Genomic DNA, 72,089 nt, shown 5'->3' with positions numbered 1-72,089 from the left:
GAAGTGAACAACGCAGAGGTAATGGATAGGGTAAAAATTGAGACAGGGGCGGTAATAAAAAGGCTGGCTTTGCTTAGGGTAGATAAGTCACCTGGTCTGGATGGTCTGCATCCCAGGTTGCTAAAGGAAGTGGGGATGGAAATAGTGGAATAGCTTGTTATAATCTTCCAATCTTCCCTAGATATGGGGGATGTGCCAGGGGATTGGAGAGTGGCAAATAGAACACCCTTATTCAAAAAAGACAGTGAGCACAGTCCGAGGAACTACAGGCCATTTATTTGAACATCAGTGATGGATAAAGTTTTGAAACAATAATTGAGAAATATTTAACAGATACTTTCATTCCAATTAGTTAAGGAAAGCCAGCATGGATTTGGAAAAAGGAGATCCTGCTTGACAAATGGAATTGAATTTTTTGGTGAAGTAACAGAGAATGTTGATGAAGGGAAAGCGGTGGATGTTGTTTATATGTTAAGAAAGTGTTTGATTCGTTACCACATAAAAGGCTGGTTAAAAAAATTGAGGCTAATGGAAAGGGAGAGTCAATGGATAAAAAGTTGTCTTTTCGACAGAAAACAGCGAGTTGTAGTAAATGGTTGATTTTCAGACTGAAGGATGGTAGACAGTGATGTTCCCCAAGGGTCAGTGCTGGGAACACTGCTTTTTTTACAATAGATGAATGACTTGAATCTTGGAATACAAAGTCGAATCTCAAAACTGGCTGATGACACCAGACTTGGAGGTGTGGCAAACAGTGAGGATGACATAAACCACCTACAACAGGACATAGGTAGGATAGCAGAATGAGCAGAGAGGTGGCAGATGGAATTTAATACTGACAAGTGTGAGGTGATACATTTTGGCAGAAGGAATAGGGAGAGGCAATATGTACTTAATGTCGCAGTTCTAAAGAGTGTCTAAGAACAGAGGGACCTGGGGGGGTACATGTGTATCAATCTTTGATGGTGCCAGGACATGTTGAGAGAGTGCTTAGGAAGGCAGATAGGATCTTGGGCTTCATAAGTAGAAGCATTGAGTACTAAAGCAGAGAAGTTATGCTGAACCTTTACAAAGCTCTGGTTCGGCCCCAAGTAGAGTATGGCATCCAGTTCTCGTCACCACACTTCAGGAGGGTGTGAGAGTCCTTGAGAGGATGCAGAGGAGATTTTCCAGAATGGTTCCAGGGATTGAGGATTATAGTTACAAGGTTAGGTTGGAAAAGCTTGGGTTGTTCTCCTCAGAGCAAAGGAGATTGAGCAGAGATTTAACAGAGGTGTACAAGTTCAGATCAGGCTTAACTAAGTTAGGCAGGGAAAAACTGTTCCCATTAACTAATGGTAAAAGGACTAGGAGACACAGATTGAAGGTTTTGGGCAAGAGATGCAGGAGGAATATGAGGAATAACTGTTTTATACAGCCGGTGTTAATGACCTGTAAATCATTGCCCACAAGGGTGGTGGAAGCAGAGACAGTCACTGACTTCAAAAGGAAATTGAATGGCCATTTGAAGGGAATAAATTTGCAGGGCTACGGGGATTGAGTGGGAGAGTGGGACTGACTGGACAGCTACCTGGAGAGCCGACCTGGATATGTTGGGCAAAATGGTCTCCTTCTGTGCCGTAAATAACTATTATTCTACATTCTGGGACTGAGATGGTTGGCCTCCAAATACCAGAACCATCCTTTGTGCTGGGTATGTTCCAACCAGTGGAGTATTTTCCCTTGATTTCCATTGACTTCAATTTTGCTAAGGTGTTTGCTTCTGGTCTCGGTGCCTCTATTAATGGGGCGACAAGGGTGATAAAGTTTGGGGCCAGCTTTTGGTAATCAATACAGTGTCATTTGGATTCCCCAAGCTGCAGAACATTAGAGTTCAATACAGTGGGATAATTTCTGGAGGCAAATTTTCAGCAGACCTTACTGGTTTCAGCATTTCTTCCCAAATAGTGTCAGGTACAGGAATAGTGACAGAACTCGCAGGAAAAGAGCAAATCCTATTTTTCCCTTGGTTCAATGTCTTCAATTTCTGTTCTGATTGCTTTATACTATTCTGATAAAATTCAGGTAGGTCTGTACTCTTTTTGTGGCTGTATGTACAAGCAGGTTCACCAAGCCGGATAAGCTCATTGATGGATTCAGATCCACCTCCATCCCAGTTAGGAACAGAAGATGAGCTGGCTATTGGTGAATATGCTCCTGCTCCAGGTACTCCCTATTTGTATGAGTTCCCTAAGTTCTCCTGAAGCACACCTCTAATTACAGATATGGCTTCACTGGAAGAGCAAGTCAGGGTAAGGGTCTGCAAAGGAAACCCGACCCAAGCCCGTATGCCAGACCCGGAAATGAGACCCGACCCGACCCGAACCCGACACATGTCGTTGGGTCTCATCAGGGTCGGGTCGGGTAGCAGGTTGTTAAATCAGGGTCACCTGGGGAAAGCCTTGATTGCGTCACATTTGTAGGAATGTTTTCACACGTCTCTGGAAAATTATGGACAATGGTTGCTGGTTCCACTTTCAGACTGACCATTAATGTTTTATTTGCTGTATGAGCGCTGGTCTGATAACTGGTCAGATGTGTACCTTGGACAGTAGACCCATGCTCTGCAGGGTGGTAAGGAGTGTACAGGGAAGAGCAGACTGGTATGGGTCCTTTCGGTTTGGGACCAGGACAACGAGGGAGCTCCAACTACCCTGGGTAGGCTCACCCACATCACCATCCAGCATGTACTGGATTTCCTGTCTAACCTGAGCTAGCTTGTCAGGGCTCAGCTGGCAGGGGTACTGCCTGACTGGTGGTGTGTCTCCCACATCCATGCTGTGAACCGCTAGGGTGGTACACCCTGCCTGATCTTTATAGATTTTTTTAGCATGGTGGACACGTCCTCCTCCTGCTTTTGTTTTTGGGGTTTCAGCTGGGTGATTAAGTCTTTTAAGACTTCTGTGTTTGCCAGTTTGATAGCTGGGGGCTCAATCGGGGTCTCCTCCTCCTCAACGGACTCCTCCTGGCTGCCCTCAGGTAGTTTCACCTTCTGGCAAACACTCGCCGGTTGACTGGGTTTGGTTTTGGGTAGTGGTCCCACACAGTCTATCAACATTTGGTCAACGGGTTCCCAAATGCTGGAATGGGTTTGAGGGGGGACCAGTCTAATTGTGGCCTGGGGTTTGCCTGCAGCCTGGTAAGCATGGCAGGTTTAATCGGCCACTTCAGACCAGATGTGAGGCCAGAAAAAGTGTTTACTTACCCGGGCTAAAGTTTTCCGAGTACCCTCATGTCCAGCCATAGGGATAGCATGAGATATCCATAAAATCCCTTGCCGGTATTCTGGGGGCACTACAATCTGGTGGAGCACTGCCCATTCCTCTGCAGATCTCCTGGGAGGTCTCCACTTCCGCATTACTACCCCATCTCATACGGAGTAACACTCAGGGACTGGGGTGGCCTCTGCCTCACAACAAGCAGTCTGTACTATGCACTTTAATTTAGGATCTGCCTGCTGGTTGTCAATTAGGGAGGCTGGGCTGAGCACCTCCTACCCTTTAGATAGGTCCTGAAAGAAAGTTTCAATTAAGCAGACCTCCGGCTCATCCAGCTGGGGCAGTGATTTCCTCTCAAATAATCTGGCCTGTCTGGCTTGGGACCAAGTCACTACACAATCAGGGGAGATACCAGGAACTTCCTCCTGTAGTTATTCGGTTTCCCTGGTTTCGCTGGGCTGGTCTATGATTATAGGGGTTGCTATTATCTTGCTGCCAGCCAAATCATTTCCCAGCAGGATGCGTATCCCTGGGACAATTCCCACGCTTAAGCAGCCTGAGAGCAGGTCGCACTGTGGGTGGACCCGATGGTGGGAACAGGAAGGTAACCTCCTCCCACTCCACTGATCAGGGCCTTGGCTTTCATGTAGGCTTCACAGGAGAGGCTTAGGCTGTTCCCGAACATTAAGAACTAAGTCGCCCCTGCATCCAAGTCGTTAATCAGTTGGACATCAAAATCAATAAGAAGAAATGTTATAGTTACATAAAGGGAAAGTGGGTGGTCAAGAGCAATGTAGGCTCAGTAAAAGCTGATGTTTGACAAATCTCATTGAATCTTTTGAAGAGGCAACTAAGGTAATGGACAGGGGAATGTCTATGGATGTTATTTATATGGACTTCCAGAAAGCATTTGATAAAGTCCCACATAAGAGACTGTTAACTCAGGTAGAAGCCCATGGAGTTGAGGGCAAATTATTGACATGGTTCGGAAGTTGGTTGAGTGGTAGGCGACAGAGAGTGGGGATAATGGATAAGTACTCTGATTGGCAGGATGTGACTCGTGGTGCCCCAAAGGGATCTGTGTTGGGGCCTCAATTATTCACATATTCATTAACAACTTGGATGATGGCGTAGTAAGTCATATATCCAAATTTGCTAATGATACAAAATTAGGCGGCATTGTATTCAGTCGAGATGATAGCATAAAATTGCAAAGAGATATTGACAGACTAGATGAGTGGGCAAAACTGTGGCAGATAGATTTCAATGTGGGCAAGTGTGAGATTATCCATTTTGGACCAAAAAAGGATAGAGCAGGGTACTTTCTAAATGGGAAGAGGTTAAGTACAGTGGATGTCCAAAGAGACTTGGGGGTTCAGGTGCATAGATCTTTAAAATGCCAGGACCAAGGGCAGAAAATAATCAAAAAGACTAATCGAATGCTAACCTTTGTATCTAGAGGATTGGAATATAAAGACACAGAGGTCATGCTGCAGCTGGGCAAAACCCTGGTCAGACCCCACTTGGAGTACTGTGAGCAGTACTGGGCACCACACCCTCAGAAGGATATATTGGCCTTGGAGGGAATGCAACGCAGGTTTACAAGAATGATACCTGGACGACAGGGGTTAAGTTACATAGAACATAGAACAGTACAGCACAGTACAGGCCCTTCGGCCCACGATGTTGTGCCGAACCTTTAACCTACTCTAAGATCAAACGAACTACCTACCCTCCATTCTACTATCATCCATGTACCTATCCAAGAGTGGCTTAAATGCCCCTAATGTATCTGCTTCTACTACCACCGCTGGCAGCGCATTCCACGCACCCACCACTCTCTGTGTAAAGAATCTACCTCTGACATCTTGCCGAAACCTTCCTCCAATCACCTTAAAATTATGCCCCCTGGTGATAGCCCTTTCCACCCTGGGAAAAAGTCTCTGACTATCCACTCTATCTATGCCTCTCATCATCTTGTACCCCTCTATCAAGTCACCTCTCATTCTTCTTCGCTCCAATGAGAAAAGCCCTAGCACCCTCAATCTTTCTTCGTAAGACATGCCCTCCAGTCCAGGCAGCATCCTGGTAAATCTCCTCTGCACCCTCTCTAAAGCTTCCACATCCTTCCTATAATGAGGCGACCAGAACTGAACACAATATTCCAAGTGTGGTCAAACCAGGGCCTTATAGAGCTGCAGCATAACCTCGTGGCTCTGAAACTCAATCCCCCTGTTCATGAAAGCCAACACACCATACGCCTTCTAAACAACCCTATCAACTTGGGTGGCAACTTTGAGCGATCTATGGACATGGACCCCAAGATCCCTCTGTTCCTCCACACGACCAAGAATCCTGTCTTTAAGCCTGTATTCCGCATTCAAATTCGACCTTCCAAAATGAATCACTTCACACTTTTCCAGGTTGAACTCCATCTGCCACTTCTCAGCCCAGCTCTGCATCCTGTCAATGTCCCGTTGCAACCTACAACAGCCTTGCACACTATCCACAACTCCAGCAACCTTCGTGTCATCGGCAAACTTGCTAACCCAGCCTTCCACTTCCTCATCCAAGTCATTTATAAAAATCACAAAGAGCAGAGGTCCCAGAACAGATCCTTGGAGAACACCACTGGTCACCGAGCTACATGCTGAATACTTTCCATCTACTACCACCCTCTGTCTTCTATGGGCCAGCCAATTTCGTATCCAGACAGCCAACTTTCCCTGAATCCCATGCCTCCTTACTTTCTGAATGAGCCTACCATGGGGAACCTTATCAAACGCCTTGCTAAAATCCATATACACCACACCCACTAATCTTCCTTCATCAATGTGTTTTGTCACATCTTCAAAGAATTCAATAAAGCTTGTGAGGCATGACCTGCCCCTCACAAAGCCATGCTGACTGTCTCTAATCAAACCATGCTTTTCCAAATAATCATAAATCCTGTCAATCAGAATCCTCTCCAATAATTTGCCCACTACCGACGTAAGACTGACTGGTCTATAATTCCCAGGGTTATCCTTATTCCCTTTCTTGAACAAGAGAACAACATTTGCCACCCTCCAATCATCCAGTACGACTCTAGTGGCCGGTGAAGACGCAAAGATTATCGCCAAAGGTGCAGCAATCTCCTCCCTCGCTTCCCGAAATATCCTTGGGTATATCCCGTCTGGCCCCGGGGACTTATCTGTCCTCATATCATTCAAAATTTCCAGCACATCCTCCCTCTTAACCTCAACCTGTTCAAGCATATCAGCTTGTTCCACGCTGTCCTCACAAACGACCAGCTCCCTCTCACTAGTGAATACTGAAGCAAAGTATTCATTTAGGACCTCCCCTACCTCCTCCGACTCCAGGCACAAGTTCCCTCCACTATCCCTGATCGGCCCTCCCCTCACCCTGGCCATCCTCTTGTTCCTCACATAAATGTAGAACGCCTTGGGATTTTCCTTAATCCTACCCGCCAAGACTTTTTCATGTCCCCTTCTAGCTCTCCTCAGTCCATTCTTCAGTTCCTTCCTGGCTACCTTGTAACCCTCTAGAGCCCTGTCTGATCCTTGCTTCCTCAACCTTAAGTAAGCTTCCTTCTTCCTCTTGACTAGCTGTTCCACATCTCTTGTCATCCAAGGTTCCTTCACCCTACCATCCCTTCCCTGCCTCATCGGGACAAACCTATCCAGCAGTCACAGCAAGTGCTCCCTAAACAACCTCCACATTTCTGTCGTGCATTTCCCTGAGAACATCTGTTCCCAATTTATGCTCCCCAGTTCCTGCCTAATAGCATTGTAATTCCCCCTCCCCCAATTAAATATTTTCCCATCCCGTCTGCTCCTGTCCCTCTCCATGACTATAGTAAAGGTCAGGGAGTTGTGATCACTATCACCGAAATGCTCTCCCACTGAAAGATCTGCCACCTGGCCTGGTTCGTTGCCAAGCACCAAGTCCAAAATCATCACCCCTCTAGTCGGCTTATCTACATATTGAGTCAGGAAACCTTCCTGGACACACCTGACAAAAACTGCTCCATCCAAACTATTTGCACTAAGGAGGTTCCAATCAATATTAGGGAAGTTGAAGTCACCCATGACAACAACCCTGTTACTTCTGCACCTTTCCAAAATCTGCCTCCCAATCTGTTCCTCCATGTCTCTGTTGCTATTGGGGGGGCTATAGAAAACTCCCAACAAAGTGACTGCTCCTTTCCTGTTTCTGACTTCCACCCATAATGACTCAGTCGACAAACCCTCCTCGACGACCTCCCTTTCTGCAGCTGTGATACTATCCCTGATTAACAATGCCACTCCCCCACCTCTTTGTGACTTTGGAGGAGAGATTGCACAAATCCTCCTTTCCACTAGCCCACCAGGACAAACTTCCTCTAAACTCCCTGCTGCCTTCGCTCTGAACAACTCACATCTTTCTCTGGTTCTCTCTTATCTCCCATTGTTCCCTTTCGGAGTTCATCTTGTCCATGAGACCCACCCCCTGCTCCCTTCACCCTATTCCAATAAACTGCTGACCACCCAACGTCCCCTCCTGGTCCCCATGTTAGCCAAGATTATTAACGATTCTCTCTCTTCCACTGCTGTCCCTCTCTCCCTTAAATCTGCAATCATCAAAACTCTCCTCAAAAAAAACTCCTTGACCCCACTGCCCTTGCAAACTATCACCCCATGTCCAACCTCCTTTCCTCTCCAAAATCCTTAAAGGATTATCATCTCCCAAATCTGTGCCAATCCTTCCCAGAACTCTATGTTTTAATCCCACCAATCAGGCTCCTGCCTCTGTCACAGCATAAACACAACTCTTGTCAAAGTCACAAGTGACTTCTCGACTCGTCCTTCATGATTGTCTGCAGTCTTTGAAATGGTTGGCCAAAGGAATGGTGAAGGATGATCTGTTGAATACGGAGCCTTGTGGGATGGAAGGTGAGAACAAGGGGAACCCGATCATGTCTCTGGGAAGGAGGCAAAAGGGTGAGAGCAGTAGTGTGGTAAGTGGGACAGACAAAGTTGAGGTCCCTGTCAATCACAGTGGGGGAAATCCTCAGTTCAGGTAAAAGAGAAACAAATCAGAAGCACTGGTATGGAAGGTTACATCATCAGAACTGAAGCAACAGAAATAGAAAAACGGGGAGAATGGAATGGAGTCCTTCCAGGAAGCAGAGTATGAGGAAGTGTTATTGAGGTAGGTGTAGGAGTCAGTGAGCTTTTAATAAATATTTGGTGAAAGACTATTCTCAGAAATGGAGACAGAAAAGTCGAGGAAGGGAAGAGAAGAGTTGGATATGGACCATGTGAAGGTGAGAGAAGGGTGGAAGTTGGAAGCAAAGTTGATGACGTTTTCCAGTTCAGGACGAGAGCAGGAAATGGCGCCAATACAGTCATCAATAAACCGAAAAAGAGATGAGGGAAGAGGCCCAAGTCAGGCAGGAACAAGGAATGTTCCACAGATGCCACAAAAAGGCAGGCATAGCTAGGACCCATGGCTATTTTCACCTCTGTGACTTCGCCTGACTTCACCTCTGTCTCAGCTCATCTGCCACTGAAACCCTCATTCATGCCTTTTTTACTTCTAGACTTGACTGTTCCAATGCATTGCTGGCAGGTCTCCCAGAATCTCCTCTCCTTAAACTTGAAGTCATCCAAAACCCTGTTTCCTGTGTCCTAACTCACACCAAGTCCCGTTCCCCTATCACCCCTGTGCTCGCTGATCTACATTGGCCCCAAGTAAAGCAACAGCTTTATTTTAAAATCCTCATTCTTATTTTCAAATCCCTCTATTACCTCACCCCTCCCTATTTCTGTAATCTCCTCCAGACCCCCAAACCCTCCAAAAAATCTGTGCACTTTTAATTCTGGCCTTTTGAGCATCGCCGGTTTTAATCATTCCAACATTGCTGGCCATGCATTCAGCTGCCTCCACCCTAAGCGTTGGAATTCTCTCCCAAAATCTCCGCCTCTCCACCTCGCTTTCCTCCTTTAAGACTCTCCCTAAAACCTACCACTTCGTCCAGGCGTTTTCTCATCTGACCTAATATCTCCTTATGTGGCTCGGTGTCAAATGTTGTTTTAAATGCTCCTGTGCAGCACCTTGGGATGTTTTATTACTTTAAAGGCACTATACAAATGTAAATTGTTTATAGACAGTCATTTTATCATTCCACACAGAAGGACTCTGTGCCCTCTCCTTGAAAGAGAGATTCAATTATTACCTCTGGCTGCTATTCCCCCATCGCCATGCAAATATCTCCGTTTGAATATATATCCACTTCCTTTGGAAAGTTACTATTGGATCTGCTTCCTACTTTCTCAGATACTGCAGTCCAGCTCACAACAAATCACTGCATTAAATTTCTCCTCATATCCTCCCTGGATTGTTGGCAAATTGTTCTAAATCTGTGTCATCTTGTTATTGACCTTCCTGGCAGAGGAAACAGTTTCTCCCTCTCGATTCTGTCAAAATCCCTCATGATTTTGCGTGTTTCTGTTAAACCAATGATTGCATCACCATTTATGGAGATTGGGCTCTTGGAATCTAAGCACATGGGTCTCTGGATGGGAATCAATACTTGTGAGGAATCCTCAGGAATGTTTCAATGTTTAGAGCAGCTACATGGTCACATATGACTATGTGTCAGGTCAATTATTTTTATTTTTTATTTAGAGATACAGCACTGAAACAGGCCGTTCGGCCCACTGACTCTGTGCCGACCAAGAACCACCCATTTATACTCACCCCACAGTAACCCTATATTCCCTACCACCTACCTATACTAGGGGAAATTTACAATGGCCAATTGACCTATCACCTGCAAGTCTTTGGCTGTGGGAGTTAACTGGAGCACCCGGCAAAAACCCACGCGGTTACAAGGAGAACTTGCAAACTCCGCACAGGCGGTACCCAGAATTGAACCCGGGTCCCTGGAGCTGTGAGGTTGCAGTGCTAACCACTGCACCACTGTTTAATTCTTGGAGTAATTCCGGATCATGTGTGCACAATCTTTAGTGTCTTGGAGTGTGACAGCACTTTAGGATTATCGAAATAGAGTGATGTTTGACCAGAAATGAATGAAGAATATTCTCGGGGCCATACCACATGGTTTGGTCTCATTGGTTGAATTTAAAGTCCACCCTGTGAATTGGATAGAAATTCTCTGAAATTACAAAACCACATTATATCACAGAAATATGAGGAAACCTGTCAATAAATCTGTTCTCACTGTACCCAATGCTCTCAGACTGTGGATTTCACCCAGGCTGTTCTTTCGTGGACTCTGGGGAGATTCACTTTCCATTGTGCAATATCTGGCTAAATATAATTTATGATATTGCAATGTGTTGTGTGAAGAGATTAACAGAATCTTTTTATTCTGTCATTGTAAGTAATGTCAGTCTCCTTGCCTCATAATTATGTCAATGGAGATTTCTCCTGCTTTACATAAGGGTCTTCGCTCAATTACAGAGTCAGTAAGAGTTTGGTCTCCAGCACAAACTGGGAGCAACGTTCCGCAGAAATGGAAAGAATTAATTGGATTTATTCACTAGAAGATTTGGTTCTTCAGGCACTTGTGGATATACAGAAGATTTATTATCCCACCCTTGCTGTTATTGGTGTCCCTGGTAAGTTTTATGTCTTGGTAGTGATAGAGTAAACATATCAATTCTATTCCTTATTCTGTTAGATGCTGTCAGTGTTCCTTGTAAGTAACCATATCTTTATTTCATTATGTAAATGTTGTTTAACTGTAAACACTGTCTTCATTATGCAAGTTTTCACATCCAACATTTTTATGTAGTCAGTTTATTCTCCTTGCTGTGTGACTGAAAGTACATTGTTCCCTCGACAATGTTACTGGGTGATTTATTTGATGAACAGTCTGCTCTCTGCATTGTGTCCTGGGAGTAGATTTTACTCTTTACCATCTGGGTGTTAAACAGCACCTGAAGAGGGCAGGCCAATTTTTAAAAAAATGATGTAGAAGGATTGCACATCCTTTACAGAACCAGCCTGATATTCATTGTGTTGATTTCAAGGGGAGGATAATCAATTACTCCTGGTGAAGGATCTGTTCCCCCACCACGATTATCATTGTGCACGCCGGACAGGAGCTGCTTAATTAATATAAAGTGTAGACATGACTTTAAGGATAACTTAAGGTCTATTGGATAAGATTAATGATATAAAGTTGCAATTGGTGATAAATCATTCCAACTGATTTTACTTTCAATTGATTGTAAATGGAGTAATATGTGAAGTAGATTCCTTTCTCATTTCATTGATTTACTTTCTCTCAATTAAGTGGAAATCTATTCTGTTCTCACTCACAGGTGGAAAGCACCAGATTAATATTGTCCCACTTCCATCCTGATACATTCTCAAACCCGAGGGAGCAGATCTCAGCATCAGTTACAGCATCAACCCCTTGATAGTGACTGTTCATCAGAATAGCTTTGTAATATAAGTGTAAATTCTCCCATTGTGTGAATTATTAGATAGATAGATAGATAGATAGATATATAGAGAGATAGATAGATAGATAGATAGATAGATAGATAGATAGAATGGTTACAGCACAGGGGATGGCCGCAGGGGACTCCTGCACTAACATTCAAATAGTTAGTTACTGTGATGTCAAATTAGCTACTCTCCTCGAGAGAGAGCTTGTCAAACAGGTACTCTCCCATCCCATTCTCAGGAGCTCCCAGACGCTTCCAGTTGGTGATGCAGCCCCCAGGTTGCTTGATCACCTTCACCTGCCTGCACCTACTACTCCACCTGGTGATCACCCATCCCTTTACTGCCTGTGCAGCCATTACCTGCGGTGTGACCACCTCACTAAACGTGCTATCCACGACGTCCTCAGCATTGCGGATGCTCCACGGTGAATCCACTCACAGCTCCAGCTCCGTAATGCATGTAGCCAGGAGCTGCAGATGGATACACTTCCTGCACACATGGTCGTCAGGGACACTGGAATCGTCCCTGATTTCCCACATAGCGCAGGAGGAGCATATCACAGGGCTGAGCTCTCCTGTCATGAGTTACTTCAGATTAATCAGTTACTCTCTTTAAAAAATACTAATTAATCTCGGGGCCTTGTTCTGCTCCAAACACGACCCACTACAATCTAAAGCCCTTAATAAATTACACTAATTTTTAAAAAATCAGACTTTAGTAGTGCTAAACCTATCACTTGAGTTTTTTTTTGGAATGGCTATGAATGAAGGCAGTCGATATGATTCCACAGCAGAGATTGTCAGTTAAAAATAAAGCTCCTGGAATTGAAGGCAAATGATTGACCTGGTTAGAAGATTGGTTATGCAGTAGAACATAGAGAGTTTGGATAATCAGAATGTATTTGTATTGGAAGGAAGTGACCAGCAATGTGCCAAGATGACCTGTTCTGAGGCCTCAACGATTCACAATATATATTAAAAACTTAAGACAGTAATGAATTTGAGATCCAAATTTGCCAAATCATCAAAAGGCTGAATCTTAATTCACTAAAACAGGTGGGTTGGGGTCGTGCCAGAGATTAAATGTCAAGAATCTGAAACAGGAACCTAAACTGTATCATATCCCACGGTCATGGATCAGCAGCAGAAGCCGGGGGATTAAAACCTCAGCATGTCCAAGGCTCACTGATCAGGAAAGGGACCCTGGTAATTGCCCCACCATAGCCCCTGGTAACTGATTCCTATTGTAACTGACCAGACCAAGAATTGATCTCTTTGGTTTTGCAAGGCACCTGTGTGTTTACTCTCTGCACACCAAGGGAGACCATATTTTAACACTGCACATTTATGAATGAACATAAGCATTTTGTTTTTGTGTTTATTTATTGAACTCTTCAGATATGAACTTCTCAAATCATGACTGATAGTAGGTGCGAAGCCTTATTTTTATCATAAAGTTCAAACTCATTGTATTCCATCGTGTTATGTAGTGAGCTTTTAATTTATTATACCAATGTATCCACCATATTGATGTTCCTGCTCCCATCCTGATGTATAATGTTCCTGTTTATCCTCTTCCTTACAGTTAACTTATTGACGATTGTGATCCTGTCTCGGGGAAAGTGTGGTCTCTCCAAATGTGTCACTCGTTACTTGGTGGCCATGGCAGCGGCGGATCTACTGGTCATTATCTTCGATCTGATACTGAGGCAAATTCCCATTAGTTATCGTAGAATGTTTCACTTTCTGTTTGATATTCCAGTGTGTAATATCCACGCTGTCCTACTTTATGCAGCAACGGACTGTTCTGTCTGGTTCACTGTCGCTTTCACCTTTGATCGATTTGTGGCCATTTGCTGCCAGAAACTGAAAATTAAATATTGAACTGAGAAATTGGCGGCTGTAATTATTGGAACAATGTCTGTGTTGTTCCACATGAAGAATATTTTCTGGTACTTTGTGCTTTCAAGCAGCTATTTCCGTTATCGAGGCTCCTAGCCCTGCATTATTCCCTGGAGTGTTCTGCTTTCGCCAGTATGGGCAGCAATTGAATTGTTAAACTATATTTTCACCCCGTGTGTACCATTTATTCTGATTCTGATGCTCAATATTTTAACAGTCAGACACATTCTCGTGACCATCAGAATTCGCAAGAGACTTCGGGACCGGGTCAGTGGGGAGAGTCCCAGTGATCCAGAGACAATGAACAGAAGAAAATCAATCACTTCACTTTTTATGATATCGGGGAATGTTATCCTTCCATGGGTTCTGTTCCTGGTGTCTACGATTTATGCCAGAATTGGTCTGCTGGGCCTGATTGATTCTGATGTTCCATCACCTATTGTCGACCACCTTGCGGTTATGCTTCAGCTCCTGAGTTGCTGCACAAACACTTTTATTTACGCTGTGACCCAGAGTAAGTTTAGAGAGGAACTGAAGAATGGGGTGAAATATCCCTTCACTGTACTTTCTAAGATTATAAAATAATGAGGAAAATGGAAGATTTTTACATATAGAACACATGTGAACCCAGCCTCTCTCCACTCAGTCTCTGTAATCACATTGTTTTAAAGACAAACTGAGATGATATGATTGAGTTTGCATTTAATTTAAGGTACCTTTTGTAAATGTAGAACAACTGCCATATGCAGAAATTCCTTTACGCTAATCATACATATGGAATACAATTAAACTAATATGCAACATGTCCCCTGATCACTCCCCATGTCTCTGTTTTATTGGATAAACCTACAGCTTCCCACTTTATTTCTCTCAGCATCCTCCACAGTGGACATCGAGGTATTTGGCAATCGCTCATTACGAGCATCAATCCCAGTTGCCCCATCCTAATCTTTTACTGAATTTCCCACTCAGTGCACCCGCTGAGGGCTAATCTTCCAATATCTTTATCATCCAACTCACCCCTCCCACGATAGTCTCAGCCAGTGGATCAGCTCTCACCATCCCGCTACACATCTCCCACCAGAATATCAAGGCACTTTCCATCCATGATGTTATTGTGGATGATTTCATTGACATCCTGGCCTAACACATTCCCTCGTGTTCACTATGGAGAAGAATGATGTAGGTGTAGAGAGCAGGGAGGGGGATTGTGATATACTTAAACAAATCAGCATTGAAAGAGAGGAAGTAGTAGATGTTTTAGCAGGCTTAAAACTGGATAAATCCCCAGACCCAGATGAGATGTATCCCAGGCTGTTATTTGAAGCAAGGGAGGAGATAGCAGGGGCTCTGACACAAATTTTCAAATCCTCTCTGACCATAGGAGAGGTACCAGAGGATTGGGGGACAGCGAGTGTGGTACCATTATTCAAGATGGGTAGCAGGGACAAACCAGGTAATTAAAGGGCAGTGAGTATAACATCAGTTGGAGGGAAACTATTGGAAAAAAATTCTGAGGGGCAGGATTAATCTGCACTTGGAAAGGCAGGGATTAATCAGGGCTAGTCAGCATGGCTTTGTCAGGGGGAGATTGTGTCTTACAAACTTAATTACATTTTTTGAGGATGTGACTTGCTGTGTAGATGAGGGTAAGGCCGTAGTCTACATGCACTTCAGTAAGGCTTTTGCTCGGTTCCGCATGGGAGATTAGTTAAGAAGATAAGAGCCCATGGGATCCAGGGTAATTTGGCAAATTGGATCCAAAATTGGCTTAGTGGCAGGAGGCAGAGGGTAATGGTCTAGGATTGCTTTTGCAAGTAGAAGCCTGTGACCAGTGGTGTTCCACAGGAATCGGTGCTGGGACCCTTGCTGTTTGCAGTGTACATTAATGATTTAGACGTGAATATCGGAAGTATGATCAGTAAGTTTGCATATGACAAGAAAATTGGTGGTGTCGTAAATCGTAAGGAGGAAAGCCTTAGATTACAGGATGATATAGATGGGCTGGTAAGATGGCTGGAGCAGTGGCAAATGGAATTGAATCCTGAGAACTGTGAGGTGATGCATTTTTGGGGAACTGACAAAGCAAGGGAACATACAATGGATGGTCGGACTCTAGGAAGTACAGAGGGGTCAGAGGGACCTTGGTGTACTTGTCTATAGATCACTGGAGGCAGCAGCACAGGTAGATAAGGTGGTTAGGAAGGCATATGGGATACTTGCCTTTATTAGCTGAGGCATAGAATTTCAGAGCAGGGAGGTTATGATGGAGCTGTATAAAGCATTAGTTAGGCCACAGCTGGAGTACTGTGTACACTTCTGGTTGCCACACGATAGGAAGGATGTGATTGCACTGGAGAGGGTGCAGAGGATATTTACCAGGATGTTGCTTGGGCTGGAGCATTTCAGCTATGAAGAGTGACTGGATAGGCTGGGGTTGTTTCCCTTAGAACAGGGAAAGCTGAGGGGCGACCTGATTGAGGTATACAAAATTATGAGGGGCATTGATAGGATAGATGGGAAGAAACTTTTTCCCTTAGCGGAAGGATCAATAACCAGGAGGCATAGATTTAAGTTAGGAGCAGGAGGTTTCGAGGGGAGTAGAGAAAAACTTTTTTCACCCAGAGGGTGGTTGGAATCTGGAACACACTGCCTGAAGAGGTGGTAGAGGCAGGAACCATCAAAACATTTAAGAAATATTGAGAAGATCACTTGAAATGCCAAAGCATATCAGGCAACAGGCCACGTGATGGAAAATGGGATTAGAATAGATGGGTGCTTAAACAGACAAAATGGACCGAAGGGCCTGTTTCTGTGCTGTATAACTCGATGACTCTAAATGAAGCCTCCCCACCTTGCTATACCTTCCACCACAATCCCCATTGAGATTGACGTGGTGGCAGTGTGGCACTTTTCACCAGATCACACCTTGGCCTGACCCCTACTCCTCTTGCACTTTCTTCTCCTTTCACCAACTCCCGTTGCTCCACCCCTCTCACCTCTCAATCAAAATCCTCGTTCTCTACAGTCCTCCCATGGACGATGAAAATATTCTCACTGAGCTATTTTCATTGCTTTGCTCCCTCAGCCTCTGCACTGAATGACTGTTGGATCCCATTAGTTGCACAAAGAGAGACGAAGTCCAACTGTAGCTTTAAGAAACTTTATTGCAGTACTTAATTGTTACATCTTCAGAAAACTTAACAATGAACTGAACTAAACTGCAGTAACCTAAAACTAAAAGCAACACACACACTGAGCTAACACTGAACTCACCCACTTTTCACGCCAAATCTAGCCTTATTATAGTTATTCATACAAATCAGTAACACCTACTCTTTGTTCCCAATTGGTCTACAATCTTCTGGAGTTTCTTGGTGTCAGGGCCTGATTAGGGTACTGCCTTGTCAATTTATTTTAACTTCTTACTCCAGTTTCCCATCCCCCTATCTCCTTGTGAACCGTTAGGCTGATTGTTGTACAATAGGCTACTATTAAGCAGCCTGCAGCTGCCCCGTTAGTTTCTGCTTGTTAGTCTACTTCTACTGATAAGCTGCCTCTGCAGCCCTGAAGTTATGAAGTCATTTCTGATAAGCTGTTTCTGCAGCTCTGAGGTTAGTTTGTTAGTAGTACATAATTGATTAATTATTTCACCTTAAATGTCCCCATATTATTCTGTCCCCACAGTCCCCCCTTTGATTCTTCAAACACTTTTAAGAATCATTCTCTTGATCCCACCTAGGTGCCTTTAATGGTCTCTACTTGTCTAGAAACAGCTTTCAACACCCAGAGGGGTCACACTCAATACTTTGCTTGCTTGTGGCACAAGAGGGGCCCGCGGGAGCTCTTTAAAGGCATAAGTTTTGCAGGGGCTTCAATTACTTGTTTACAACAGCACTTAATAAACAAAAACATAAAAGGTAGTGCACTTGTACAATTACAATTTCATTTAAGCATCACTACTACATAATTGATTGTACAAACATAATACAATTTCATTCTTAAAGTATATTGATCATTCATTAATTCATTTTAAGTATATATGAAAAGGTTATACAATCACCCTTTTATGGCATAACTATTTGTCTCTCCTTTTATAGAGCAAGTTCGAACACTAATTGCTTTTCGGGTAGCTGTCCAATCTGTATTCATATATCCTCTTCCATCGCCTAATTAATTTCTTAAGTTGCCAAATTAAGTATGTCACATCTAACACTGTGTGTCCATCGTCCTTCGTAGATGGAAGGATGCCAACCATATATTTAATTTCTTTAAAATTATATGAAGGGGTTTGATATTTCCACATGTGGGGGAAACCAAAATTAGGGGCCATAAATATAAGGTAATCACTAATAAATCTAATAGGGAATTCAGGAAAAACTTCTTTATTCAGCGTGGTTCGAATGTGGAACTTGCAACCATAAGGAGAAGTTGAGTCGAATAGTATAGAGGCCTTTAAGGGGAAACTAGATAAGCATATGAAGGAGAAAGGAATAGAAGGATATCCAGGTAGGGTGAGAGGAGGCTCGTATGGAACATAAACATCGACCTAGACCCGTTGGTCTATTTCTGTGTTGTAAATGCTTTTTAAAATTAGATTTGAGTTATCTGAGGTTTTCCTGAGCAAATGTCTTTGCATTGAGCCGGTGGGAGCATTGACTTGTCTGAATGTGCTCTGTTACGTTCCAAGGACAGAGAGATAATGACCGTTGAGATTGTGAGAGTGATAAACAGCTGTGCTCACTGTCAGTTTGTTTTGCGTACAGAATATACCTGCTGAAAGGAGAATGTTAGTAATTTTTTTTCCATTCGTTGCACCTTGCTCATTGTGAAATGGTAGGAGAAACAGCTGGAAAAGTGGTAGGAAGTTCATTTCTAAAAGAAACTTATTAGGCCCGTCTTGCATCCAACAAGATTGGCATCTTCTAACCTTTCTCCCTTCATTGCTTCTATTGGATTGTCTGCTGGTCCACAGAGAGGGAAAAATTAGATGTGTTTTTTTATTATTCTCCCCAGTTTATCTTTTTGTTCCTTTCTGAATTAGCTAGAGGAAATGTAATCCGACTACAGATGATTAGAGTGCATCTCCTTCTAAGTCTCTGGTTTCTTTTTGTCTCCTACAAATTCTGCCAAGACTTTTAGAAAAGTACAATTATAAGCCCCAGGGATAAGGTAAAGTGGGTGATCAAATTCTGGGCAAATCAGTGGTGGGATGAAAAATCTGTCACTTCTTTGTTTGTTTTTAACCAGAGGATAGTGGAAGTAAATGATGGCTCAGCATTCAGGAGCTTCCCCAGAGTTAGAAATAGTTACTGAACCAAATATAAAATATACTTATGTAGTGTAGTAGTAATGATACTGGACTAATCCTATGAACACAAGTTCAAATTTTGTTTCGGAGGACCGGGGACTGCTGGGTAGGGGAAAACTATTTATTTGGGCAGTTTTAAAATCTTTGTCTTTTGCGAGGAGCAGCCTTGATAGAACGGGGTGCGGAGCGGACTTTCAGCTGAGCGGTCAATTTCAGTAAGTTACAAGTTAATCCCTTTTTTGTTTCGGAGGACCGGGGACTGCTGGGTAGGGGAAAACTATTTATTTGGGCAGTTTTAAAATCTTTGTCTTTTGCGAGGAGCAGCCTTGATAGAACGGGGTGCGGAGCGGACTTTCAGCTGAGCGGTCAATTTCAGTAAGTTACAAGTTAATCCCTTTTTTGTTTCGGAGGACCGGGGACTGCTGGGTAGGGGAAAACTATTTATTTGGGCAGTTTTAAAATCTTTGTCTTTTGCGAGGAGCAGCCTTGATAGAACGGGGTGCGGAGCGGACTTTCAGCTGAGCGGTCAATTTCAGTAAGTTACAAGTTAATCCCTTTTTTGTTTCGGAGGACCGGGGACTGCTGGGTAGGGGAAAACTATTTATTTGGGCAGTTTTAAAATCTTTGTCTTTTGCGAGGAGCAGCCTTGATAGAACGGGGTGCGGAGCGGACTTTCAGCTGAGCGGTCAATTTCAGTAAGTTTTGGTTTCCTGGATAATTGGGGCTCTTTCTGGGGTAGGTGGGACCTCTACAAACAGGATGGTCTTCACCTGAATCAGAGGGGTACCAATATCCTGGGGGGGAGATTTGTTAGTGCTCTTCGGGGGGGTTTAAACTAAATCAGCAGGGGAATGGGAACCTAAATTGCAGTGCCAGTGTACAGGCTGTTGAGAGTAGTGAGGTAGGGGATAAGGTTACAGGGACGCAAGAGGGCACTGGCAAGCAAGAACTTGGTTTAAAGTGTGTCTACTTCAACGCCAGGAGCATCCGGAATAAGGTGGGTGAGCTTGCAGCATGGGTTGGTACCTGGGATCCTGATGTTGTGGCCATTTCGGAGACATGGGTAGAGCAGGGGCAGGAATGGATGTTGCAGGTTCCGGGATTTAGATGTTTCAGAAAGAACAGAGAAGAGGGTAAAAGAGGGGGGGGTGTGGCATTGTTAATCAAGGAAAGTATTACAGCGGCAGAAAGGACGTTTGAGGACTCGTCTACTGAGGTAGTATGGGCCGAGGTTAGAAACAGGAGAGGAGAGGTCACCCTGTTGGGAGTTTTCTATAGACCTCCGAATAGTTCCAGAGATGTAGAGGAAAGGATAGCGAAGATGATTCTCGACAGGAGCGAGAGTAACAGGGTAGTGGTTATGGGGGACTTTAACTTTCCAAATATTGACTGGAAATACTATAGTTCGAGTACTTTAGATGGGTCTGTTTTTGTCCAGTGTGTGCAGGAGGGTTTTCTGACACAGTATGTGGACAGGCCAACCAGGGGCGATGCCACATTGGATTTGGTACTGGGTAATGAACCCGGCCAGGTGTTCGATTTAGATGTAGGTGAGCACTTTGGAGATAGTGATCACAATTCGGTTAGGTTTACCTTAGCGATGGGCAGGGACAGGTATATACCGCAGGGCAAGAATTATAGCTGGGGGAAAGGAAATTATGACGCGATTAGGCAAGATTTAGGATGTGTAGGATGGGGAAGGAAACTGCAGGGGATGGGCACAAACGAAATGTGGAGCTTATTCAAGGAGCAGCTAATGCGTGTCCTTGATAAGTATGTACCTGTCAGGCAGGGAGGAAGTTGTCGAGCAAGGGAGCCGTGGTTTACTCAAGAAGTTGAAGCGCTTGTCAAGAGGAAGAGGGCGGCTTATGTTAGGATGAGACGTGAAGGCTCAGTTAGGGCGCTTGAGAGTTGCAAGCTAGCCAGGAAGGATCTAAAGGGAGGGCTAAGAAGAGCAAGGAGAGGACACGAGAAGTCATTGGCGGATAGGATCAAAGAAAACCCTAAGGCTTTCTATAGGTATATCAGGAATAAACGAATGATAAGAGTTAGAACAGGGCCAATCAAGGATAGTAGTGGGAAGTTGTGTGCGGAATCAGAGGAGATAGGGGAAGCGTTAAATGAATATTTTTCGTCAGTATTTACAGTAGAGAAAGAAAATGTTGCCGAGGAGATTACTGAGATACAGCCTACTAGGCTAGATGGGATTGAGATTCACAAGGAGGAGGTGTTAGCAATTTTGGAAAGAGTGAAAATAGATAAGTCCCCTGGGCCAGATGGGATTTATCCTAGGATTCTCTGGGAAGCCAGGGAGGAGATTGCAGAGCCGTTGTTGTTGATCTTTAAGTCGTCATTGTCGACAGGAGTAGTGCCGGAGGACTGGAGGATAGCAAATGTTGTCCCCTTGTTCAAGAAGGGGAGTAGAGACAGCCCTGGTAATTATAGACCTGTGAGCCTTACTTCGGTTGTGGGTAAAATGTTGGAAAAGGTTATAAGAGACAGGATTTATAATCATCTTGAAAAGAATAAGTTCATTTGCGATAGTCAGCACGGTTTTGTGAAAGGTAGGTCGTGCCTCACAAACCTTATTGAGTTTTTCGAGAAGGTGACCAAACAGGTGGATGAGGGTAAAGCCGTGGATGTGGTGTATATGGATTTCAGTAAGGCGTTTGATAAGGTTCCCCACGGTAGGCTATTGCAGAAAATACGCAAGTATGGGGTTGAAGGTGATTTAGAGCTTTGGATCAGAAATTGGCTAGCTGAAAGAAGACAGAGGGTGGTGGTTGATGGCAAATGTTCATCCTGGAGTTTAGTTACTAGTGGTGTACCGCAAGGTTCTGTTTTGGGGCCACTGCTGTTTGTCATTTTTATAAACGACCTGGATGAGGGTGTAGAAGGGTGGGTTAGTAAATTTGCGGATGACACGAAGGTCGGTGGAGTTGTGGATAGTGTCGAAGGGTGTTGTAGGGTACAGAGGGACATAGATAGGCTGCAGAGCTGGGCTGAGAGATGGCAAATGGAGTTTAATGCGGAGAAGTGTGAGGTGATTCACTTTGGAAGGAGTAACAGCAATGCAGAGTACTGGGCTAATGGGAAGATTCTTGGTAGTGTAGATGAGCAGAGAGATCTTGGTATCCAGGTACATAAATCCCTGAAAGTTGCTACCCAGGTTAATAGGGCTGTTAAGAAGGCATATGGTGTGTTAGCCTTTATTAGTAGGGGGATCGAGTTTCAGAGCCACGGGGTCATGATGCAGCTGTACAAAACTCTGGTGAGGCCGCACCTGGAGTATTGCGTGCAGTTCTGGTCACCGCATTATAGGAAGGATGTCGAAGCTTTGGAAAGGGTGCAGAGGAGATTTACTAGGATGTTGCCTGGTATAGAGGGAAGGTCTTACAAGGAAAGGCTGAGGGGCTTGAGGTTGTTTTCGTTAGAGAAGGAGGAGGAGAGGTGACTTAATAGAGACATATAAGATAATCAGAGGGTTAGATAGGGTGGATAGTGAGAGTCTTTTTCCTCGGATGAGGATGGCAAACACGAGGGGACATAGCTTTAAGTTGAGGGGTGAAAGATATAGGACAGATGTCAGAGGTAGTTTCTTTACGCAGAGAGTAGTAGGGGCGTGGAACGCCCTGCCTGCAACAGTAGTAGACTCGCCAACTTTAAGGGCATTTAAGTGGTCATTGGATAGACATATGGATGTAAATGGAATAGTGTAGGTCAGATGATCGGCGCAACATCGAGGGCCGAAGGGCCTGTACTGCGCTGTAATATTCTAATTCTAATTCTAATTCTAACACCATGACACCCAAAACCACTATCAGGACATGGGAGATAATTCTAAACCAGGGGTGTATCTGCACGTCTGACCCCCAGTTCCATAAATCCTCCCACCAGGTAGAATCATTTATCTCGTCAATCTCATCTTGTAGCATCTTTGACTGTTGTTCCAGATTGTAGTACACTACAGCAATGACTTCTGGCTGCTGTCTCTCTTTACCCAAGCGTGTGGGCAATGGCTGAATAGTATATTCATATTCCCGGAGGTAATTTATCAAGTCCTCCTGAATACCTTCTGTCACAGTTATCATTTCTGTCTTTTGTTTATGTATCTGTACCAACTCCACCTTCCCTACTCTGATTGGTATTTGTGGGTTGAACCAAAATGTACTGTTGCTCACCGGACAAGTCCGTTTATGTCCATACTGGTACTCCTTCGCTGTGGTGGTTAAGCAATATCTCCTCTTTCCCATATAGGCCACATGGGTTAGCCCTGACAATGCTTTCCTAGTCTCCATGGTGCAATTTACAGTGGCATTAAATCCACATTTTGATTCTGCCATTTTATATATGAGGACATATGACCACCTGGTTTTCCAGACTATACTCAGACAATGTTGTTCCAATTACCTCTTTTTTCCAATTTCCATAACATTTCCATAACATAGGGTAATATATCATAGTATTTTATGTAATCTTTTCCCCTTATCACCCCTATATTTTCTACTTCATGCAATTGCATCCCTAACTTATCTCTCAGAATTACAGGTATTCCCAACACTACTCCAATACTCATAGATCCTGTATTTACACATTCCTGACCTTTCCATACCTTAAGTTTTCTGAGTTGGCACCTGGTAATTTTATTATTTGTGTGACTAGCTAAGTATTCCAACTGGGTGTCATTGATCCAAACTGGTACATGTCCCGCATCAATTTGCCTCCAGTCTGAGATATTTAATATTACCGGTACCAACTCAAGCTTTATATTGTCATATACAATTGTATTAGTTTTTATTATCGCAAGTCCATTTTCTGGTCCTGCAGTTAAGGCAGGGCAAGGGAGATCAGTCACTTGTGGCTGTTGGGTCGTAACCTTACTTGTCGTTAATTCGGATGTGAGGGTAACCGTGGGGTTTGGTGCTTCTTGTCTGTTTAATCTCACAAACTGGAATCGGAACTGTCCTTTTTTTATCTTAGAGCTTTAATATCTTGCGCTTGGGGGAGTTCAAGGATTGTCTGCAGTCACTTTTGCTTTGTCTCATGCTTTCCCTGTGTTATTACTATTCTCAAATAAGAAACCTTTTCCTTCATTATCTGTGCCTTTTTCAGCTTAACTTTCACTCTGACCTTCTGGAGGAAGGTGGAATATCGATGGATTATTATAAAATCCCTGGGAGAGACATGTCCAGGTGAACTGTTGTATGTGGAACGTAAACGTAAAGAACCCATTGCGAAATATCCAACACAGTAAACCACTTAGACTGTTTTGTTTTTTATTTTCTAAAACTTTGATTGTCCTCTTAAATATCAGATAAATTTCCTTGAGTGCTTTAAATAACCACTCATATCAATTACATTTTGTTTATTGATTCTAATTTCTTATGCCCAGACTTGGTGGTATTTTTTTGTACATTAAAGACAGAAGTGCTTGCAACTATCTCTCCTTCTCAAGCACTTTGTCTCATTGATAAAGATGCTGTGACATTTGATGTCTGCAATTAAGTTCTTAAATTCTCAAAGCTGCTGGATCTCTTGCTGTGGCATCAGTTCTCGTGTGGCCTTGCAACCTGCCGGCAACTGCTTTAAAAAAAGAATCCATTGTGGTTCTGCCCCTGAGCCCCATTAGTTAATTTGTCCACTTATATCTGTTCTCAACTGCGTCACTTTACGTAACCTTTTTTCTGATCGAAAAGAACTACTCTATTTTAAACTTTTTTCAATCCTTTTGGTATCCTTAGTGTTTGAAAACAACAAAATCATTAGTAACATCATCAACTTCAAAGGAAAGCATCTCCATCAGGAAAGACAGCATTTTAGATTAAACTGCAATTGTTTTCAAATTTTTAGCATCTTTTCTAAGAGGTTTCTAATGCCAGGATTTTTTTATAACAAAAATAATTCCAAATTCTAATTCACTGCAATAAATATTTAAAAATCAAAACTGCCAATGTTATATGAATGAGTCTTGTGTCCGAAACTGAAGACTCCTCCAAAACTTAACATAATAAACTTGAAAGTTCATTGTGGCCACAAATGAAATTTCCAGTTTTTCAACTTAACAGGTCAATTAACCTTAACCGTATAAACTTAACTCAGACTTATTAACTTATAATACTTATTAACTACACACAGAACAGAATAGCACGTGCTTTTTTTTTAAGATGGTAAATTACGTCATTTTTCTTGTTCTTTCTTCAGGTGCCTTTTCAAATGACTGTAATAAAACCAAAAACTAAAGAAAAAGTTATTTAACATTCTTAACACAAAAGATTTAACACCAACTCCTTACACAAACTTTAAACAGGATTTCTTTCCGAAATCTCCTTTGTTTCTCCTTCTCTCCCTTAAACCAATATCCAATTCCTGACATTTGCTTCTTAAACACAGTCAGTAAAACATGTCTTCAAGTTTAGACTGCAAAATAAAGCAAAAGCAGAGTTTCTAATTAAAGCAGTGTTTTAAACTACAACTTGGATTTTTGCCAGACATCTTCAGACCTTCAAGGCTGAAGCTTATCTCTTCGAAAATTCTTCATTGCCTTTTCACAGTTGCAAAACCAACTTTTAAAGTAAAAATAAAACTTTAACTTAAAATATAATTCAATTTTATATCCGATTACTGGGTGCACCATATTAAATTCAAATCAATACACTCAACAATCACTTTTCTCACCCATTCAATTCCAAACAACTTAATAGACCCATGCTTTCAACATTAAAGCCAGACAACAAAGAGTAAACGACAGTCAGTTTGACAGAACACAAGCTGTACAGACCACAAGCTGTACATCCCAGGGACATTCAATTCATTCGTGAAAGCTTCCAACATTCACACATTCAAATCAAAGACACAGTAACTTGTTTTTACTCTAAAACATAGTCCTTTATGTCACTCTGCCATAAACTTTGTCATGGAGCCCTGTGGCCTTTATCGGCAAAGGACCATTGGGTCCATTCTTTATCCTTACCCAAACTCTCTTTATATCTTCCAGGGACCACTGTCCCATGGAGGTGCCAAATTTTTGCCCAATTTCGGTGTATGTTTTAGCCAAATAAAATTGTTTTTCTCTATATTCTTTTAACTGCCGTAGTATTTCATCTTCGGGAACGTGAGGTGGGGCCCGCCCCCTTTGATGGTAATTGGTAACTGTCGGTTGCCTTCGTTGGTCATTTTATCAATGCCGTAAGGTCGGTATAACCAGGTCGGTATATCCCGTCAAATACCGCCGAATATGAACTCAAGCCGGGGCTTCCTCCGCGAAGCCCGTGGGGCTTTATAGTCGGGTCGGTATTACGCCAAATACCGTCGAATCAGGCGCCTGTACAGGGGGTTTCCGTTTTCCCCCGAGGTCTCGAGTCGCGGAACAGGAAGGTTTGGGATCACGTGGTGGAGTACTGAGCTTAGACAATGGCCAAAGACTTTTTTTAAAAACAAAGAGGAGTCCTTACCTTCGGGGCCCGATAAAGGTCCGATGTCCAGTGCTTTGGTCTTTATCCTCCAGCGATCCTGCCGACTACGCCAAGTTGTTGGATCCCATTAATTGCACAAAGAGAGACAAAGTCCGAGTGTAGCTTTACGAAACTTTATTGCAGTATTTAATTGTTACATCTTCAGAAAACTTAACAATGAACTGAACTAAAACTAAAAGCAACACACACACTAAACTAACCCTGAACTAATCTAAAACTAAAAGCAACACACACACTAAACTAACTCTGAACTAATCTAAAACTAAAAGCAACACACACACTAAACTAACTCTGAACTAATCTAAAACTAAAAGCAACACATACACTAAACTAACCCTGAACTAATCTAAAACTAAAAGCAACACACACACTAAACTAACCCTGAACTAATCTAAAACTAAAAACAACACACACACTAAACTAACCCTGAACTAATCTAAAACTAAAAGCAACACACACACTAAACTAACCCCCCTTTCGTGCCAAATCGAGCCTTATTATAGTTATTCATACAAATCAGTAACATCTACTCTTTGTTCCCAAATGGTCTACAAACTTCTGCAGTTTCTTGGTGTCAGGGCCTGATTGTTGGACTGCCTTGTCACCTTCTCCTCTAGCAGTTTCTCATCCCCCTATCTCCTTGGACCGTTAGGCTGATTGTTGTACAATAGGCTACTATTAGGCAGTCTGCAGCCGTCCTGTTAGTTTCTGCTTGTTAGTCTACTTCTACTGATAAGCTGCCTCTGCAGCCCTGAAGTTATGAAGTCATTTCTGATAAGCTGGCTCTGCAGCTCCGAGGTTAGTTTGTTAGTAGTACATAATTGATTAGTTCACTTTAAATGTCCCCAGTAGTTCTGTTCCCACAGGTTACTGAGTTTGGATGATCAGCCATGATCGTATTGAATGGCGGAGCAGGCTCGAAGGGCCGAATGGCCTGCTCCTGCTCCTATTTTTATACGTTTCTTTGTGGCCATCAGGCCTACTGCCAGGCTACCACCTGCAGATGTCACCATTAAAGGAGCCTTCTCAGTCTAGGTGAAGCTGGTATGTGATCACCGCAGATGCATGCAGCGAATGTGTGACCGCTTCTCAAGTAGCTGCCATGATACCTGGGACATGCGCTAGTCCCGGCTGTCACCGCTGTTCACTGAACTGGCTCAGATGGAGGGGTGGCTTCTTGGAGATAAGGGCTATCCTTTGCAGACATAGCTCCCCGTACTAGAGAGACTCCACCACTCCTGCAGAGGAGAGATACAACGCCAGACACTGAGCTACATGAGACATCATTGAACAGGAGTTCGACATGCTGAAAGAGCACCTCCAATGCCTGTATGGATAGGGTGATGCCCTGTATGGATAGGGTGATGCCTGTATGGATCGGGTGATGCCTGTATGGATAGGGTGATGCCCTGTACTATGGGCAGAAAAGGCCAGCTCCTTTCTTTGCTCTTCTGCACAACTATGCATCCTATAGAGGCCAGGCCTGGCATGATGAGGAGAGACGTCAACAGGATTCCTCCTCGGACTATGAGGATGCTGAGGACCTACAACAGGAAAGACGCATGGGAAGGCAGATGGCACCCAGGCTTCGCATGCAGGGCTAGCAGTGAGCTAGGGATGTAAGGAAGTGGCTTATCAGATAAAGGCTCTCTGTTCCCTAGGAACCAACATGAGCTCTGCAAGCCACACATCTCACACAGCCTCGCTCACCTGCTGTGCACCAGTCCACATCTGCAGCATCCCTGTGTAAACCATTAGAGGCAGCAGCTGACTGAGCCAATGACCATGTCACTGTATCCGTGGAGACGCTCACGAGTAATGGTGGCACAGCAATGATGTTATTGCATATGTTGGCTCTCCTGAAGGGCGAACAGTGCAAACGGATTTGACATTGGTGCTACATGCTGGCACACATCATTCACACAGAGAAAAAGACACACAAGTTGGTGAGGAACATTTAGTGAAAGACGTATTTACATTGCTGTGATACCCGTGCATTCCCATTCATGTCAGTGTGTTCTCTGTAAACCTCTGTAATACCTTTTATGGTCTATTTAAGTCTCACATCCTGGAATGTGTAGAATGAAGATATTTCACCCAGGTGCAGCATGTCGACAAGAAGGAGTGTTACACTTTAGTGGGACAAAAGAATCGCATCTTGATAGGACACTGGGACACAGCAGGGTTAGTATGTGGCAGCAAAGTGGAAGGTTCAGGGGTCACTCAGCAGGTCAGGCAGCATCTGTGGAGGAAGAAGCAGAGTCAACTTTCAGGTCTGTGAACTTGAACAAGTTAACTCTGCTTCTCTCTCCACAGATGCTGCCTGACCTGCTGGATTTCTGCAGCACTTTCTGCTTTGCTGCCAGAATGACAGCAGCCCCACTCTACAGCCGTCAGGTAAGTATTTCTTTGCCAGCTGTCAGGAAGCAGGTGCTGGGCTGCTTAAAACAGGGCACAGCACATGCTGTTCAACTGTCAAACATTCTCACTGAGCTGAATGTCCCACCTCTCCCCATGTAATAAAGAAGAAAGAACAAAGAACAGTTCAGCACAGCAACAGGCCATTCGGCCCTCTAAGCCTGCGCCGATCTTGATGCCTCTCAAAACTAAAACCTTCTGCACTTCCGGGGTCCGTATCCCTCTATTCCCATCCTATTCATGTATTTGTCAAGATGCCTCTTAAACGTCTCTGTGGTACCTGCTTCCACCACCTCCCCCGGCAACAAGTTCCAGGCACTCACCACCCTCTGTGTAAAGAACTTGCCTCGCACATACCCTCTAAACTTTGCCCCTCTCACCTTAAACCTATGTCCCCTAGGAACCGACTCTTCCACCCTGGGAAAAAGCTTCTGACTATCCACTCTGTCCATGTCGCTTATAACTTTGTAAACCTCTATCATGTCGCCCCTCCACCTCCGTCGTTCCAGTGAAAACAATCCGTGTCTATCCAACCTCTCCTCATAGCTAATGCCCTCCAGACAATAGTATGGGAAGGGCGGCTTGGCGCAGTGATTCTAATGAGACCCCGCATGTAATATCGCAGGGGCTCGGCGGTGTCCACTAAATGTGGATGTTGCGCTGAGTTGAAAGGGTGCCTCCATGCAGCGCTGCACCCGAGTAAAATCCAGCCCACTGTGTTTTGAGATCCCCTTTTTGTGAGCACACCAGTTGTTCTCAGATTTTAAGAAGAAAAAATGAAATTTATTAAACCTTAATCTTAAACTCTAATACGGTTCACACCTACGGATATCCGATGCACCCATGCTAGCATGCACACGCAATATACACATGCAGATAGGGACAAAAAAGAGAAGAAAAGATAAGGTGGAACAGTTTGAGGCAATATCTTGTTAGGGTGCTTCGAGCTCACAGCTTAGTCCTTTTGTAAGTAGTCTTGCTTTTGTTGGGGCCCAGTGTTCTTATTAAACATTATTCATGCAGGAGACCTTTCTCTCTTTGAGTTTCATGTGTTTTCACAAGATTCAGTTCTGTCGGAAGGAGTTGGAAGCAGGCAGACAGGAGAGGGGTCTGCTTCAGTTCCATGAGCACATGGCGTTCTGAGCTCAAATCCTTTGTTGAAAGTTCAAATTCTCTGCAACAGCCAGGCAGTCATGTGATTAAAACTGGTCTGACCACTTCTTCTGTGTATTGGGGAACCGGCGCCTGGGTCCTCATTGTTCCAACACTGCTAGTACTATGCAAATGTCCTTCCAGTCAGGTGGGGGGCTTGCCTGACACCTCCACACCCAGAAGAATGAAATGCGATTTGAGGAAAAACAGCGCCTTTCTCGCATTAATTTCCATTCATTCACCAATCCTAAAGCTTATTCAAAATGCTCTGTTCTGAGTGCCAAGGCTGCTTCAATTTTCTCTTATTTCCTCAGGAGAGTTAGTAGGGGGGCAGGTCTATCTGAACTCCCTGATTCATGCCATGACTTTTGGCTTCAGGTGATGGGTGGTTCCCTTTTCCTCTAACTGTGGTGGAGGAGTCTCTGTTAATCTACCCTTTGTTCTCTGGGACACTTGTACCTGCAGGTATTTGTGCAGACTTGGCTGCACTGTCCTGTACCACTTTGACTTAGGTGAAGCATCACCATCACGGTTTCTGTACCCCCTGGAGGTTTCTCTTTGTCTCTGCAGGTTCCAGCTGCTGTTCGCAATTCTGGTGGGGTGCTTCTAGAGTCTGCATTCACATAGCAGGATATGGGGTGCAACGTTTCACATTTTCAGGATTGGTTGAACAGACGGTAGGGGTTTTCATCCAGGATTCTTCCCGGACTTCCTTTAACCTGCCTTCTTGGTTGCTTTTTCCCATTCTCTTTCTAATCTTTTGCGAGCCGTGTGCCTGCCTGTCCCCTTTTGTTCTCGGTGGGGGTCCCTCACAGATCACCAACGCTCTGCTGGAGGGTCCTCCTAACACCGGTACAGGACTTCGGATTGCAGGTTTCACTGTAGGTTGGGGATTCCCCTCAATCTGGCACATGTGGCAACTCCTGCAGTACTCCACCACATTTTTGTGGGGTTTTTCCCAGTCAAACTGCTTTCTTATGTGGGCTTATGGTCTTTCGTACACCAACATGTACAGCCACTGTTGTCTCATTGGTCCTTCATAATATTTCTCCCCGGTTCCTCTGTGACACTAACTGGTGAACTACAATCCACTCCTTGCTCTCAGGTCTGTGCAGAGAATTCTATTTCTTTATCAGTACCTCATTCTTTAAATAGTGGCAATCAGGGACTCCCTCTGCTTCACTTTCAGACTGGGCAGCCTGTGCTAACTCTCAGAATACTTGGTCGGCTTGCTGAGCCTCAGCGGGGGAAAATCGATTTAGTTAATTCCCTGGGTCTCCTAACTTTCCAAAGAAAGTCGTGGATAGGCAGACTTCATGGTCATCTGCCTGCGGTGCCAATGCAGTCTCCTCTGGATGGGTTGGTTTGATCAGGACCTGACCCATTTCATATTCAGGGGCTCTGCAGGGGACTGTCTCCTGCCACTGCACTGTCTCTCTGACCTCCTGCAGTCTTTCTTTCACTACAGGGGGCGCTATCTCAATCACGCCTGCCAGCTCATGACTGAGGAGCAGGTCAACCCGGTCCACAGGCATACTAGGGATCCCTAGGGTCACCAGTCCCAAAACTAGGTCGCACTCCAGGTGCACCAGGTGTACAGGTACAGACATACACTGCCCTCCAATACCATTTACCACCATTTTGGTGTTCCCAGTACTCTCTGGTAGAAACGTGAGGCCTTTTCCCAGTAAATGGGATATGCTGGCCCCTGTGTCCGTGAGAATTACTATGGGCTTGCTTCTCCCACTTGAGGGATATGGTGCTGCCTTCCTGCTCTTTCTCTGCCATTTGGTCACCCATTCCCTTTCTCCCTCAGCAATCCTAATCTGCGGTGTGACCAATTCGCTAAACGTGCTATCCACGACCTCCTCAGCATCGCGAATGCTCCAAAGTGAGTCCATCCGCAGCTCCAGAGCCATCATGCGGTCTAACAAGAGCTGCAGCTGGACACACTTCCTGCACGTGAAGGAGTCAGGGACATCAGCCATGTCCCTGAGCTCCCACATTGAGCAAGAGGAGCATGTCACGGGTCTGAGATCTCCTGCCATTTTTAATCTTAAGCTTAAACTTAGTTAAATGAAAAAGGAATGAAAAGTTTTTAAACAATCACACGATAAAATTAAAAAAAAAGAGAAATAGAAAAAGCCTTACCTTATCTACACACCACCGAGTCCTTTTTTTTTGGTTAGAGGAGGAGGGAGGGTGGGAGACACTACAGGTGTAGTGTCTCGGGTTCAGAAACGGCCCAAATATATAGGGTTTTACTTACCCAGCAGCCCCCTGGTCTCCGCCGAAAACAAAAGGAAATTAAGTTTACTTTAAACTGACCTTCCCAGCTGCTCACTCGCTCGCACTCTCTGCTCCCGAAAAAGCTGCTGCAATGAAAGGCAAGTTATTTTAAACGGCCCAAATATATAGGGTTTTACTTACCCAGCAGCCCCCTGGTCTCCGCCGAAAACAAAAGGAAATTAAGTTTACTTTAAACTGACCTTCCCAGTTGCTCACTCGCTCACACTCTCTGCTCCCGAAAAAGCTGCTGCAATGAAAGGCAAGTTATTTTAAGTCTTCACAAAGGAGTACACAAATATCATACCAGAAATGTTGGGGAGCACATTGTTTATTGACAGAGAAGAACTGAAGGAAATCTGTATGAACAGAGATATGGTGTTGGGGAAATTGATGGGATTGAAGGCCGATAAATCCCCAGGGTCTGATGGTATGCATCCCAGAGTACTTAGGAAGTGGCTCTGGAAATAGTGGATGCATTGGTGGTCATCTTCCAAGATTCTATAGACTCTGGAACAGTTCCTACAGATTGGAGGGTAGCTAATGTAACCCCACTATTTAAAAGGGAGGTAGAGAGAAAGCAGGGAATTATAGACCAGTCAGCCTGACGCCTGTAGTGGGGAAATTTCTGGAGTCCATTATCAAAGATTTTATAGCAGAGCACTTGGAGAACAAGTGGTAGAATCGGACAGAGTCAGCATGAATTTACGAAATGGAAATCATGCTTGACAAATCTACTAGAATTCTTCGAGAATGTAACTTGTTGAGTTGATGAGGGGGAGCCAGTGGATGTGGTTTATTTGGACATTCAGAAGACTTTCAACAAAGTCCCACATAAGAAATTAGCATGTAAAATTAAGGCGCATGGGATTGGGGGTAGTGTATTGCGATGGATAGAAAATTGGTTGGCAGACAGGAAACAAAGAGTAGGAATAAATGGGTCTTCTTCCGAATGGCAGGCAGTGACTAGTGGGGTACCGCAGGGATCGGTGCCAAGACCCCAGCTATTCACAGAATATATTAATGATTTAGATGAGGGAACCAAATGTAATATCTCCAGATTTGCAGATGACAGAAAACTGGGTGGGAGGGTGAGTTGTGAGGAGGATGCAGAGATGCTTCAGGGTGATTTGGACAAGTTGAGTGAGTGGGCTAATGCATGGCAGATGCAGTATAATGTGGATAAATGTGAGGTTATCCACTTTGGTAGCAAAAACAGGAAGGCAGATTATTATCTGCACGGCTATAAACAGAGATAGGGGACTATGCAGCAAGACCTGGGTGTTCTCGTACATTAGTCGCTGAAGGTAAGCATACAGGTGCAAAAAGGCAAATGGTACGTTGGCCTTTGTAGCGAGAGGATTTGAGTACAGAAGCAAGGATGTCTTGCTGCAATTACACGAGGCCTTGGTGAGGCCACACCTAGAATATTGTGTGCAGTTTTGGTCTCCTTATCTGAGGAAGGATGTTCTTGCTATAGAGGGAGTGCAGCAAAGGTTTACCAGACTGATTCCTGGGATGGCGGGACTGACGTATGAGGAGAGATTGAGTCGGTTTGGATTATATGTGCTGGAGTTCAGAAGAGTGAGCGGGGGATCTCATAGAAACCTATAACATTCTAACAGGACTTGACAGACTGGATGCAGGAAGGATGTTCCTGATAGAGAGGGAGTCCAGAACCAGGGGTCATAGTCTAAGGATACGGGGTAAACAATTCTAGACTGTAATGAGGAGAAATTTCTTCACCCAGAGAGTGGTGAACCTGTGGAATTCTTTACCACAGAAAGCAGTTGAGGCCAAAACATCGTATGTTTTCAAGGAAGAGTTAGATATAGCTCTTGGGTTTAAAGGGATCAAAGGATATGGGGCGAAAGTGGGAACAGGTTACTGAGTTGGATGATCAGCCATGATCATAATGAATGGCGGAGCAGGCTCGAAAGGCCGAATGGCCTACTCCTACTCCTATTTTCTCTGTTTATATGTTTCTAAAGTAATCACCCTAAAAGATCCTGGGTGAATTTCTGGAACCTGAACCAAAATATATCAAAATATCTCAATGTGGTATCAATACACAATCCAGTGAAATTCAGGAAAGTATAGTGATAAATTGTTCATTGATAGTTTTCTCTTGGAGATGGTTGTGCCCTTGTCTATACTGAACAGTGGGAAGATGTATTTTATAACCTGGCCACGATCATGCAGGGGGGAAGCAAAGATCTACAGACATCCTGATCTTTTGATGATACAGCCTGGAATTACAGGAATGGCTTGTGCCTGATGTCACCTGTGGCCTGATCTTTGGACGCTGCAGTGAGTGTAAGTGTGATCAGTTATCTGCAAGGCAACTAGTATGTCGAATGCAGGCTGAAGATGCACTGAAGACTGGATCTCACACATGGTCAGTCACGCTGACAGCACCATTACATGAAATGGTTAATGTAGCACAGGAGAGTGTGAACATATACCAGACCAATAGGCATAGTAAAGTTTTACTCAAATCTCATTAAACTTAATAAAACAGCCAGGACAGTTTTAAACACACTGGGACGTACCAGAGGGAAGGACATTCACTGAGAGAAAGATATAAAAATGGAAACTCAAAATTCACACTGATCCCCCAGAACTGAACTTGAATTATCCACTGTATGGAGAGCAGTAAAAGTGTACTGGAGGATCATTTCAACACAGAAGCTATTGTTTAGATACATGGAAATACATAGAGGAACAGGTATTGACCCATACTTACTGTACAATGCATCATGACATTCACAATATCCTTGATATGTTCTGTACAAACAATGGTTAGAGATATACGACAATGATGAAAGAATCTGCAGAGTTGAACTTAAATACTTGAAAGCTAAGAAAGGTTGTATTGGAAAGAGAGAATTCATCTGATTGATTTGAAATATGCTATTGTATTACAGTTAATGATATTTATTTCTTTGAAGTGATATTAGCTTACATTCATTGTTAATTCGATCGGGATGCATGATTCTTAAATTGTTATTTCTTAAGATAGAAGTATGTGCCAGTTCTAAAGTGATAACCACCTTCTTAATGAAAAACATTAATAGGAGACATGGGTAAGAAAGAGTTACTAAAGTTAGCAGCACAAACACAGACCAGCAGAACTCCCCTTTGTGTCAGAAAATGAGAGAAAGATTTAATTCATTACAAGGGAGGCTGTGAATTCTTATTTAGGATAAGAAGCTGCCTGAGAAAGAGCACAACCTGGGGCTGGAAAACAGTGACTGCGCAACAAGTAAAAGGGAGTTAGAAACTGAGATATTGTACATGTTGATATTTTCACTCATGTCGATTATTGTAACTAGGATCTGTAACTGCAAAGACAGAGTATAATCAAACCAATGTTTAATGATGCAGAATCAAAGACGTTTCTTCATGTAACTCTGTACCGTAACAACGTAGAAGAGATAAGAATAATATTTTAAGAAATGGACGTTGGTACAGATGATTTGGAATTTGATTAATATCTAATTAATCTGTACACCAAGCTCAAAACTCGACTGTGTTTGAGTTTTCCAGCTGTAACTCACAATGATTTTTGTCAGAAGTGCTGCTGTTAATCATATGTTTAATAATTGTATGCTTAGCAAATCTTTGACATCTGACATTCAATGTTGCGAAGCCGATTGATTTGAGGAATGATTCATAAGAACATACCTCAAACATACCCTTAAACTACTCTCATACTCACCCATGTAGTACCTTGACAAAAGCTTTTCGAAAGTCCATTTACACTACATCTATTGCATTTCTCCATCTGACATGTCTGTTAGCTTCCTAAAGAATTCTATGAGGTTTGTCCAATAAAATAATTCCTTTTGAAATGTGTGTTGTTGCTCATACAGTGGACAATTAATGGACACATTGCCATGTATGTTAGCAACAACTTGCACTGAGAGAGAATCTTTACCATAATATTCATTCCTAGAAGTATCACTGAGATGTAGGACGAACAGGCACAAAGGAACGACGAAAATATCAGGGCCAGAATATAATGGTGAGGCACTAGCCCCGCCCACCAGCTGGAATGCTGGGGATGACCTGAAAGTCATGATGCTATTTTGCGTGGCTCAAGCCTTTCATTGGCTGCAGTCAGAACCTCCGCCCCTCTGAGGCAGGAAGTCCCGCCTCAACGAGCTGCCAGCCAATCAGAAGGCCGGCAGCTCTTCAGTCCCAGCAGTGTCACGAGGAGTGGTGGCCACTGATGGGACTGCACCAAGCAAGAAGACGAACATGGAGGTCGGCCTCCGAGAAGGAAAGCGGGGTCAAGCCTCCCCAGGACAATCGGCTAGGCCCCGGTGAGGGGGGCAGTCATAGTGTTAGGCAGGGGCTTTGTTTTAGCGGGGTGCTGCTGGGGGAACCTTCCGTCAGGCACAAGCTGCCCAATCAGGAGCCCCCACACCTACCCAGCCCAGAAGGAGCCAGCCAGGTATTACGAAGCAGCCTCCTCAGGTGCCAAAATACCCGTCCGCCACTGTTATTGTAATTACTTGGTCACTTAAGGACCTCAACTGGTCTCAGAGCAGGTGAGCTGCCAGTCACATCCCCTGTCACTGGTGAAATAGCAGTGGGGTGGGCAGGCAATGGGCACAGCAACCCCACCATCTCAATGGACTGTACCCTTACCCCACTTCTTAGCCCACTCGCAGGGGGTGGTGTGGGCGGGGGGTCATAAAATTCCAGCCGAGGAGAAGAGACCAAATGCTTGATCAAAAAATGGGGTTTAATGAGGGGATAGAGATGGGGGATTAGGAGTAAACCTCAGTCGTTAAAGACAAGGTCACTAATTGTGAAATGAGGAGAGTGCAGGATAGCAAAATACAACAATGGTAATGCGCATTTATATAGCTCCCTTGCCATAGTAACAGATCCCAGGCCATTTCACAGAGCTAGTACAAAGGAAGATAGCTGTGTTTGTTGGAGACCAATTATCTCAGCCCCAGGACATGGTTTGGTTGCAAGAGTTCTTCAAGACAGTGTCCTCGGCCCAACCACCTTCAGTTGCTTCACCAATGACATTCCCTCCATCATAATGTCAGAAGTGGGGACGTTAGCTGATGCTTGCACAGTGTGCAGTACCATTCGCAAGTCCTCAATACTGAAGCAGATCGTGTCTGCCCGCAACCAAGTCCTGTACAACATTCAGGCTTCTGATCAGTGGCAAGTAACATTCACGCCACACAAATGACAAGTAAAGACCATGCCCAACAAAGAGAAGATAATCATCTCCCCATTACCATCACTGAATCCCCCTCCATCAAAATCTTGGGGGTTACCGTTGACCAGAAACCTAACAAGACCAGCCATATAACTACCATGGCTACAAGAGCAGGTGAGAGGCTGGGATTGCTGTGGTCAGTAACTTACGTCCTGACTGAATAAAGCCCGTCCACTATCTACAAGGCACAAATGAGTGCAGCTCCAACAACACTTAAGAATTTCGACACCATTCAGGTCAAAGCAGTATGCTTGATCGTCACCCCATCCACCACCTTAAACACCCAATACCTCCACAACTGGCATGCAGATGCACTGCAGCAACTCACCAAGGCTTCTTAAACAACATATTCCAAACCGGCAACCTCTACCACCCAGAGGAACAAGGGCAGCGGGTGCATGGGAACACCACCCACCTGCAAGTTCCCCTCCAGGTCACATACGATGCTGACTTGAAACTATATCACTGTTCCTTCACTGTCGCCAGGTCAAAATCCTGGAACTCCCTCCCGAACAGCACTGTGGGTATGCCTACACAACTGTACTGGTTCAAGAAGGTGGAAGAATGGGTAGCAAATGCTGGCCTTGCCCGTGACGCTCAGATCCCATCAATGAATAAAAGAAATCAGAGAAAAATTGACCGGCAACCAAGGAAGGCGGTATTCAGAGGAGCAACCATCAGCTCAGTCAAAAAGAAGAGGATTTTTGGACCAATTTAAAGCAGGACAGGGCTGGAAGGTGCAGGGGATTAAGGAGAAAATTCTGGAGGCTGACTGAAGGCACAGTTGATAAGTTTGGGGCAAATGGAAGGAGGATACAGAAACAGCCACAGTACAAAGAACAGAAAGATTGAAGGATATAGGAGAGGAGGATTGTACACTGGAGGAAGGTACACAGATAAGGTTGGGTAAGGGTACGAAATTTTTAGATAAGGATGGACAACACGGAGATATTTAGGGGTGAGGTAAAGCTGGTGTTATTAGTATACATTTAACAGCTGATTCCATATCTGTGGATGGGAGCACCAATGGTTGAGGGAGGGGCAGGATTGGCAGCACAATATCCCAGGATATAGAATCTTCAGGCGAGGCAGAGGAGGGGGTAAAAGAGGAGGGGGCATTGCAATATTAGTTAAGGAGTCAGTTACTGCAGTAAGGAGAGATGATATCTTGGAGGGGGCATCAAATGAAGCTTTATGGGGAGAGTTTAGGAATAAAAAAGGGACAGCCACATTGCTAGGTGTTTATTATAGACCCCCAGATAATCAGTGGGAAATTGAGAAGCAAATACGTGCACAAATTGCAGAACTGTGTAAAAATAACAGGGTCATTATATGAGGTGATTTTAACTTTCCCAACATTAATTGGGATAGTCATCGTATTAAGGGCTTAGATGGAGTGGAGTTCTTAAAATGTATACAGGAGAACTTTTTAGTTCAATATGTAGAGGATCCAACAAGGAAGGGTGCAGTGCTGGACCTAATTCTGGGGAATGAAGCCGGACAGGTGGTTGATGTGTTGGTGGGGGCACATTTTGGTGATAGCGACCACAACATGGTACAATTTAAGCTTGTTATGGAGAAAGAAATAGACAAGTTGCAAAAAAAGGTTTTGGATTGGGGAGAGCAAATTTTAGTAAAATAAGGCAGATCTGGCCAAGGTAGACTATAAAGAGTTACTTGTCGGGAAATCTACAGAAGAGCAGTGGAGGGAATTCAAAAAGGAAATGGGGAGGGTACAGGTCCAACATGTTCCCTCCAGGGTAATAGGTTACAGCAACAAGCCCAGAGAACCATGGATGACCAGAAACTTTCAGGGTACGATGAAAAGGAAAAGAGAGGTTTTTAGCATATACAAGGAGAGCAAATCAATGGAAGCATTAGTGGAGTACAGAAAATGTAGGATGGAGCTTAAGAAAGCAATTAGGAGAGCAAAGAGGGGATATGAGAAAGCTCTGTCTGATAAAAGTAGGAAAATCCCAAGATATTCTATAAGTATATCAATGGGAAGAGGATAACCAGGGAAAGAGTAGGACCCATTAGGGATCAAGGGGGAAATTTGTGGGTGGAGCCAGAGGACATTGGTAGGGTGTTGAACGAATACTTCACATCTGTCTTCACCCAAGAGAATGAGGATGTTGATATGGAACTTAGAGAGAGAGACTGTGAGGTTCTTGAGCAAATTGGCACAGGGAGTGACAAGGTATTGGAGGTTTTGGAAGGCTTAAAAGTGGACAAATCTCCAGGTCCGGACGATTTGTGTCCCAGGCTGCTGTGGGAGGCGAGGGTGGAGATTTCAGGTGCTTTGACCCTAATTTTTAATTCCTCTCTGGCGACGGGGGAGGTGCCAGAGGACTGGAGAACAGCTAATGTGGTCCCACGATTTAAGAAGGGTTGTAGAGATAAGCCAGGGAACTGCAGACCAGTGAGTCTCACGTCAGTGGTAGGGAAACTATTGGAGAAAATTCTAAAGGAGAGAATCTATCTCCACTTGGAGAGGCAAAATTTGATTAGGAATAGTCAGCATGGCTTTGTCAGAGGGAGGTCATGCGTAACAAATTTGATTGCATTTTTTGAGCATGTGACCAGGTGTGTAGATGAGGGTAGTGCAGTTGATGTAGTTTACATGGATTTCAGCAAAGCCTTTGACAAGTTCCCACATGGGAGACTTATCAACAAAGCAAATGCACATGAAATGCAAGGTAACTTGATAAGGTGGATTCAAAATTGGCTTAGCTGTAGGAGACAGAGAGTGATGACAGACGGCTGTTTTAGTGACTGGAAGCCAGTGCCCAGTTGCGTACCACAGGGATCTGTGCTGGGTCCCCTCTTGTTTGTCATTTGTATAAATGACATAGATGACTATGTGGGGGGTAGGATCAGTAAGTCCGCGGATGACACAAAGTTTGGCCGAGTGGTTAACAGTGAGGTGGAGTGTCTTAGGTTACAGGAAGATATAGACGGGATGGTCAAATGGGCAGAAAAGTGGCAGATGGAATTTAACGCTGAAAAGTGTGAGGTGATATACTTTGGAAGGAGTAATGTGACATGGAAGTATTCAATGAATGGCCTGACACTGGGAAGTTCCGAGCAACAATGGGACCTGGGCGTGTTTGTCTATAGATCTCTGAAGGCAGCAGGGCAGGTTATAAGGGTGGTGAAAAAGGCATATGGGACACTTGCCTTTATCAATCGAGGCAGAGATTAAAAAAGCTGGGAGGTCATGTTGGAGTTGTACAGAACTTTGGTAAGGCCACAGCTGCAGTACTGTGTGCAATTCTGGTCGCCACATTATAGGAAGGATGTGATTGCATTGGAGGGGGTGCAGAGGCGATTCACCAGGATGTTGCCTGGGATGGAACATTTAAGCTATGAAGAGAGGTTGGATAGGCTTGGGTTGTTTTCGCTGGAGCAGAGAAGACTGAGGGGTGACCTGATCGAGGTATACAAGATTATGAGGGGCATGGATAGGGTAGCTAGGGAGCAGCTGTTCCCCTTGGTTGAAGGATCAGTTACGAGGCGGTCACAAGTTTAAGGTGAGGGGCGGGAGGTTTCGGGGGGATTTGAGGAAGAACTTTTTTACCCAGAGGGTGGTGACGGTCTGGAATGCCCTGCCTGGGAGGGTGGTAGAGGCAGGTTACCTCACATCCTTGAAAAAGTATCTGGATGAGCTCTTGGCACGTCATAACATTCAAGGCTATGGGCCAAGTGCTGGCAAATGGGATTAGATAGTCAGGTCAGATGTTTTAATGCATCGGTGCAGACTCGATGGGCTGAAGGGCCTCTTCTGCACTGTTTTATTCTGTGATTCTGTGATTCTGTATGGAGAGCTCACAGGTGGGTTTCTGGTAGGTTTCAAGGAGAGGCTGGAAATGGGGTGAGTGAGGACATGGAGGGATTGTAACCGACAGATAAGAATTTGAAATCTACGGTGTTGGGTTGCTGGGAGCCAATGTGGATCAGTGAGGGTGAGCATGAGCAGGATTTGGTGAGGGCTGGACATGGACGGCAGAGCTTTGGATCAGTTTCCATCAATGGAAGGTGGAAGATGGGTGTCTGGGCAGGAATGAACTGGAGGAATGGAGTTAGGAGGTGACACCGTTCTCATTTTACTGGAGCCATTAACCAATGTAGAATAAACAGGTAAATGTCTGCAGTGAAATAACAAAGAGAAGAATGTCAATAGGACATATTCACTGTCTGTTCCCTAATATCACCCACAGTAATTTCTAGGCTGCAATCCCGAATGTGACCTTTAACTGCCTCCATGTCAGAGACTCATAGTTCATACCTTCACTGGGAAACTGGAGGAACAAAGAAAAATGTGTTTGCTTGTGTCCCTGAATTCAGTTTATTCTTTTCTTTCTTTTGGGCCTCCTTATCTCGAGAGACAATGGATACGCGCCTGGAGGTGGTCAGTGGTTTGTGAAGCAGCGCCTGGAGTGGCTATAAAGGCCAATTCTGGAGTGACAGGCTCTTCCACAGGTGCTGCAGAGAAATTTGTTTGTTGGGGCTGTTGCACAGTTGGCTCTCCCCTTGCGCCTCTGTCTTTTTTCCTGCCAACTACTAAGTCTCTTCGACTCGCCACAATTTAGCCCTGTCTTTATGGCTGCCCGCCAGCTCTGGCGAATGCTGGCAACTGACTCCCACGACTTGTGATCAATGTCACACGATTTCATGTCGCGTTTGCAGACGTCTTTATAACGGAGACATGGACGGCCGGTGGGTCTGATACCAGTGGCGAGCTCACTGTACAATGTGTCTTTGGGGATCCTGCCATCTTCCATGCGGCTCACATGGCCAAGCCATCTCAAGCGCCGCTGACTCAGTAGTGTGTATAAGCTGGGGATGTTGGCCGCTTCAAGGACTTCTGTGTTGGAGATATAGTCCTGCCACCTGATGCCAAGTATTCTCCGAAGGCAGCGAAGATGGAATGAATTGAGACGTCGCTCTTGGCTGGCATACGTTGTCCAGGCCTCGCTGCCGTAGAGCAAGGTACTGAGGACACAGGCCTGATACACTCGGACTTTTGTGTTCCGTGTCAGTGCGCCATTTTCCCACACTCTCTTGGCCAGTCTGGACATAGCAGTGGAAGCCTTACCCATGCGCTTGTTGATTTCTGCATCTAGAGACAGGTTACTGGTGATAGTTGAGCCTAGGTAGGTGAACTCTTGAACCACTTCCAGTGCGTGGTCGCCAATATTGATGGATGGAGCATTTCTGACATCCTGCCCCATGATGTTCGTTTTCTTGAGGCTGATGGTTAGGCCAAATTCATTGCAGGCAGACGCAAACCTGTCGATGAGACTCTGCAGGCATTCTTCAGTGTGAGATGTTAAAGCAGCATCGTCAGCAAAGAGGAGTTCTCTGATGAGGACTTTCCGTACTTTGGACTTCGCTCTTAGACGGGCAAGGTTGAACAGCCTGCCCCCTGATCTTGTGTGGAGGAAAATTCCTTCTTCAGAGGATTTGAACGCATGTGAAAGCAGCAGGGAGAAGAAAATCCCAAAAAGTGTGGGTGCGAGAACACAGCCCTGTTTCACACCACTCAGGATAGGAAAGGGCTCTGATGAGGAGCCACCATGTTGAATTGTGCCTTTCATATTGTCATGGAATGAGGTGATGATACTTAGTAGCTTTGGTGGACATCCGATCTTTTCTAGTAGTCTGAAGAGACCACGTCTGCTGACGACGTCAAAGGCTTTGGTGAGATCAATGAAAGCAATGTAGAGGGGCATCTGTTGTTCACGGCATTTCTCCTGTATCTGACGAAGGGAGAACAGCATGTCAATAGTCGATCTCTCTGCACGAAAGCCACACTGTGCCTCAGGGTAGACGCGCTCGGCCAGCTTCTGGAGCCTGTTCAGAGCGACTCGAGCAAAGACTTTCCCCACTATGCTGAGCAGGGAGATTCCACGGTAGTTGTTGCAGTCACCGCGGTCACCTTTGTTTTTATAGAGGGTGATGATGTTGGCATCGCGCATGTCCTGGGGTACTGCTCCCTCGTCCCAGCACAGGCATAGCAGTTCATGTAGTGCTGAGAGTATAGCAGGCTTGGCACTCTTGATTATTTCAGGGGTAATGCTGTCCTTCCCAGGGGCTTTTCCGCTGGCTAGGGAATCAATGGCATCACTGAGTTCCGATTTGGTTGGCTGTATGTCCAGCTCATCCATGACTGGTAGAGGCTGGGCTGCATTGAGGGCAGTCTCAGTGACAGCATTCTCCCTGGAGTACAGTTCTAGGTAGTGCTCAACCCAGCGGTCCATCTGTTTGCGTTGGTCAGTGATTATGTCCCCCGATTTAGATTTGAGGGGGGTGATCTTCTTGATGGTTGGCCCAAGAGCTCTCTTCATGCCATCATACATTCCTCTGATGTTTCCGGTGTCTGAGGCCAGCTGAATATGACTGCATAGGTGTTGCCAGTAGTCGTTTGTGCAACGCCTAGCTGTTCTTTGTGCAGTACTTCTGGCTGCTTTAAGTGCTGCAGATGTTAAATCGCTGGGGGCTTTCTTGTAGTTCAAAAGTGCAATGCGCTTAGCGGCTATGACAGGTTCCAGCTCTTCATTATGAGATTGAAACCAGTCTGCATTTCTCTTCGCACTTTTGCCGTAGGTGGTCAAAGCTGACTCATAGATGGCGTCTCTGATGTGGGCCCACTTGGTCTCAGCATCCCCTGTGGGAGTGTTTTGAAGGGCTGTTACAAGTGAATTTAGAAATTTTTGTAACAGCTGTGGGTGAGAAATTCTGCTCGTGTTGATGCGCGGGTGGCCCTTCTGCTTGGAATGATGCAACTTCTTTGGTCTGAGTCTAACCTTGCTGCACACCAGGGAGTGGTCGGTGTCGCAGTCCGCACTGTGGAAGCTGCGTGTGATTTGAACACTGTTTAAGGCGGCTCGCCTTGTGACAATGAGGTCTAGCTGGTGCCAACGACGTGATCTTGGGTGCCTCCATGAAACCTGGTGACAGGGTTTAGTGTGAAAGAACGAGTTGGTGATGCAGAGGTTATGATAGGTACACAACTCAAGCAGTCTCTGCCCGTTCTCATTCATCCTTCCAACGCCATAGCACCCAAGGCAGGAGGGCCATGAGTCATGGTCGGCCCCAACCCTGGCATTAAAGTCCCCCAGCAGGAATAGGTGTTCGGTGTTGGGGATGCTGCTAATGATGTTATGGAGTTGTTCATAGAACTGGTCTTTAGCTTCAGGTGCGGAACAGAGTGTTGGAGCATAGATGCTGAGTAGGTGTACTGGACCAGAGGTGGTGAGCAGTCGGATGGACAGTATGCGTTCCGAGCCATTTGAGGGAGGCTCTATCATGCTGAGCAAGGAGTTTCTGATGGCGAAGCCCACTCCATGCTGTCTTGGTTCTTCAGTGGACTAAAGAGTAACATTTATAACTGAATCAACAGGAGTAAACATGGTCAGTACAGTTATATGGAGACTGTAAATAAAGCCACTCATTATTGTGGGATCAGTCCTGTATGAATATAGGTTTATTCCTGAGAGAGGTCTAACTAAATTAGTCTCCTGGACTTGGAGATGTTTGTGTTTTATCAATCACATTGTTTACATCAGAGTCAAAGCTGCTGATGTCATGTGTTTGTTCAAGTGAATGTAACGAATCACAATGATCTGGGGTATAAACATCTCAGTGGAGACTTTTTCTCTGTATAAATCAGGACCCATTGGAATGGATCAGCTCAGAGTGCCTGCTGCAGCTGTGGGTTGCTGATCAACAGAAGTCATTGCATCTCACAGAAATGGAATATCCAGTAATGTTTCAGATAGAACGCATTTACTATCCTATTCTTGCAGCTGTTGGAGTTCCTGGTAAGCTCTTATCTCAGCTGTAAATGGCACAAATTAATGATAACTGTTCTGTTGTACTTGGTATTATTTCTTGCTGCATCATTAACATATCTGCCTGTTTTGTTCCAGCAGTTGAATGATGGGGGCATGAATTTAAAGTAATTGGTAGAAAAATTAGAGGGGAGTTGAGGAGAACTGAGCATCTCAAACTCACCATCTGAAAATGTGGTAGTGGCAGAAGCCCTCATAAATACATGGATATGTACTTGAAGTGCTGAAACCTGCAGGGCAATGGATCAAGAGCTGGAAAGTGGGACGAAGCTGGATAGCTCATTTCAGTTGGTATAGACTCAATGGCTTCTTTCTGTGCCATGGAATTTTTGTGTTTCTATGTTTCTGTGATGGAAGGTCCTCAGTCTCTTCTATTTCATTCTTGTACGATTTTCATTATATTTGTAATTATCTTTTTTATGCAACCCTGGCATTGTTACTGGATTATTCTCTGCACAGAATGTATTGGACCCAGGTTTATGGGCTAAGAGCAGGAATCAGAGCATCAGAAGCTGTGAGCAGTTTCACGGTGTGGAACTAACCTGTCCTGGATTATTTTTTTGAATGTGTTTTCAGTGATGGATAATGAGACTGCTCACAGTCTCTGTGTCACAAGGAGGTAGCACAATGTCTTCACAACCCATAACATGGTTCAGTTTAACTGGGATTTCAATGTATTTCTTGGTTATCACTATTGTGAAATATGATTTCATTCTGTGTGTGTCTGATGCTGCTTCAGAAGCCGAGCAACTGAACTGAGTTTGTTGCAGACTCTTTCACATCTCCTTCTCTGTTCACTGTGGATATGTTCACTGTCATTGGGCTATATTGTAAAAAGAAATTGTTTTTAAGGAAGAGGTAGATAGATTCTTGATCAGCAAAGGGGTGAAAAGTTATCAGGCTAGTTGGAAATGTTGAGTAATCAGTTCAGCCATGAACTTATTGAATGGTGGAGCAGGCTCGAGGGGCCGAGTGACCTACTCCTGCTCCTAATTCGTATATTCGTGTGCTCGTATGAAATGTGTTGGTGATGTTTTTATCAGTTTGCTCCTGTCTCCCCTCCAGCTCCTACATGTCCTTTTCCTTGTCTCCCTTCCAATCTCACTCACCGGCTCAGTCTCTAGCAGCCTCGTCTAACCCAATCTGGACCCTCAAACTCCCTGGCGTGGCTCTCAGCACTTTCCCATGCTGTATCAGCCCCTGTATAAGCCCCTGGCAGCTCTCTTAACCCAGAGCATCAAACCATTGCCCCTTCCCCAAAACTTCCTGGCTGTCAGCCTGGTGCCCCAAAACTTGATTTAACCCATTGGGATCCTACTCAGTAAAACACCTTCGCATTTCCACATTGGCACTGCCCCCTCACTCAGCCCTTTCAGTGGATCCAGTGCTGACTTTATTCACTTTCTGTATCGATTTCCCAATTCATTATTGATAATTGTGTTTGAGTAATTTCTCTGTGGGTAAGTGCTGCCCAGGTCAATGGGTCAGATTTTACCATTCAATGCAGCAACAAAGATGGAAATTTCACCCCAGATCATGTCAAACTGCTGCTTTGGTTCATGTCTGACCAGTAATTTCTCTGCTTCCTTTTCTCTCTCTTCCAGTTAACTTGGTGGCGATTGTGATCCTGTCCCGAGGAAAGTGCGGTCTCTCCAAATGTATCACTCTCTACCTGGTGGGAATGGCAGTGGCTGATCTCCTGGTTGTTATCACTGATCCTATATTGAGATGGACTCTTCCAATTTATTTCCCAGATTCATTCCTGAACATTACTCCAGTGTCGAGTCTCATTATCACCTTGAAGTTTGTAGCCACGGTGGTTTCTGTCTGGCTCACAGTTGCTTTCACCTTTGATCGATTTGTGGCCATTTGTTGTGAGAAGCTGAAAACAAAATATTGCACTGAGAAAACAGCGGCCGTGGTTCTGGGAACAGTGAGTGTGCTGGGCTGTTTCGAGTCTCTCCCTTGGTACTTTAAGTATGAACCTGAATATATAATTGATAACGTTCCCTGGGGTTGTGTTGTTAAACTGAGCTTCTACACTTCCCCAACATGGGCTGTATTTGAATTATTTCACTACATTTTAACCCCTTGTGCCCCGTTTTTTCTGATTTTGCTGCTCAATGTTCTGACAGTCAGACGTATTTTAGTGAGCAGAAGAGTCCGGAGAGGACTCCAAGGCCGCAGCAAAGGAGAGAATCACAAGGATCCAGAGATGGAGAGCCGAAGGAAATCAATCATTTTACTCTTCAGTATATCCGGCATTTTTCTCCTGTTATGGGTGATCCGGCTTGTGTACAGCATTTATGCACGAATTACCGATACTTGGCAATATTCCTCCTACACTGACCCTCATTTCATCACAGATCACACATCATTGATGCTGCAGGTTCTCAGTTCCTGCACCAACACGTGTATTTACGCTGTAACCCAGACTAGATTCAGAGAAGAGCTGAAGAGTGCAGTCAAATACCCTTTCAATCTCATTGTTAATTTAATTAAATCATAGAAGAAGCTGAAGGATTTCCAACACTGGAACTAAAACCCATTTCATATTCCATCCCCTACACTCACCATAGGATAGAAAGCACATTTTATATTATCAATACAGAGCCCTGTAATGATCTTAAATCTGATTCTGAGATTATATTTTATTGATACTCTGAACCATTGAGGCAGAACTTATTCTGCAGATAATTAATGAATTGTTTCTCCAAAAAGGCATCACTAAAGAGCTCAGCTGGACTTCAATTAAACCTGCCCTGGACCCATAGCAGAATGGGCAAAGCTGCCAACCACAGTGGTTTCCGTAGATCTGATCAGAATGAGGGCTCTTCACATCAATGGAGAGAAGGATGAAGGGTGCTTGTATAGACGATAAAAGCATTAGGTGGATAATAAATAAATAGATAATTTGATAGGTAGAAGATAGATAAATATCCATCTATCATAGAAACTTACAGCAGAGAAGGACGCCATTTTGTTAGATTTTAATTGAAGCACACTTTGTTGCTGTTATCAATTATCTAATCAATGATTCGGGTTCAACTGCAACCAATATGGTGAATATTGTGAGTTTAATTGGAGTTGAGGCAGAATATAATATACTAGTTATACAGCACAAACATAATGACAATGACAAGCAGTGAATACTGATCCATGTCGACCAGGATGACTTTTCTTTTCCTGCTTTCTCTTTTCTCAGTGCCTTGCTTCTTCTCACAATTTCTGCTCGAACTGCCCAGGAGTATTAGACCAAAGTCAGCAAGGATCTGCCCTTGAGAGTCCCTCTTCACCGTTAACTGCACTGATGCCTTGCAAAACCCTTCACTTTATGTTGTTTTCAGGGGTGAACCTGGGGTTCATTATTGACAAGATCTCATTGATCTATAAAAGTTCCCCTTCATACAAGGTATCCAATGACATGTCAAGTTCCTTTTTTGAAATATGGAGTAAAAGCCCGCCCTTAAGTTACCTTCTATGTTCCGTGACCTGTTGTAGCCTTTGCACATACCTTCCATCCTTGATCAACCAGGTCTTTACATTAGCTTCAGAACTGCCTTCCTTACCTCTTCCTGCCCTGTCTCCATGATCAGTCCCACAACTTCCTTAAGTGCCATTTTTGTCCTTCAAACTAACTTTCAGGGCTTTATTGTTGATATCTGTCTGTTATGATTTATTTATACTCAGAGCTGTTCATGAGGCCAGCCATCCAGTCTCACTGTTCCAATTCCTGATCAGAATATTGGAACACAAGATGGTTCACGAGAGAGAACTTCTGCTCTCACACAGTAAAGGTTAAATGGAGATTCGAGCACAGCTTTGTATTAGGGCTATTTAGTAATGCAACTACACAATTTGACTCCTTATCTGGGCTAACCATCCTTCGCTAAAAATAATCATTCATTTCTGGAGAAAGGAAATTTAAGCAGCTTTCAGTAAAACAAAAACTGACAGCACTAACCTCATCCTGTAGCTATTCCAAGCTGATTATATATGCATATTAGGCATATTTCTAATTTCGAACAATTTAGCCCATTATGGCTGTACTGGCTCACTGAAAGAGCAGTCGTGCTCAGTCCCATATCCTTGCTTTTTGGTCCCCATAACCCTGTAAGTTCCTGATCCTCAAATACCCATCCAGCTCCCTTTTACAATTATTGATGGAATCAGCTTCCATCACATTCTCGGGTATCATGTTCCAGATCCCAACAACTCTGAGTGAAAACATTTCTCCTCATCACCCCCATCCCTGACTAGATCTTTCTCCAATGATTGAGCATCTCTGACCACTGGTTCCTGACCCAGAAGGAATAGTTTTTTCTTTATCTACTCTATCCAAACCTCTCATCATCTTATAATCCTCTGAGATCACCTCTTAACCTTCCCTGCTCCAAGTAGAACAGTCCTAACTTTACCAACTTCCCCTCATAACGCACACCTCATCCCTCATAACATCCTCGTAAACCCCTCTGTAATCTTTCTAAGGCACACGTTTTTCCTGACGTGTAGTGCCAGAATTGTCCACAATACTCCAGTTGAGACCTAACCCGTGATTTATAAAATTCGAGCATGATTGTTAGATCAATAATAGAGAGATTGACAGAGAGTGTGTGTGACAGTCTGAGAGAGAGAGAGAGACAGAGAGAAATGCAAGGACACGAAGAGACAGAATTATACAGAGGAATAAAGATACATAGAACATAGAACAGAGAACATTACAGTGCAGTACAGGCCCTTCGGCCCTCGATGTTGCGCCGACCTGTGAAACCATCTGACCTACACTATTCCATTTTCATCCATATGTCTATCCAATGACAACTTAAATGCCCTTAAAGTTGGCGAGTCTACTACTGTTGCAGGCAGGGCGTTCTACGCCCCTACTACTCTCTGAGTAAAGAAACTACCTCTAAAATCTGTCCTATATCTATCACCCCTCAACTTAAAGCTATGTCCCCTCGTGTTTGCCATCACCATCTGAGGAAAAAGACTCTCACTATCGACCCTATCTAACCCTCTGATTATCTTATATGTCTCCATTAAGTCACCTCTCCTCCTCCTTCTCTCTAACGAAAACAACCTCAAGTCCCTCAGCCTTTCCTCGTAAGACCTTCCCTCCATACCAGGCAACATCCTAGTAAATCTCCTCTGCACCCTTTCCAAAGCTTCCACATCCTTCCTATCATGTGGTGACCAGAACTGCACGCAATACTCCAGGTGCGGCAGCACCAGAATTTTGTACAGCTGCAGCAGGACCTCGTGGCTCTGAAACTCGATCCCCCTACTAATAAAAGCTAACACACCATATGCCTTCTTAACAGCCCTATTAACCTGGGTGGCAACTTTCAGGGATTTATGTACCTGGACACCAAGATCTCTCTGCTCCTCTACACTGCCAAGAATCTTCCCATCAGCCCAGTACTTTGCATTCCTGTTACTCCTTCCAAAGTGAATCACCTCACACTTTTCCGCATTAAACTCCATTTGCCATCTCTCAGCCCAGCTCTGCAGCCTATCTATGTCCCTCTGTACCCTACAACATCCTTCGGCACGATCCACAACTCCACCGACCTTCGTGTCATCCGCAAATTTACTAACTCACCCTTCTACACCCTCATCCAGGTCATTTATAAAAATGACAAACAGAAGTGGCCCCGAAACAGATCCTTGCGGTACACCACTAGTAACTAAACTCCAGGATGAACATTTGCCATCAACCACCACCCTCTGTCTTCTTTCAGCTAGCCAATTTCTGATCCAAAGCATTAAATCACCTTCAATCCCATACTTCCATATTTTCTGCAATAGCCTACCATGGGGAACCTTATCAAACGCCTTACTGAAATCCATATACACCACATCCATGGCTTTACTCGATCCACCTGTTTGGTCACCTTCTCGAAAAACTCAATAAGGTTTGTGAGGCACGACCTACCCTTCACAAAACTGTGCTGACTATCGCTAATGAACTTATTCTTTTCAAGATGATTATAAATCCTATCTCTTATAACCTTTTCCAACATTTTACCCACAACCGAAGTAAGGCTCACAGGTCTATAATTACCAGGGCTGTCTCTACTTCCCTTCTTGAACAAGGGGACAACATTTGCTCTCCTCCAGTCTTCCGGCACTATTCCTGTCGACAATGACGACATAAAGATCAAGGACAAAGGCTCTGCAATCTCCTCCCTAGCTTCCCAGAGAATCCTAGGATAAATCCCATCTGGCCCAGGGGACTTATCTATTTTCACACTTTCCAAAATTGCTAACACCTCCTCCTTGTGAACCTCAATCCCATCTAGCATAGTAGTCTGTATCTCAGTATTCTCCTCGACAACACTTTCTTTCTCTCCTGTAAATACTGACGAAAAATATTCATTTAACGCTTCCCCTATCTCCTCTGATTCCACACACAACTTCCCACTACTATCCTTGATTGGCCCTAATCTAACTCCAGTCATTCTTTTATTCCTGATATACCTATAGAAAGCCTTAGGGTTTTCCTTGATCCTATCCGCCAATGACTTCTCGTGTCCTCTCCTCGCTCTTCTTAGCTCTCCCTTTAGATCCTTCCTGGCTAGCTTGTAACTCTCAAGCGCCCTAACTGAGCCTTCACGTCTCATCCTAACATAAGCCTTCTTCTTCCTCTTGACAAGCGCTTCAACTTCTTTAGTAAACCACGGCTCCCTCGCTCGACAACTTCCTCCGTGCCTGGCAGGTACATACTTGTCAAGGACACGCAGTAGCTGCTCCTTGAATAAGCTCCACATTTCGATTGTGCCCATCCCCTGCAGTTTCCGTCCCCATCCTACACATCCTAAATCTTGCCTAATCGCATCATAATTTCCTGTCCCCCAGCTATAATTCTTGCCCTGTGGTATATACCTGTCCCTGCCCATCGCTAAGGTAAACCTAACCGAATTGTGATCACTATCACCAAAGTGCTCACCTACATCTAAATCTAACACCTGGCCAGGTTCGTTACCCAGTACCAAATCCAATGTGGCATCGCCCCTGGTTGGCCTGTCTACATACTGTGTCAGAAAACCCTCCTGCACACACTGGACAAAAACTGACCCATCTAAAGTACTCGAACAATAGTATTTCCAGTCAATATTTGGAAAGTTAAAGTCCCCCATAACAACTACCCTGTTACTCTCGCTCCTGTCGAGAATCATCTTCACTATCCTTTCCTCTACATCTCTGGAACTATTCGGAGGTCTATAGAAAACTCCCAACAGGGTGACCTCTCCTCTCCTGTTCCTAACCTCGGCCCATACTACCTCAGTAGACGAGTCCTCAAACGTCCTTTCTGCCGCCGTAATACCCTCCTTGATTAACAATGCGACACCCCCCCCTCTTTTACCATCTTCTCTGTTCTTACTGAAACATCTAAATCCCGGAACCTGCAACATCCATTCCTGTCCCTGTAGATTCAGGTATAAAGAGAGAGACACAGAGCCCTAAAAAGAGTGAAAAACAGATAATTCAGAAAAACAGAGGGAAGATAGAGATCAAAAGGAAGGGAGAGTGAAACAGTGAGCAAAACTGGAACGGGGCAGGAAAAAGGGCAGCAAGCAAGCCAAAGGAAGGCAGAAGGAGGAAGATTAATAAAAGCAAAATACTGCTGATGCTGGAAATCTGAAATAAAAACAAGAAATGCTGGAAATACTCAGCAGGTCCGGCAGCATCTGTGGAGAGAGAAGCAGAGTTAATGTTTCTGCTCAGTGACCCTTCTTCAGAACTGGCAAATATTAGAAATGTAAAAGATTATAAGCAAGTAAAGCGGGGGTGGGGCAAGAGATAACAAAGGAGAAGGTGTAGATAGGACAAGGTCACAAAATAGCTGACCAGAAGGTCGTGCAGCAAAGGCAAACAATATGTTAATGGTGTGTTGAAAGACAAAGCATTAGTACAGATAGGGTGTTAACGGACTAAAAATTGAACAGCCACAAGTACAAACATCGAAAAAACAGTGGATAAGCAAACTGAACAAACTAAGATGAAATAAAATAAAACAAAACCAAAAAAATTATAAAAAAAGGAAAAAGAAAAAAATAACCTGAAGTAAAAGTAAAATGGGGGGCACGTCAGGCTCTGAAATTATTGAACTCATTGTTCAGTCCGGCAGGCTGTAGTATGCCTAATCAGTAAATGAGATGCTGTTCCTCGAGCTTGCGTTGATGTTCACTGGAACACTGCAGCAATCCCAGGGCAGAGATGTGAGCATGAGAGCAGGGGGGAGTGTTGAAATGGCAAGCAACCGGAAGCTCAGGGTCCTGCTTTCGGACTGAGCATAGGTGTTCCGCAAAGCGGTCACCCAGTCTGCGTTTGGTCTCCCCAATGAAGAGACGACCATGTTGTGAGCAGCAAATACAGTAAAGTACATTGAAAGAAGTACAAGTAAATCGCTGCTTCACCTGAAAGAAGTGTTTGGTGCCTTGGATAGTGAGGAGAGAGGAGGTAAATGGGTACCTCCTGCGATTGCAGGGGAAAGTGCCGTGGGAAGGGGACGAAGTGGTGGGGATAATGGAGGAGTGGACCAGGGTGTCACAGAGGGAATGATCCCTTCGGAATGCTGACAGGGGAAGGGAGGGGCAGATGTGTTTGGTAGTGGCATCACGCTGGAGGTGGCGGAAATGGAGGAGGATGATCCTTTGAATATGGAGGCTGATGGGGTGGAAAGTGAGGACAAGGGGAACACAGTCGCAGTTCTGGGAGGGAGGGGAAGGGGTGAGGGTAGAGGTGCGGGAAATGGGCCGAACATGGTTGAGGGCCCTGTCAACTACATTGGGGGGAATCCTCGGTTGAGGAAAAAGGAAGACATATCAGAAGCGCTGTCATGGAAGGTAGCATCATCAGAGCAGATGCGTCGGAGATGGAGAAACTGGGAGAATGGAATGGAGTCCTTACAGGAGGCAGGGTGTGAAGAAGTGTAGTCGAGGTAGTTGTGGGAGTCGGTGGGCTTATAACGGATATTAGTAGACAGCCTATCCCCAGAGATGGAGACAGAGAAGTCGAGGAAGGGAAGGGATGTGTTGGAGATGGACCATGTAAAGGTGAGAGAAGGGTGGAAATTAGAAGCAAAGTTGATAAAATTTTCCAGTTCGGAACGGGAGCAGGAAACGGCACTGATACAGTCATCAATGTACCGGAAAAAGAGTTGGGGGATGGTGCCGGAGTAGGACTGGAACAAGGAATGTTCGACATATCCCAGAAAAAGACAGGCATAAGCAGGACCCATGCAGGTACCCACAGCAACACCTTTTACTTGGAGGAAGTGAGTGGAGTTGAAGGAGAAGTTGTTCAATGTGAGAACAAGTTCAGCCAGGCAGAGGAGGGTGGTGGTGGATGGGGACTGGTTGGGCCTCTGTTCAAGGAAGAAGCAGAGAGCCCTCAAACCATCCTGGTGGGGGGTGGAGGTAGAGAGAGATTGGACGTCCATAGTGAAGAGGAGGCGGTTGGGGCCAGGAAACTGCAAATTGTCAAAATGACGTAGGGCGTCAGTAGAGTCACGGATGTAGGTGGGAAGAGACTGGACCAGCGGCGAAAAGATAGAGTCAAGATTGGAAGAAATAAGTTCAGTGGGGCAGGAGCAGGCTGACACAATGGGTCAGCCAGGACAGTCCTGTTTGTGGATTTTGGGAAGGAGGTAGAAGCGGGCTGTCCGGGGTTTTGGGTCTATGAGGTCGGAAGCAGAGTGTAAATCATGTATATGGAGAAACAAATAATGTGATCTGAAAGATAAAGGAATAGAAATAGACAGAAAGAGGGAAAAAGCAAGGGGGGACACAGAGAGTGACACAAAAGCTAATATAAAAACAAGAGAGAAATACAATGTGTAATAAATACACAGACAAAAGGTACAAACAGGAAAAGAGAAGGCAAACATTAAACACCGAGACAGAAAATGAACAACGCTGAATAGGAGAGATAAGAGAGTAAAGAGATGTTTTGACTATGCCCCCTAGACCTGGACTCCCCAACCAGTGGAAATAGTTTTTTCTCCATCTATCCTATCAATTCCTCACAATATCTGGAAAATTTTGATCAATTTACCCTAACCTTCTAAATTCCAGGATACAGAGTGAAGCTCCATCTACACTGTCCCATTAATCACTCCCAAGTCAAGTACAGTGTGAGGTTATGTGCAGAGTAAAGCTCCATCTACCTATGCCAAACCTTGTTTTTCCTCTGTCTCGCCCTATCTCTCACTATCTATGACACCCTGTCTCTGTCTCTCTCCCTCTCTCCATCCAGAGTATAAGGGAGAGATTGGGATAGAGAGGGTAACAGAGGAAGAGATGGAAAGGGAAAAGGGGAGAGCTAGATGTGGAGAGAAAGCAACAGAGAGGGGAATAGGGATGGAGAGATTAAAAGGGAGAAGAAGAGAGATAGCCATGGAGAGAGATTACCAACTCGAGAAGCTCTCTACTTCTGTCTCCAGGCCTATCACTCCCTTTCTCTCTGTCCATAGATATTTCTTCCTTTCTCCTGATGTTTCACTCACCATAAATATCTCCTGTCTGTGTAGACAGGAGTAAAGATTACATCAAATTAAGATTATATTTTACATTTTCCCTTGCAATCTAACCTAACAATCTCTCTTTCTCTCCAACTCTGTCACTCAGTCTGTGAACAGAGGCACCTTGGAGTTTATGTCCACAGATCCCTGAAGGTAACAATGCAGGTAGATAAGATGGTTAAGAAGGCATATGGGACACTTTCCTTTATTGGCCAATGTACAGAACATCAGAGCAGGGAAGATATGCAAGAACCGTAGAAAACCCTAGCTCGACTGCAGCTAGATTACTGTGTGCAGTTCTGGTCACGATATTACAGGAAGGATGTGATCCCACTAGAGAGGGTGCAGGGGATATTTACAAGGTTGCCCGGACTGGAGAATTTTAACTAAGAGGAAAGATTAGATAGGTCTGGGTCATTTGCTTTGGGACAGAGGAGGCTGAGGGGCGATTTGATTGAGGTGTATAAATTTTAGATTTAGAGATACAGCACTGAAACAGGCCCTTCGGCCCACCGAGTCTGTGCCGACCATTAACCACCCATTTATACTAATCCTACACTAATCCTATATTTCTACCACATCCTCAACTGTCCCTATATTCCCCTACCACCTACCTATACTAGTGGCAATTTATAATGGCCAATTTACCTATCAACCTGCAAGTCTTTTGGCTGTGGGAGGAAACCGGAGCACCTGGAGAAAACCCACGCAGACACAGGGAGAACTTGCAAACTCCACACAGGCAGTACCCAGAATTGAACCCGGGTCACTGGAGCTGTATGGCTGCGGTGCTAACCACTGCGCCGCTGTGCCGCCACTGTGCCGCTCCTGCGGTTATGAGGGGCCGAGATAGAGTGGACAGGAAGGATTCATTTTCTCACTATTGATTTGGAAGGATTGGAAACGCATTGGAGACAGTCATGTGACTGTCGGGTGGGACACGGAAAGTTGCAACTAGAAACTCTACTTGGGATTGTGGGATTAACCTGAGTCACTCCCTGTGCAGGATCAGGCTCAAGATTCACCTGCGTTAGTTGTAACACGTCTAACTCGTACTCGTAACCGATGAACAGGCGAATATGACGGCACAGAATTTATCAATGATACAGACTGATCTGTCTCACCCAGTCCGCGTCTTTACTTTGTTATTACCTCCGAAACTGACCTCATTGTCCAGCCCCATGACGTTCGTTTTCTTGAGGCTGATGGTTATGCCAAAATCGTTGCATGTAGCCGCAAACCTGTCGATGAGACTCCGCAGACTCTCTTCAGTGTGAGATGTGAAAGCAGCATCGTCAGCAAAGTGGAGTTCTTTGATGAGGGCTTTCTGTACTTTGGTCTTCGCTCTTAGACAGGCAAGATTGAACAACCTGCCAGCTGATCTTGTGTGGAGGAAAATTCTTAATTATAACAATATTAGGCAGGAACTGAAGAATTTAGATTGGGGGCAGCTGTTTGAGGGTAAATCAACATCTGACATGTGGGAGTCTTTCAAACATCAGTTGATTAGAATCCAGGACCAGCAGGTTCCTGTGAGGAAGAAGGATAAGTTTGGCAAGTTTCGGGAACCTTAGATAACGCGGGATATTGAAGGCCTAGTCAAAAAGAAAAAGGAAGCATTCATAAGGGCAGGAAGGCTAGGAACAGACAAATCCCTTGAGGAATATAAAGACAGTAGGAAGGGAATTAAGCAAGGAGTCAGGAGGGCTAAAAGGGGTCATGAAAAGTCATTGGCAAAGAGGATTAAGGAAAATCCCAAGGCTTTTTATACATATATAAAGAGCAAGAGGGTAAATAGGGAAAGGGTTGGCCCACTCAAGGACAGAGGAGGGAATCTATGTGTGGAGCCAGGGGAAATGGGTGAGTTACTAAATGAGTACTTTGCATCAGTATTCACCAAAGAGAAGGATTTGGTGGATGATGAGCCGAGGGAAGGGAGTGTAGATAGTCTCAGTCATCTCATTATCAAAAAGGAGGATGTGTTGGGTGTCTTGCAAAGCATTAAGGTAGATAAGTCCCCAGGGTCTGATCGGATCTACCCTAGAATACTGAGGGAGGCAAGGGAAGAAATTGCTGGGGCCTTGACAGATATCTTTGCATCCTCATTGGCGACAGGTGAGGTCCCAGAGGACTGGAGAATAGCCAATGTTGTTCCTTTGTTTCTGAAGGATAGCAAGGATATTGCAGGAAATTATAGGTCGGTGAGCCCTACGTCAGTGGTAGGGAAACTATTAGAGAGGATTCTTCGGGACAGGATTTACTCCCATTTGAAAACAAACAAACTTATTAGTGAGAGGCAGCATGGTTTTATGAAGGGGAGGTCGTGTCTCACTAACTTGATTGAGTTTTTTGAGGAAGTGACAAAGTTGATTGATGAAGGAAAGGCAGTGAATGCTGTCTATATGGACTTCAGTAAAGCCTTTGACAAGGTCCCTCATAGCAGATTGGTACAAAAGGTGAAGTCACATGTGATCAGAGGTGAGCTGGCAAGATGGATACAGAACTGGCTCAGTCATAGAAGACAGAGGGTAGCAGTGGAAGGGTGCATTTCTGAATGGAGTGTTGTGACTAGTGGTGTTCCACAGGGATCAGTGCTGGGACCTTTGCTGTTTGTAGTATATATAAATGATTTGGAGGAAAATGTAGCTGGTCTGATTAGTAAGTTTGCGGACGACACAAAGGTTGGTGGAGTCGCGGATAGTGATGAGGATTGTCAGAGGATACAGCAGGATATAGATCGGTTGGAAACTTGGGCGGAGAAATGGCAGATGGAGTTTAATCCAGACAAATGTGAAGTAATGCATTTTGGAAGGTCTAATACAGGTGGGAAGTATACAGTAAATGGCAGAACCCTTGGGAGTATTGACAGGCAGGGAGATCTGGGCGTACAGGTCCACAGGTCACTGAAAGTGGCAACGCAGGTGGATAAGGTAGTCAAGAAGGCATACGGCATGCTTGCCTTCATCGGTCGGGGCATAGAGTATAAAAATTGGAAAGTTATGCTGCAGCTGTACAGAACTTCAGTTAGGCCACACTTAGAATATTGTGTGCAATTCTGGTCGCCACACTACCAGAAGGATGTGGGGGCTTTGGAGAGGGTACAGAAGAGGTTTACCAGGATGTTGCCTGGGGCGGAGGGCATTAGCTATGAGGAGAGGTTGGATAAACTCAGATTGTTTTCACTGGAGGTGGAGGGGTGACATGATAGAGATTTACAAAGTTATGAGTGGCATGGACAGAGTGGATAGTCAGAAGCTTTTTCCTCGGGTGGAAGAGTCAGTTACTCGGGGACATAGGTTTAAGATGAGAGGGGCAAAGTTTAGAGGGGATGTGCGAGGCAAGTTCTTTACATAGAGGGTGGTGAGTGCCTGGAAATTGCTGCCGGGGGAGGTGGTGGAAGCAGATACGATAGCGACATTTAAGAGGCATCTTGACAGATACATGAATAGGATGGGAATAGATGCATACGGACCCCGGAAGTGCAGAAGGTTTTAGTTTAGGCAGGCATCAAGATCGGCGCAGGCTTGGAGGGCCGAATGGCCTGTTCCTGTGCTGTACTGTTCTTTGTTCTTTTTTCACTCTCCCACCTAACTCTCTATTTACTGATTCAACCACAGAGATGAAAAGGTTTTCTCACCCAGTTGCTTGGTCTGATTCCACAAGCTTTTCTCTTACCCAGTCCAGCTTGGACACTTTAGTCTTTGTTCCAATTCCAGTTCCATGTGCTGATCAGACACTCAGGGGAATTGTTGCTTGGCATGTTGGCCAATGGTCCGGCTGCACAGCAATGAAACAAAGGGAAAAGGCCCTTTTAGCCACTTCTGTGCACAGCTTTCCTCGTGCACAGACCTTGGAGCGATCAATGATTGGTTTCCCCCCTGCATGATCGGCTCGTGAATGCTCAGATATGATATCACCCCTCACACTAAGGGGTCCCATTCCCAGGCTGACACTTACACAATAGGACAAACCCCGCCTCCCCCCCCCCCCCCCCCCCCCACTGCCCCCGCCTCTGGCTGTTACAAGAACTCATAATGCGGCCCATCCTGTAAATATTTGGATATGCATGCATCCAGGATGTCTGTGATGAGGACAAATACTCTAACAATTACTGGTGATCATTTTAACCATTACTGATAATCCTAGGTGTCTGGCATGCTGTTGGAACGCTTGGTTGTAAAACACATCTCCCATCTCCAGATACTGAGAACAAATATCCAAACAAAGGATTTGCTGTAACTGAGAGAGTTTGGCTGGACATGGCATCACAAGACCTTTTGGAAACACAAATTCCACAATGTAGCAGGCATAGATTAGAGAGAGAACAACTGGAAACTTTAACATGTACAGTGACCCAGTTAATTGATCCGCCATGTTTCAATCAGTTCATATTTGTAAGAGCCCACTACACAGTCACTGAGACAGTCCTGCACTACTTGCCTTAATGTAAGTGAATGACATGTTTGAGAGCAGGTCAGGCACACGGGATTAGGATGAGTGCTCATGTTGAGGATAAGTATCATTAATCTATCAGAGAATCAGAACACACCTGGGATACTCAAGAAAGGAAGCTTGTGTTGAATTTGTGAGCCTTGCCTTGTGGAAGGCTTTAGTGTTTGGTGAGAATGTTAACCCAGAGAAATTTTGCCCTTGTGGGATGACAGTTGTCTGAATAGATATTATAAAATCTTATTACAACATTAAGATACAAAGCATACTGAGTGTAACAGAATTTGCAGCATCCCATCAGATAATATACTTTGCTGTCTATATTGTATGAATACAGCTGTGAAACTGTTGTAATGTAGGAAATATAGCATCCAATTGAGCACAGAAAGCTCCCACAAACAGCAAGCTGTTACTCTGCCTCCCTCTCTCAATCACTCTTGCACACCGTGCTGGCTGTCTTATGGGACCTAAATCACAGAGAAGGTGAACATTCTTCATGTGTCTGTCACGGCATAAATAGCAACATTGGCAGTGTGTACCATCGACAAGATGCACTGCAGCAACGCACCAAGGCTACTTTGACAGCACCTTCCAAACCCGTGACCTCTACCAACTAGAAGGACAAGGGCAGCAAATGCATGGGAATACCACCACCTGCAAGTTCCCCTCCAAGTCACACACCACCCTGACTTGGAACTGTATCGCTGTTCTTTTACTGTTGCTGGGTCAAAATCCTGGAACTCCCTTCCGAACAGCACTGTGGGTGTACCAACCCAACATGGACTACAGCGGTTCAAGAAGATGGCTCGCCACCACAATCTCAAGGGCAATTAGGGATGGGCAATAAATGCTGGCCTGGCCAGTGACGCCCACATCCCATGAACGAACAAATAAAAACAAAGTAGATCGTGAATGGGAAGAAAATAATCAAGTGCCTCAGGAGTGCAGCGAATTAAAGGCAGCGTTCCAGGTATGGCAGCGTTCCAGGTATGGCGGCATTCCTGGTGTAGCAGCATTCCAGGTATGGCGACGTTCCTGGTGTAGCAGCGTTCCTGGTATGGCAGCGTTCAGATGCTGCGAGAGCAACACAAGGACCTTGAAACGTCTGATGATCATTCAATGTGCAAAGAGGAAATTGAACAGCTCCAGCACAAGCTACAGAGGCAGAGAGGTAGAGTCTGTGCTATGCAAGGGGTTGTGGAGGAAGGGAATACATTGAACAGGTGGTGGAAGAAGGCAGTAAAGCAAGTTGTGGAAGGTTAAAAGAAAGGTGGTAATAGTATTGGGCGAGGAATAATGTGTCCAATACTGCACACGAAAGCAACACCAGTGGACAGCGGAGACCTGGTAGTGTCAATTTGTGATGAAACTCATACTCCCTGACAATTCAGGGAAGCAGTAAAGGATTTAGGAACTCTCGGACGGGGAGGAGATGTGGACAGGCAGGTTTTTTTTCCGCCTAGAAACAATGGCTGCAATGCAGAGCTTCGATCAATATCAGAAAAAGAGCTGTTTGTTTTAATCTGGATGGGGAGGCTCTGGCTGGGCTACTCCAAGACACCAAACATGCTCGACCCACAGTGACTTGGGATGATACTAAGTGACAGGTTAGAGAAGCTTACAGTTACAAAAGGGGTTTTCCATTTAAGATCATGGCACAAACTATGCAGGGAGAGGAGGAACACCCAGAAGTGTTTGTTGGCAGATTGTGGCCTGTTTATAATGAAGCAGAGTAATGAGGATTGGATCGGCATCAATTGGCAGGAAACAGTCTCTGCCGATGGTAAAGAGCTGTTGGAGCTCGTATGGAACCCGCTAATAATACAGTCCTGTCAGGGATTGATTTGGGAGACCCAGACATGACAGAAGCTCGAATGTTGAGGAAGTTAATGATGTTTAGGGAGGATAAACTGGACAAGCAGGTTCGGAACAAGGTAGAAGGGAGAAAGAAAGGAAAAGAGCAAGAAATAAAACCCCAGGTAACTTGAGACCAATCTGGAGATAGGAAGGAGCAAAGCCGAGGAGGTCACCTGTGGGAAAAGTGAGGATAGAAAACAGGCCGGTAGAATGAGCAGAGAATGCTATAGCAGTTGAAAGCACAGCCATGTAGAATGGGAATTCTGTGTCTGAGGAAAAGGGAAGGACTGAGAAATAATCCTGGGGATTGTAGGGCTCATGATACTGGCCCATGCCTTGGAGAAGGCAGTAAGCCAGGCTGGAGCTAAATGTAACTTCACCAAGGGAGGAAATGTAGGGGACCCGAAGCTGGAGACCTTTACACCCTTCAAGCAATGAAGGGGCCGTAACAGCCGGTTATCATCCCCGTGCCCATTCAGGTATGACAGCCACAGAAGACCCACTGTGGATTTATGGGAGAAGGAAAGAAAGGGGAATAACTGGTAAATACAGGGGTGTCACATACTGTGGTCTATGCGAAGATTGAGTGGAGATCCAATTGGTCCTGCGGTAAAGCCTGCATTTTGGGAAGATTTACAGGAAATACACTGGCTGGCATGGTATCTAAATCTCATCACATATAAGTGGGGCCACTTGAAATAAAGTAAGTATGCATATTAATAAATTGGGATGTGGTAAAGGAGGGGAGACAAATTTGTGTAAAATGTTGAAGAGAAGGCTGAGATGTGATTTGACAGAGGTTTTCAAAATCATGAGGGGTCTGGACAGAGTAGATAGAGAGAAACTGCTCCCGCTCGTGAAAGGATTGAGAATGAGACAGAACAGATTTAATATATTTAGTAAGAGAAGCAAAAGCGACATGAGGAAAAAATTCTTTTCACACATCGAGTGGTTAAGGTCTGGAATGCGCTGCCTGAGAACGTGGTGGAGGCAGGTTCAATTGAGGCATTCAAAAGGGAATTAGAGAGTAATCTGAAAAGGAAGAATGTGCAGGGTTATGGGGAGAAGGCAGGGGAATGGAACTGAGTGAATTGCTCTTTCAGAGAGCCAGTGCAGACACGATGGGCTGAATGGCCTCTTTCTGCATTGTAACAATTCTGTGATGTAGCTTTGAGTCACCCAGTGATGGTGACAAGTGAACAATATCTCAATTACATCATGCCACAGATGTAATACTGCTCACACCTGAACTGGGAAAACCGTGTGGAAAGGTTCAACGCAGAACCGGCTGGATCTGTAAGATTGTACAAAATCAATCGTTCTGTGAGTGATGGTATAGTCCACTGCTGACTGAATTGAAATAAGCAATATGAAGGGCATTTGGAAATAATGCAGCAGGAAAGAGTGTAACTAAAGAAGAAGTAAATTATCAAACTATAATAATGTATCAGTTAAAAACGACACCAAATAAAACACCTGAATTAAAACAACAATAATCTCCAGAGTGTTCAAAGCAAATACCAGGATCCAAAATGGCCTGGTATTGGTGCCAACCAATCAGATTTTATATCAAAGATAATTCCAGTATTTTTAATTTGACTGAGGCAAGATGGCTAATCTGTGTAAAAGAGACACCCAGAAACTGATAGATGTATTGTGTGAATTAAAAGAAAGGCAAAGTGAAGTCGGGAAAGAAATAAAAAGCATTACAATTATCCCGTGGTGAGGACAATTATGGATTTGGGGAACTACAGTTGAGATAAATCCTTGGATAAGAATCGTGTTTCACGTATTGGTCATAATCAAATGATCATTGTGATCTATTTGTCATGTCTGACGATGGCGGAGAAAACTCGGCAGAAGAAGAAGGAGAGACAGAAAAAGTTGATGTGTGAGGTCTTGGTTCAGCAAGAACAGGAGAAGTTGGTTTAAAGGTCACTGATTCCCTGTGGAATCAGGGCATCAATCAATTGGGACTGGAGTTCTGTAGCCAGTCCTGCAGCAAGAACACATTTAACTTTAAGTAAAGAGACAAGGAACAAACAGGATGTTTAATTGAACTTTGAAAGCAAGCTGTGAGCTTGCAGGGAAATACACAGAGACAGAGACACGATGGATTGACTTTGTGTATTTGCCAACGCAGGAAGTAGCTGAGTAACCAGACCACACAATAGTACGTGTCCGTTTGAATTTAAGTGACTTTCCTGACCATTGAACTCCTGTGGCCAAGCTGTTCACCGGACTTACAAAATAACGACCATGGTTCCACTGTGTTTGGATCAGCTCCCATATTCCTTGAAAATGTTTTTCTCAAAATTGTTACAGAGGGTAAAACCTATTCACCAACCAGATGATGCTGATACACCCAGAATTTTCCCAATCAAAACACCTCTATGTGCTAATGGTTAAAACATCAAACAGAATGAGGACATTTCCTTGTCTGATAATAGACTATTCGCTGACCCAGGATGTGGAAGTGATCAGATTAAACATTCTGTAGATTTACAGAAACAGACAATATTAAGATGTTACAATCAAAAAGGTGGGGGGAGGTTGTTTTAATCATTATCACAGAAAGTGATGTAACACATGTGGTATGAATCCCTCATATAGGATCTTGGAAGATGTAACCCACAGCAGTAAGACATGTTTCAATAAAGCTCCTGTTTCTTCTAACCCATCAGACTCTTTCCATATTCTGGACTAAACTAACAGAACGCAAAATATTGTACAGCGACAGTGGAGAAAAACAATGCTGGAAAATTCTCCATCTTTACCAGAAAGCTTCAAGAAAGTCTTGAGCCTAAATCAGCTGAGGCATGGCCGAAGTGGTATCGGAGATTTGCCAGGTACTGCACTGCATCAGACCCCGCTGTGAAGTCGAGCAGTGAGCAGGTCAGTACGCAGTTTTATGTGATGGGTGACTGTGCAGATGATATTCTCATCACAGAGTATCAACGAGGAGAAAGGCACATACGACGAAGTAATTAAAACACTCGATACATATCTTAATTTAGGAAAGACTATCATTGTCCAGTGCGCCAAATTTAGCAAACGTACCCAACGTCAAGGGGAAAGCATTAATGCATTTATAAATGACCATTCTAAACTTGCAGAAAACTATGATTATGACAGCTTGAAGGACGAGCTGATCAGAGACAGAATTGTTGTTGGACTGTTTGATTATGCTTTATCTGACCACTTGCAGTCAAGAGATGATTCAATCGAAGCAAAGGCAATACAACTGAGCAGACAAGCGGAGGTCAGGAAACAGACTTGATCAAGTGAGAGGGAAAGTCCCGTCTTGAGAAACCGACACAGGCGGGAAAATTGTCCCACCAAAGGGGCCAAGTGCCATTTGTGCCACTTCCAGGCGGTATGCCATAGCAAAAAACCAGTACGGAATTCACAAAACAGGAAATCTTAGAAAGGAGGCAAGGTCCATGAAGTTGAAGATATCCACAATGTTGAGATACCTTTCTTTGGCGAGATCCAGGAACCAAGTGAGGAAGTTGCTGAAATGCAGAGATCCTTGTAGAGGGAAACAAGATGCACTTTAAGTTTGAGACTGGAGCAGCAGTTTCGGTTCTTTCTGGTGCTGAACCATGGTTAGAGAGGAGCGTTCTTCAGTCATCAAGCAAACAAATATATGGACCGGGAGGAATGAAACTCAAGGTCATAGGAGGACTGAAGGCAGCCCTCCAATATTGAGAGTCAATGTTGAGGACTCTCAGGGCAACTCCCTCCCAACTGTTTACTGCTGTGCAGCCACCTCTGATAGGTCTGCCCTTCTGCTGGGACAGAACATACGCAGGGATGGTGATGGTGCTGTCTGGGTGAGGTATGATTCGGTGAATATGACTATGTCAGGTTGTTGCTTGACTAGTCTATGGGACAGTTCTCCCAATTTTGGCACAAGCCCCCATATGTTAGTCAGGAGGAATTTGCAGGGTCGACAGGGCTGGGTTTGCTGTTGTCGTTTCCAGTGCGTACATCAATGCTGGGTGATCCATTTGGTTTCATTCCTTCTCTTAAGCTTCAAAGCAGTTTGATTCAACTCAGTAGATTGCTAGGCCTTTTAGAGAGCATTTAAGAAACCATCACATTGCTGTGTGTCTGGAGACACATGTAGGCCAGACCAGGTGAGGATGGCAGATTTCCTTCCCTAAACGACAAATCTCCTTCCTGTCCATCTCACCCCTCCCTCTGCTGACCCTGTGGACTTTGCTCGTGGATCAGCTCTCACAGCCCCTGTATGCTTCTCCCTCCAGAACGTCTGTTCACTTGTGAACAAGACCCTTTCCATCCAAGAACTTATTGTGTACGACTGCATCAACATAATGGTCTGAACGGAAACCTGGCTGAGGGGTAATAACACCTTCCCGCTAACTGAAGCCTCCCCGCCTGGCTATACCTTCCACCACCTGTCCCACTGAGACTATCGTGGTGACAATGTGGCACTTATCACCAGATCACACTGTGGTCTGACCCCCTACTCTTCTGGCACTTTCTCCTCCTTTGGGCATCTCACTTTGTTCCATCCCTCTCACCTCATTCAAAATCCTCCTTCTCTCCCGCCCTCCCAAGTACAATGAACATTTTCTCACTGAGATATCTTCATGGCTTTTCTCCCTCAGCCTCTGCACTGAACGATTTCTCATCCTCAGTGAAATAAACCTCCATCTCAACTCATCATTCTCTCTCTCCTCTGAGTTCACTGGGCTCTTATCCTCCCTAAATCTCTCCTTCCATGTAAAATCCCCAACCTATATTCAGAACCACCACCATTGATCTTGTCATCTTGCTAATCTCATCCGATCAAGCACAGATAAGGCCAGCTCTGATCAATTCCTTATATCAACCTCCACCCACATCACCTTCCACACCCCAACCCCTACCTCCTTCTGTAACTGTCCCTGGGAAAAACTATCCCCCAGTTCACTACAACAGCACTTTCAATTCCCAACTCTCTAGTCTTTGGTCTTCCATTTGCAACAACATTTCTGTAGCTACTGATTTGCTCGACCACACCCTCACCTCCACCTTTGATGCCCTAGTCCCCAATAAATAAATTCCTCTCTCTCACCCTGGCCATTCCCCCGGGACAATCCTCATCTGCAATCCCTTAACTCCAAGGAACACAGACTTGAGAGGATATGGCAGAGAACTGCCATCGCCAGATCTGGCTGGACCACATAAAACAATAAAATAAAAACAGAAAGTGCTGGAAATACTCAGCAGGTCAGGCAGAATCTGTGGAGAGAGAAGCCAAGTGAGCATTTCAGGTCTGTAACCTTTCATCAGAATACGAAACCACAAAAAACAGTATTGGGTCCTGCCCTCATTTGCTAAAACTGCTCGTTATTGCAGGATCAGACTGCATTACAAAAATAACAGCAGGTACTTTTGTCATAGAGTCATAGAGTTATAAAGTACAGAAACATGCCCTTCGGCCCATCATGTCTGTGCCGGCCTTCAAGCACCGAACTGTTCTAATCCTGTTTTCCAGCACTTGGCCCGTAGCCTTGTATGCTATGACGTTTCAAATGCTCATCTAAATACTTCTTAAATGTTGTGCGGGTTCTTGTCTCTACCACCCCTTCAGGCAGTGCGTTGCAGATTCCAACCACCCTCTAGGTGAAAAAAGTCTTCTTCAAATCCCCTCCAAACTTCCTTCCTTACCTTAAATCTATGCCCCCTGGTTATTGACCCCTCAGCTAAGGGAAAACGTTTCTTCCTATCTAACCTATCAATGCCCCTCATAATTTTGTATACCTCAATCATGTCCCCCTCAGCATTCTCAGTTCTAAGGAAAACAACCCTAGTCTTTTCAGTCTCTTGCGTATTGGACACTATCTGCTTAAACCCCTCTCCCCTGTCTCGTCCACCCTTACCTCCAACAATATGTGCAGGGAATTCATGGACTTCTTTATCACTGAGATTGAGAACCCTCCTGGTCCCCATATTAGTCGATATCGTTAACGGTTTTCTCTCTTCCCGTGCTGTCCCTCGCTCCTTTAAATCTGCTGTTACCATCCTGATGGGATCTACCCCAGAATACTGAGGGAGGCAAGGGAGGAAATTGCTGGGGCCATGACAGAAGTCTTTGTATCCTCATTGGCTAAAGGTGAGGTCCTAGAGGACTGGAGAATAGCCAGTGTTGTTCCTGTGTTTAAGAAGGGTAGCAAGGAGAATCCAGGAAATTACAGGCCGGTGAGCCCTACGTCAGTGGTAGGGAAATTATTGGAGATGATTCTTCAGGACAGGATTTACTCCCATTTGGAAACAAATGGACTTATTAGCGAGAGGCAGCATGGTTTTGTGAAGGGGACATTGTGTCTCACAAACTTGATTGAGTTTTTTGAGGAAGTGACGAAGATGATTGATGAAGGAAGGGCAATGGATGTTGCCAACATGGACTTCAGTGAAGCCTTTGACAAGGTCCCTCATGACAGACTGGTACAAAAGGTGAAGTCACACGGGATCAGAGATGAGCTGGCAAGATGGATACAGAACTGGCACCGTCATAGAAGACAGAGGGTAGCAGTGGAAGGGTGCTTCTCTGAATGGAGGGCTGTGACTAGTGGTGTCCACACGGATCAGTGCTGAGACCATTGCTGTTTGTCGTATATATAAATGATTTGGAGGAAAATATAGCTGGTCTGATTAGTAAGTTTGCGGACGACACAAAGTTTGGTGGAGTTGCGGATAGTGATGAGGATTGTCAGAGGATACAGCAGGATATAGATCGGTTGGAGACTTGGGCGGAGAAATGGCAGATGGAGTTTAATCCGGACAAATGTGAGGTAATGCATTTTGGAAAGTCTCAGACAGGTGGGAGGTATACAGTAAATGGCAGAACACTTCGGAGTATTGACAGGCAGAGAGATCTGGGCATACAGGTCCACAGGTCACTGAAAGTGGCAACGCAGGTGGATAAGGTAGTCAAGAAGGCATACGGCATGCTTGCCTTCATCGGTCGGGGCATAGAGTATAAAAATTGGAAAGTCATGCTGCAGCTGTACAGAACCTTAGTTAGGCCACACTTGGAATATTGCGTATGAGGAGAGGTTGGATAAACTGGGATTGTTTTCACTGGAACGACGGAGGTGGAGGGGCGATGTGATGGAGGTTTACAAAGCTATGAGTGGCATGGACAGAGCGGATAGTCAGAAGCTTTTTACCAGGGTAGAAGAGTCAGTTCCTAGGTGACATAGCTTTAAGGTGCGAGGGGCAAAGTTTATAGGGGATGTGTGAGGCAGGAGTTTTTACACAGAGGGTGGTGAGTGCCTGAAACTTGCTGCCGGGGTAGGTGGTGGAAGCAGGTACGATAGCGATGTTTCAGAGGCATCTTGACAAATACTTGACTAGGATGGGAATAGAGGGATATGGACCAAGGAAGTGCAGAAGGTTTTAGTTCAGGCAGGCACCATGATCGATGCAGGCTTGGAAGGCCGAATGGCCTGTTCCTGTGCTGTACGGTTCTTTGTTCTTTCTTTGTTCTCTCCTCAAAAAACAACCCTTGGCCCCACAGACCTTGCAAACTACCACCCCATGTCCAACCGCCTTTCCTCTCCAAAGTCCTTGAAGGATTGTCATCTCCCAAATCTTTGCCTATCTTTCCTGGAACTCCATGTTTGACTTCCACCAATCAGGCCTCCACCCCTGCCACAGTGTCAACACAACTCTTCTCAAAGTCACAAGTAATATCCTGTGTGACTGTGACAAAGATTTTCTCTCTCTAATCGTCCTTCTTGACTGTCTGCAGCCTTTGACATGGTTGACCACAGCATCCTCCTCCAACACCTCCCCACTGTCATCAGAACTGGGAAAAGTTAGAAATGTAATAGGTTTTAAGCAGGTGAAATGGGGAAGGTTGAAAAAGAACAAATTGCATGGTCTGTGATAAGGTCGAAGATGAGAGATTAAATGATAAATAGTTGGTGGAGCAGAGCCAAAGAGAGTGGTAATGGGACCAGTAAAGAAACAAAAGATGTGTCTCGCGGAGGTTTGAATGTTAGAATGATGAACAGCTGCATCAGAAAGCAAAAAAAAGAGATAAACAAGAGTAAGACCGAAACATGCAAAGAAAAATCAAAAGAAATAGGGCAGAGATTATGGTCTGAAATTGTTGAACTCACTGTTGATTCTGGAAGGCTGTAAAGTGCCTAAACAAAAGATGAAATGCTGTTCCTCAAGCTTCCATTGAGTTTCACAGGAACACTGCAGTAGGTCAAGGACAGAGAGGTCAGTGTGAGAACAAGGTGGAGAATTAAAATGGTAGGCGACCGGAAGCTCGGGGTCACACTTGCAGACAGAATGGAGGTGTCCTGCAAAGCAATCACCCAATCTGCATTCGGTCTCCCCAGTGTAGAGCAGACAGCATTGTGAGCAGTGAACACAGTATACTAAATTGAAAGAAGTACACATAAATCACTGTTTCCAGCGTCCACAGTATTTTGCTTTTATCTTAGTGTTTAATTCACTGCCACTTCTCTTTCAGGAATGCCTACCTTGAAGAAGTTCTGCTCTTCTCTCAGACGGGATTTTCATTTGTCTCTTTTACCTTGTTCACCTTCATTGCTTTGTATTTCCCTCCTGGTGTTTGATGAAGTGTCTACCAAAACTTGTTTTCACAGCCACATCTTCCTCAGTACTGTCTCCAGCTCCGACTTATTCCACGTGGATTCCAACTACAGTTTCACCCGTCATGTTTTGAATCCACCCAGGATTACCGGTATCTCCGAGAAATGCAATGTTCCTCGGACTGCTATTCTCGCTGCATCCTGAGATCCACACTCAGTGCTACGCACCGCCACATGCACACACTGAACCTCTCTCCCCAGCAGCACCGTTTCACCGTATCTCAAAGCTGTTCTACTCCACAGTTTTATTTCATCCTTTGTCGCATCTGACGCATTAACAAAAAACCTTTTTTCCTCCTTTCAGTTGTTAACGAATGCAAGCTCCAGTAGTTGATGGGGACTAATGGCCCTCCAATCCTTCTTCCCCTTCACTTCCTTATGATCCCACCCCTTCTGATCTGACCCCTGGCCATGTATTCACTATACCCTCTGACCTCCCCCTCTCTGACGCTGAATGTTCTGTACTCAGCAAAGGTCTCAGTTTTATCCCCTTACTCCCCCACCTCAATGAATTTCACGCTCGGCATGACGTTGAGCTCTTCTTCCATCGCCTCTGTCTCTGGGCTCAATTCTTTGACTAGGAGTCCTCCCCCCGGTCAGCAGACCCATTCATCCGCCTCCAGCATTCTCCCTCTACCTGGAACCCTACCCCTGGCCTCTTACCCGCTTCATTGAAAACAGTCAGTGAGACATTGGTCATTTCAATTTCTCTGCCCCCCTCACTCACTCTAACCTGTCCCCCTCTGAACTTGAGGCACTCCGTTCTCTCAGGTCTAACCCCTACATGGTGATCAAACCTGCAGACAAAGGTGGTGCTGTTGTTGTATGGCGTACTGACCTCTACCTTGCAGAGGCTCAGCGCCAACTCTCAGCCACTTCTTCCTGTCTCCCTCTGGACCATCACCGCACCACCGAACATCAAGTTACTGTCCACAGGACTGTCACTGACCTCATCTCCTCTGCAGATCTTCCCTCTACAGCTTCCAACCTCATAGTCCTGCAACCCCAGACAGCCCACTTCTACCTCCTTCCCAAAATCCACAAACAGGACTGTCCCGGCAGACCCATTGTGTCAGCCTGCTCCTGCCCCTCTGAGCTTATTTCTTCCTATCTTGACTCTATCTTTTCTCCGCTGGTCCAGTCTCTTCCCACCTACATCCGTGACTCTTCTGACGTCCTAAGTCATTTTGACAATTCTTCATTGAACAGCAGCCCAACCAGTCCCCATCCACCACCACCCTCTTCC

At 44.7% G+C, this 72,089-nt stretch overlaps 1 protein-coding gene across 1 annotated transcript; it reads left to right on the top strand.

Moving 5' to 3' along the window:
• Nucleotides 1-45,222: 45,222 nt before the first annotated feature.
• LOC137353183 (probable G-protein coupled receptor 139) lies at nt 45,223-47,876 on the top strand. Its single transcript, XM_068019231.1, has 2 exons — nt 45,223-45,337; nt 46,972-47,876. The coding sequence occupies exons 1-2, from the start codon at nt 45,268-45,270 to the stop codon at nt 47,874-47,876; spliced, it is 975 nt and encodes a 324-aa protein (XP_067875332.1). The 5' UTR covers nt 45,223-45,267.
• The last annotated feature ends 24,213 nt before the right edge of the window (nt 47,877-72,089 follow it).

Source organism: Heterodontus francisci, chromosome 40 (assembly GCF_036365525.1).
Source record: "Heterodontus francisci isolate sHetFra1 chromosome 40, sHetFra1.hap1, whole genome shotgun sequence".
NCBI lineage: Eukaryota > Metazoa > Chordata > Chondrichthyes > Heterodontiformes > Heterodontidae > Heterodontus > Heterodontus francisci.
This window is presented reverse-complemented; position numbering and strand designations above follow the sequence as displayed.

What these genes read in the sequence shown, in the direction of transcription:
- LOC137353183 (XM_068019231.1), top strand. Translation starts at nt 45,268, where the DNA reads ATGGAATATCCAGTAATGTTTCAGATAGAACGCATTTACTATCCTATT. An exon ending in TGCAGCTGTTGGAGTTCCTG is followed by an intron (nt 45,338 to 46,971) that starts GTAAGCTCTTAT and finishes TCTCTCTTCCAG; the next exon opens with TTAACTTGGTGGCGATTGTG.